The following is a 63083-nucleotide window of genomic DNA, read 5'->3' on the forward strand; positions in this document are numbered from 1 at the left end:
ATGTGAGAGTGGTGAGGGAGATGCTGTCTTAATTTGTAATGTAATCAGTCTCAAAAATAGAAGCACCGATTGGTAAATATTACTAAGCTAACTACTGTTTATGAAAGATGCAAAGATTAATGCATGCACTTTTGGTTTAGATATGTAAATAACATTTTACTGCCTGTGCAGACACACTAGGCCATGAAAATGATTTATAGGAGAGACTACCAAATTATTATCAGTTTGAAGAAAGTGATTTTCACATCATCTATAACAACCTTTTCAAAGATGTAATTATATTTACAATTGGCCTAACCTGTTGAAAGTGTGAGAAACTCATAATCCATAAGTCATTCTGATTTCTGGCAAACGCAATCTTTGTCACTTAGGTCAAACTTTAAAAGAAAAATGAAATCACGTGGTTCACAAGGTCTTCTGAAAAACTTTTATTGAATAGAAAGTTAAGCATAAAGAAGTTCATAACTGCACACAGACTGACAGCATTATAAAGCTTACATAAAAACTGAACAACAAACTATTCAAATACTTTGCTTGAGAAGTCAGTGATAGTGCTAACATTAAGGATATGGGTAGAACAGTTCCTCTTATGTATGCAGAATTGATTGATTGATATTCATTTCAAAAGAGATATTATTGAGTCTAAATGCGCTGCAAGATACAATACAATGTATGTAGAAGTACTATGCTTTTAGATTTTATTTACAGAGACAAAGAGAAGCTCGTCTGTTGCGGCCGCAGCTCAGCTGTCAGTTGCTCTGCTTTCCAGATGAAGCCTGTGCAGCAGACAGAGAAGGAAACAAGTTCAGAGATTTATTATAAAGTAAAACCTGTTTATTACAAATAACAATACAGATACAATACTTCACTTCACTTCACTTCACTTCACTTCACTTCACTTCACTTCACTTCACTTAGTAGTCTGTTTTGTCATGAGCTCTTTTACTGCTTTCCCAATCACAAATTTCATATATAACATATATACATAAGACAAAGTCACAGGTACATGGTTCATGCTGGAGATCATGTTGGACAAACCTGAAGCTTCCACACCAAAACCAAGACGAAGACTCCATACAAGCTGCTCTTGGCGATGAAAACACCGTAGGACAGTTTGGCAGTCTGCGTGATCTTCAGATATTTCTCTGCAGAAAATTGAAACGTTCAAATGAGTGACATGATTCAAAGAGGAAATAACCAGAGACAACTTTGCAGAGACAATCTATGTGTGCAACAAAACATTTGATGGATGCTTATATCTTTATGCACACTACCATGACTGCATCTATATTTTTTTAGCTAGGAATCTACAGGGTTTTAATGTAACAGTGTTGATGCCTTAATCTATGTTCGACCACAAACAGCATATTTACCTCTTGTCATGCCCTCTCCTTGACCTGACAGAAGAATAAAATGGATTAGACAAGTGCAGATAGGTTTAGATTGGTGATTGCATTATTTTCCCATAGCAAAATGATCAAGTTCAAGTCCTTTCTGAGTTTCAGATGGGCATACCTGAATCAGTTAAGAACAAATGAACAGGTGGTTCTAATTTTAATTTGACCTGAAGGAGATCCATCATGGATACAATGCAATAAATATATTTCATATTTCAGTGTGCAGGTTCTACTTTTTAACTCATACCTAATTCAGTGCCATAAACTGAATCAGAGTGGTCGATGGTATCATTCCCATCGAAGAAGCTGACAATGCAGGTGAATTTCATGCCGGGTGTGTGCCACGTTCTGGCCGGGACCCTCAGCCTGCTGGTGATGCTGTACTTTTCCCCGTCCCTCAAGGCAGCGTTGTCGGTGGCCACGCCATCAGTGACATTCTCCGCCTCGATCTTCCACAACACACTCACATGGTCTGGGTAGAAACCAGAGGCCACACACACTAAGGTCCTCTTGTTTTTCTTGCCTGTCTTGTCTTTCTTGTCTTTACAGTCCTTTAACGAAGGTTGAAGGATTTTCACTGTTGGTGGGGTGACATTAATGTTTGGCTCTGCATAGACAAACAACATAAATCATTAAATTATTGTCATTGTCAAAGTCCTGGAGATCTACAGTGGATCAACCTACAATCCTTCATTCTTACAAACATTTAGACTTTTTAATAGCAGAATTTAGACATGAATGAACGCTAGACTTAATGGGGTACAGGATGACAGAGGAAGACCTTTTAACACTAAACATAAATGCCACAAACCACATTATCATTTTACACGTTATCATTTCATTTCTTTAGATCATTTTCAGGTTTCTATGGAGTTTTTGCAGTGATCTTACCAAGAACTGTGAGCCTGGTTCCCTCTCCAAAATAAGCAGGATAAGAGCCGGAGCACACCACATACTCACATGCACAAAACTGACATCATTCTAGCAATGGCCTTACAAGAGCTGAACCAACAATTAATTTATTGTATTACTGAACCATGATCATTTTCTCCACTAACCTGTAAATATACAGTACAATCACAACATCACCTCCTATACTTCCTATCCCTCCTATTCTGCTCTACTATTTGATATCACTGTCATTGACTCATTAACTTTATGTGGATTTTAAAACCGATGCACGGGAGGAAACATTACATTTTCCTATCTGTTTTGGCTGCTTACTTAAGCAATGTTATCAATCATGTATATTTTTAACGACAACTTCTGAATGCCAAATTTCACATCATTATTTGAATGTCTTACCTATAACAGTGAGTCTGGTACCTGGACCAAACGTAGCCTGTTCGCCGAAGCACAGTGGGAAATCATGCTCTACATTTATCTATATTAGAAGGATTTTACATTTTCTCAGCTGCTTTTAACTACAAATTCACAGAACAGCACAAGGTGGCCCCATAAATCAATAAATAAGACATTAAAACTAGTTTTTCTACAGCCATAAATATTGCTCTAAACTAATAACTTTAAAATTATAAATAATTATTATTATCAAATTTCTCAAAACTACATTTTCAGTTCAGACAGACTCACAAGGCCAACATTTATGTGTAAAATGTTCTTTCCTTACCTAACACAGTCAGTTTGGTGCCATTTCCAAAGTAAGCAGGTTCATAGTTGCTCACACTGACACATGGCTACAGAAAAAACTCTTCACCCTTTAAGCCCTGAAGCCTGTAAACTGTCTGACTTTTTTGCTCTACTTTAGAGATTTACTAAGAAACTGGACTTCTGTACACATGCACTGTAGAAGAATACAGAGTTTATACCAAACTATTGTTTCTCCTTACCTAAGACTGTAAGCTTTGTTCCGTTCCCAAAGTAAGCCTCTGACTGGGAACTCACAGTCCTTTACAGAGCTGATAAGAACTTACTATGAGAGCAATAATCTGGGCGTTCAGCCAAATGTCTTATTGCTGGAGAACATAGACAACGCTTGTTATTAGTCTTGTACTGGAACAAACTAACTTCTGACATAACTTCTTTCACAGTTTAAAAACAGTATACTACGTTCACTACTATCAAATAAAATGTCTAAAAGTAGATTCTTAATATTCTCCATTGTCTTCTCTCACCTAAATCAGCTGTGAAACATACTCAGATTGTTTGTTGAAGATTTTCTTACCTAAAACAGTGAGTTTAGTTCCAGCTCCAAAGTAAGCCTCGTTGTATGAACACAGAGTGTTTGGACTGTAACAAAAACTCTTCCTACTGCTTCTCTTACTGAGGCTCCACTTTGAAAAATGTTTCTAACTTTGTCTCACATTGAAGAGTAAACACTCCCAATGTGATCTACTGTAGTTTGCAATGGAGTCAAGTCAACCTGCACTGAAGTTAACCTTTTAAACATCCATATAGAGTATGTTATTATGGCTATTTTAATAAGATATTTTAAGTGTTTTTATTTTCTTTAAGCAGTCAAGAATCATCATTTGAGGCAAAGTGTCAGTCAAGCCTTGAAGCATCTTTACTGTAGTCAATGAGATCATCAATCCTCAAATCTGTGTTTCAAGGCAATGATGAACAATATCTTAATGAACTTTATGTTTGATTTCTCACCTAAGACAGTTAACCTGGTTCCTCCACCGAAGTAAGCCTCATATCCACCGGCACAGTGAACCTGATCAGTGCTCAAATCAGCTCAAGCTGCTGCTTTTACTTTTCTCCTTTATTTTTGATTGATTTTAAATGGCCATTGATCACTTTCTTCTAAACCCCCAAACCAACATCTACTGTACTACAGTCTCTCTGTACAAGTTAGATGCAAGACAAAATAGTTTCCATCAGCAACTGACCTGCTAGGCTCACATGTATTTTACTTCACTTACCAGTGGATTCATGAGAAGAAAATTGAATGTCTTACTTACCAAGAACAGTCAATTTTGTGCCTTGGCCGAAGTAGGCTTCGTATTGACACAGTGCACAAGCTTAACATCAAAAAGCACTGAGCAGAACTACAACTATAAAGATCCAAATAAGTTTCTCACACTCCAATTCAAACACACTGCACTTTGAATAAACAACGCTTTTTACACTGATTATTTCCTCACAAGCCTTTTCTTACCTAAAACAGTCAGTTTTGTTCCATTTCCAAAGTATGCTGGGTAGTTGTTGTCACAGTGCAGAAACACTAAGCATAAATCTCCTCTGTCATTCTCTACTAGAATTATCTTAAAACATTTTGCGTACAAATCTTTCTTTTTATGCCGAGGTTCTACGGCATTGTGGCATTTGCCAAAATTCAATATTGAACTGAAATATTTACCTAAAACCGTCAGCTTGGTTCCATTGCCAAAGTAAGCAGGATCAGTGTTGGTCACAGTGTTCTCAGTTCAACTCAATAGTTCATCTGTTTCATGAACGCAGATTCTTCCCTCATTATCAGCCAAACATTTTCACTATTTCAAGTTTGTTGCAGTAAACTGAAGTTGTGAGAGCTGTGACTTACCCAAAACAGTCAGTTTTGTTCCATTTCCAAAGTATGCTTCACCATTGTCACAGTGCAGAAACACTGAGCATGAATCTCCTCTGTCATTCTCTACCAGAATTGTCTTAGGAAATGTAGCATTTTTTGTGAATCCTACTTTTTATACTGAGGTTCTAAGGCAATGTGGCATTTACCAAAATTAAATATTGAACTGAAATATTTACCTAAAACCGTCAGCTTGGTTCCATTGCCAAAGTAAGCAGGCTGATTGTTGGTCACAGTGTTCTCAGTTCAACTCAATAGTTCATCTTTTTCATGACAACAGATTCTTTCCTCATTGTCAGCAAAACATTTTAACTGTTTCAAGTTTGTTTCAATGAACATAAATTTTGAGAGCTGTGACTTACCCAAAACAGTCAGTTTTGTTCCATTTCCAAAGAAGGCCTGAGTTCCAGAGTCACACTGGCTGCCTCCTCTACCAAAAAGTCACCAAACTTTCCACAATCAGCCTTCAGTAGCATGCTCAGACACAGGCTAATAATCCATAGGACAAAGAAGTTGTAAACATAAAGGATGGGCTTCATCATGTCCAAGCTGTGGGGTTTTTGTCAACATGAGTGAATCAAACATCCAAATGCAGCAGATATGAATTCAGCATTTAAAAAGATTTTATTCCAGCCAAATTTCTCATTAAAGTTGATTTTACACTCCCAGAGTTGTCTGTCGTCCTGCATGGAGTCAGAATATTGATGTTTTCCTCTGCACCAAGTGTCCCAAGCTCCATGCAGCGCTCTACACTATGCATGTGAATGGGAGGAGGTTTTTGTACAGCGGCTCTATAGGATTGTATCACCGTGGCCCCCTGTCCCCACGGTGAAAAAGCATCACACAAAAACATGAATTCTCTCTGGTTCCCTCTTGTTTCCCACCCCCACCCAGCTTCTCCATATCTCAGCCTCCATCTCTCACTATCTGTGTGTGAGCGCAGCTGCACAGGCCGCACTTACTGACGTTTGAATGGGCTCCAACCTGACTGCTGCTATTTCTGTGACAGCTAAGAAAAGAAGCAAGAAGGAGGGAAGGAAAGGGAAACTTTTTGTTTGTGTTTTTTTGTAGCTGCAGAGAGGAAGTGACATCACTGCTGGTCACACCTCTTCATCCCACCCAGTTATCAGTGAACTGCAGATGAGACACAGACACAAACACATACTGAAAGATGTGATTGATTCTGTGTACGACCCTCCAAAATTGATACATTTTTTTCTCATTTGGAGCAACAACAGTCATTCAAAGGTCACTGCATAAAATGTCCCTCTACATGGTAAAAAATTTAATTAAAACTATTCATGTAATAAATTCCACAACATCGCACTATTACATTAACTAGCCATTATGACATCATAAGAGGTGTAGCATATTTTTAACTGGTGATGTAATAACATTGACTAATGATGTGATAACTCACAAAAATAAGAAGAATGGAATAATAATAACAATACTATTATTCCACTTCCAATTTGCTACACCCCTTATGAAGTCATAATGTCAGGTTAATGTAATAATGTGATGTTATTACATTGTCTTGGAATTCTTACATAAACAGATTTTATTACATTTGTGACACATGTAAAGGGGCATTTTATTGAATCTTTGACAAATTATTACATCATCTGTCAGTTATTACATTATCAGTTGCTAAAGGCATTAGGCAGTAATGTCCTTGTACAAAATATCTTCTTCTAACTTCATCACATGTAGGTTGCACCAAACTTTTCTTTAGCAGATTCAACTTTGTTTGTGTTTCTACCACAACCTGCTTATATCTAAACTATGTTTTGTTCTGCTTTATTCTCTGTAGGGAACTATTCCATTAAGTTTCACTATAACAACATATTACTGTCTTTCCTTTGAAGCATCAGACCTTACTTTTGTGAAATTTGATTTATTTCTTTATTTTTTACTAACTGTTTTGACAGTAACACCAATGTCCTTATATTTAAACTGCAACATTTTATGTCCCTTTAATTTGCTGCTTAATGGAACTACTGCATTATGAAGCTTAATTATTTTACTGTGTTTCATTTGAAGCATTAGTTTTATATTCAAATACTAGGCATTGTGATTAGGCATTATGTTGTGTTATGTCACATTTACCCTGCAGAGGTAGGTCGGCAGGTAGAGGTCCACTTTGTTCCTGTACAACTCTATTTATACTTTCATAATGTGACTGCCTCACCACTGACATATTAATCTCACATTCACAAAGCACTCAGGATTATGATTTTTTTTTATGTGTAATCTCACATGTGTCCTGTAGAGGTCAGTGTATGATAATCTCTTAAACTTTTCCTTTTGAAATAAACTTTCATCTGGGCAAACTGCTCACATAATTATGGTATCCAAGCACAAGAAAAGACTAAGAGCAGAGTGACAGAGAGGTGTATACAGGGTGATAATACTGTATGGGACAGACAGTCTTTACCATGTTAGCACCTGTGCACTTATCTAAACTGATCAGCTTTCTGCTGCTGCACAAACATCACTGAATTGACTGAGAAGCAGTTTTTGTTCCTCTGTGAATTAGTGGATGTTCACCATACTCTTTACTGACTTTTGCCCAATTTCTTTGACACTTACAGTGGAATTTCCCCCTACAGCAAAAAGAACAGGGTTTTCATACCAAAGAGTAAACAATAATTTCTGAAGTGATTAAGTCCATCATTCAATATATCCAAAATATAGAGAATCCAGTCTCTAAAAGTGTCATCAGTTTGTCAACAAATAACATAAATTAACTACCTCTATTTTAACACTAGAAAGACCAACAAGGCCAACAAGTCAATTGAAGAGTGTAAATATAACAACATATAACAACATTAGTTTGTACAGAAAGTGGGTCAGGTTAAGGGCATGGAAAGACATTTTGAAAGGTGTGATATTTCATTTCTAAAATTCAACAGCTGTGACTTGACTTTCTAGTGTTAAAATAAAGTTGTTGATGTGAATCATTTTAGAGACACTTTTGGTGGATTGTTGTGCATCCAAACTCTTCAAGAAGTTTGATGTGTGTGTGAACCTTTTTTTCAGAGAATACCAGACTATGTGCCAAAGAACTTATCAGCTGAAGGTAGGAAAATGAAAGAAGGAAAATAGAAGACGAGAACAGAAAGAAAGTAAAATGTCACATTGACATTTTTTGCTGTCATGTCATAGGCTACTCCAGTAAGCAAGCTAGCTAACTAGCAAAGTAGGTTTTGATGTTATTTTGATGCTATTTGTCCTCTTCTGTTTATTACTATTCCTCAGTGCCACCAAGTGGCTGTTTTTCCAAAGAAAATTGCTCATATCAGATCGAACATCACTCATTGTAAGAGTTCATTGCTATTTCTGTGGTCAAGGAACTCAAGTGATGTTTCTGAACATGAACAACTCTCTCCTAGAGTTGAAACCAGAGAGCTAAAAGCAGAGATGGAGGATAGTTCAGATGTTAACCGTTGCCCTGCTTCACCCCTCTTCCCTCCTCCTGTCGTCTTCCTGCTGCTGGTTGGTGTTGTGGTTGTTGTTTAGCTGCTGAGGCGTCTGAGCCATTGTGCTCCAGCAGAGGCACAGTAATACACGGCCGAGTCTCCAGCCTCAACACCGTGTATCTTCAGAGAGGAGTGAAGCACCGCAGGCCGGGACATGGTGTGCTTGGATTTGTTGAAAGGAGCTTCGGTGTTCCACGCATCTTTACCAAGAGAATATGTTACCAGCTGTATTTTCTTATGGCTTCTTTGTCTATACCAATACATGTAGGAATACTGATCATCGTCTTGTTCACACTGCAGAGTTACAGACGCGTCTCCTTCATGGCTGATTACAAATAGAGGCTGGTGAATTTTCACACTGCAGGAGAAATCTGGAAAGTAGAAGACAAAAAGAAAAGTGAGAACTTGACTATAAAGAAATCAAGAAGCAAATCAGTAAAGTAAAAAACAGAGATCTTTCTTTCGACTGAATTTCACGGTTCTTACTGCTGACAAGGAAGAGAAGTGCTACAACTGAGAAGAGCTTCATATTCACAGTGATCATAAAATCTGAAACATCCACAATTTTCCTCCTAACTTTCCTGTCTTCTGTCAGGCTGTCAGCTAGTGGCTGGTATGAGTCTGTAGGCTGCTGCATTCAAAACATGTCAACTTAGATTTGATTCTCCCTTTCATTTCTTTTTCCACCTTTACAAGGGAAGAGTTTTTGTGAACACTCATGCTCTTTTTCAGCTCCGCCCACATTCATATAGTGACACATACTCACAACTGGGAGTTTCCCAGTACAACCACAGTCTTCTACCAGTGGAGCTGGAGGTTAAGTTCTTTGCTCAAAATCATTGGGTTTATGCATTTCATTGGATTATGCCAAGTAGGCTTTTAACTCAAGTGATTTCTGAACTCATGTACTAATACTGGTCTTTTTTAACTGAAGCTGCCAATAGCTGATGATTTGTGCTGATATGAAATATATATGATTTTCTCCAATTTGACAATTAAATGAATAAATAAAATGTGTAAAGAAAAAAAAAATTAATTGGAGGTTTCACAAACTTTTTTTATGTAGCAGTTAAGGACTTATTCTTCCTGCCTGTGTGCCATGTGTGACAGACCGGCCTACACACCTGCTATTTGTATGACTGTCTGGCCTGTGTGCATCATTGTGACTGGCAGCGCAGTAGTAGGTGCCGCTGTCGTTCAGGAGCAGCTTAGAGATTTCCAGGGAGAAGTTGTTGTTCGACGTATCGAGAGACGAGCGGAAACGACCCGCAGGTTCCTCGTACTCTTTTGTGAGGAACTCCAGCGGCGCCCCATAGAGGGTTTGTCGGTACCAGAGCATGGTGTAGCCGGACATGCCGAACCCTGCAGCCATGCTGCACTCCAAGCTCACTGTGACTCCTGGGAGGGACGTTTGGCCTCCAGACTGAAGAACTACTGGGCCAGCAGTGAGACCTGCAGCACATGTAGGAGGAGAACGTTTCATACTGTCCCACTTCTATGTACACAACTGTAAAATCACACAAATAGGTGATGTGTAAATGTGAAAGGAATTTGACCAGTTAAGCATTGGTTAGCTAGTACATCCATCCATGAATGAATGAACGAACCCACCTGAGTGTAAAAGAAATGACAGATATAGGACTGTGACAAGCATGTTAGTGATAAGCCTTCCTCCAGCTGAATGATGCCAAGCCACATATCACTGTATTCAGCACAAAGGAGACATGAGGTCACATGATCCCTGCAGCAGTTGCTGTTATAAGTTGTTGTTGTAAGACTTTCTCTGTTTTCATGCATTGATTATCAGCTGAGACTGTGAGGATCATGACACATCCAAGTCGAACTCCAGATCTTCAGACACAAACACTCATTTCTCCCTCCAAGTATGCAATCAAATGAACAAATAAAAAGTACAAACAAATAGACTTTCATGCAGGTTTTTACAAACATTTTTTTTAAGAATTTGTCTTCATGTATCTGTGGTCAGAGAGGAACCTCCATCATATCGACAGTGGACAACACTGACTGACCGATATATTGATCTAACCCTAATACACAGTTTCCATAAGCTCTTTCATTTTCTATCAAACAACCAAAACCCTGAGCAGCAGCTGTCATCAGTGTTAATGCAGTAGCTGTTATATCAGGTTTTCATTTGTTACAGGAGAAAAAAAACAGATCAGGGTTTTTAGTGAAGCAGTGGTATTAAACCACATCACTGTGTGCTGGCGGCACAGAAATACACAGCCGAGTCTGACAGGTTTGCTCTGCGAATGATCAGCGCTCCTCTCACTGTGTCTTCTCTTGTAATCTCAAATTGTTTTTCAAACTGACCCTCATAGGTGGGGGAGCCACTAGCATATCCAAACCCAATGAGGCTCATAGAGTGACTGCTTTGTTTGTGTTGGTACCAGAGCATTGCTGCAAGGCTGCTGTCATCATGACTGCAGTTAATCTTGAGCTTCACAGTCCCTTCTTTGACAAGCTGGGATGAAGACTGCTGAAAGGAAACATTTTCCACTTTTCCTGTGAAGAAAGTAGATTCAGGTGATGATTGAGATAAAGCGTTTGAATTGAAAACAGTGCAAATTGTCACTAAATCAGCATTAGAATCACTTTCTTCATCAAGTAAATGTGCAGGAATTTGTCTTGGTGAAATTAATGCAACCTTGTTACACAACAGGATTTAATATTCAGAGAAAAATCATGATAAAAGTGAATAAGGTTTACCTGTGAGCAAGAGCAGTAGAATTCCAAGTGTGTGTAAAGCTGGAGGCATCCTGGAAACACTTCACTCAAGTCCTGTTCAGTTTAAAGACAGACAGGAGTTTAATTTGTCACCATATCTCCTTTATAATCACAATGTGTAATGAAATCAGCTTCACAAGCTCAGCATCCACACATCGCTCTACTGCTGACACTCATTAGAAGTCAAATGACAAATGACTAAATCACACCGCCTCTTCCCTTCCTTCTTCCTCTGCCTGCACCTGATCTTGTTCCGTCTTGTTAAGAAAATAATGTTTTTTTCCTTTTTTCTTTTTCCCGACTCTGTGATTTAGTCTGATAAGATGAGTGTATTTTTACATAAAAATATTGCCTAGTGCAGCTTTAACTTCCCCTCCCATTACACTACGCTCTTCCATAGTTATATATCATCACTTGAATTTATACATACTGTATGTATGTAATTTTGCGAACTTGAATATATTTGAATGAATGTAGAGAATTGTTGCATTATGTTTACAGTCACAGTTGCACTGAAGCAGTTATTATGTCTGAGCAATATTTCAAATTGCAATAGTTCAGATTCCACCAGAGTGTCTCTCAGGATCTAGAAGTTGAAAACAACAGAAGAAGAGAACAGGGTTTTTAGTGAGGGAGTGGCATTAAACCACATCACTGTGTACTGGCAGCACAGAAATACACAGCCGAGTCTGATGAGTTCACATTGAGAATGATCAGAGCTCCTCTCAATGTGTCTTCTCTTTTAATCTCAAATCCATCTATGAATTCCTTCTCATAGCTGGGGTCACTACCAATGTAGTTATATCCTATTAAGCTCATCAGCCCGCTCTCTCTTTGCTGGTACCAGAGCATTACATTGAGATTGTTATCATCATGAGTGCATTTAATTTCGACCCTGGCTGTTTCATTGACTATTTTGGGCTGAGACTGCTGAAATGTCACACTGTTGGCTTGATCTGTGGAAAAAGAAAGATTCAAACAGTGGTTGATACATGGAGCAATAACACTCATATAATTACTGTATAACACCCACAACATAATTAAGATATTATATTTGCAGCTAATTTAATTTTAGACTGTAATCTTGAGGAAACATTACATGGAAGCAAGATGAGAAGAAATCCAATCACAGCTGGAAACATCCTCCACGTTTGTACTGCTGCAGGAGAAACAGCTTCCTCCAATGAGAATCTGTGTGAAGAGAGACGCTGCCTCTTTCCTCCTCTGTTTAAAGATGCATATGTGCACAAGTCATTTGTTACAGGAGAAAAAAAACAGATCAGGGTTTTTAGTGAGGGAGTGGCATTAAACCACATCACTGTGTGCTGGCAGCACAGAAATACACAGCCGATTCTGACAGGTTTGCTCTGTGAATGATCAGAGCTCCTCTCACTGTGTCTTCTTGTGTAATCTCAAATCGATCTGTGAACTGCTTCTCATAGTTGGGGTTCCTACTAACACTATATCCTATTAAGCTCATCAGCCCGCTCTCTCTTTGCTGGTACCAGAACATATAAAGAAGGGTACTGTCATCATGGCTGCAGCTGATCTTGACCTCAGTGCTTTCCTCCACTATCTGGGGATGAGTCGGCTGAAACGTGACACTCCTCACCTGACCTGTGGAGAGAGCAGATTTAGATTAAATTGTTGCTGATGCAGAACGGACGGAGGAGACCGTATTTACGTTTTAACATAATGAACAAATGTTTGGAACGGATTTCAAAGTAAATCATGGCGGAATTGGAGATCTTACATGGAAACCAGATCAAGAGAAAACCAAATGCATACATGGATGAAGACATTGTCAAGTACTGCTGTGAGACAGATATAGTGATGTAGTGCTGCTGTGAGAGAATAAGGGAGTGTGTGTGTGTGTGTGGGGGGTGGTGGGGGGTGGGGGGAGGGGTAGATCATCACCACATCCTCTTGATTAAAGCTGTATACCATGTGCTGTGCCTCCACCTATTGGATGAATATAATCTTTGATACACCTGCTGTAGTTTGCATTCTTTATGATATTTAATAGTTCACAATTTCTGCAGAATTATTAACATGATCCGTTTTGTTTTTGCATGTGAAGGAGACTTGAGACTTTCACAACAGATGCTGTTTCCAGACTAAAAAACATAAAGCAACAGAAGTTAAGGAAAGTTAATGAGAACAGCATTTCCAGAAAGTGAAATAAAAATGTCATTTTTGTTTGTTTCCCTTTGATTTCATTCTTGTTTTCCTTTATTTCCTTCCTTTTTTCCTCTCTTCCATTAAGTTCAGCAAAACAACATGTGCAGTATAAGACAAAAATATCACCTTCTCAACAGTGTGGTTGAGTTCATTCCATCATCATTTGATGTGGAAGGCCATGTAGGTCAGGTGTCAGAACAGTAACGACCCCCCCCCCCCCGCTGTAGGATTTTGTCACAGACTTGAACGTTGCCACACTACTGTGTAGACTGGCAGCACACAGATAGACGGCCTCGTCTTTATTCTGAACACTGGCTATTGATAGAGACCAGTGCTTCTTCTCTGATCTCACCGCCTTAAAACCAGATTCAAATTCTGCTTCAAAACTCTCTCTTCCAGCTATAATAGTCACTATTAATTGAGGCCCTTTTCCTTTCAGCTGTCTGTACCAGTACAAATAGTAATAGTCAGTGTTATTCTGGTAGCAGTGCATTTCTGCTGAACCACTGGGCAAACTGGAGATGAAGCTCGGCCACTGAGTGATCAGCACCGACTGACCCACACCTGAAACACAGAAAACACAAGAGCTTTTACCAACATCATAATATACTGTAAAGAAATGTCTTATCACTCTATAAAGTCAAGCCAGGTTTATTTAAAATGCTGCTGACCAAAAGTGCCTTTCAGAGCAACAAAGGACATAAATGTAGATAAAACACTGTGTGTGTGTAATATGATTACAAGTATAGATATTAACTGTACCTGCAGCCCAGAACATAGAGAAAGTGAAGGTGACGAGGCCTGGCATCATTTTGACTTGGGGAAGGGAAAAGGAATTGAATTAAAAATGCAGCGAGTCCTCAGTTGACACAAGTGGGAAAGGAAATGACATCAGAATCTCTGCAGCGACAACAAGACCAAAGAGAATACATGAAGAAGAGAGTCGACTGGCGTTACTAGCATTGGGAGCTTTTGTAGTTCTGTCTGTAGTTTTGATGTTTTGGTCTGATGAATGACTCGCCTGAATATCACCCACAATGAAAAGTAGACCACGATTCAAATGATTCAGTAGAACAGCACATTCCTCCTGCAGTCAGTGTTGAGTCTTATAGGACTGAAACAGAAATACAGCGTCTTGTCCTGTGAGCAACAGCAGAGAGATAATAACTCTGCACAACTTTTTTTGTGAATAGTAAATCCACAAAAAGGCATTGAACACATACGTGTCAAACAGTCCTCTTTTATATTTGTGGAGAGGAAGGAGGAGCTCACAGCTATCCTCCTGTCAGTGTGGCATCACTGCTCTCTGCTGTTCAAAGTTTTGATACAGCTACATATACAGTAGGTTATACTACAGTACTGTACAACACAGCTGAGGGAATGTATATTGGATGATGGAAAGAATGCTGTGGATTATTAGACCTGTCACTAACAACAATAATAATCATCTTAAACCTTTTATTCAACTTCTCCTAAATTTACAAAGTGCTGTAAGACCAAAGAAAACAAACAACCATTCTAACAAACCAGCAGGTATAATAAGGAAAGATACATTTTGTTTCAGGCTTCCATGGTGTCAGTGGTTTGATCCTGCATCACATGACGTCAGCGGTTTGATCCTGCATCACATGAGGTCAGCGGTTTGATCCTGCATCACATGACGTCAGCGGGTTTGATCCTGCATCACATGATGTCGGTGGTTTCATGCTGCTGTGCTGATATCTGCTGGATGGTTATGGAGGTTTTTGTATGAGAGAGCAGCTGTCTTTATTACTGTGCATACTTGCTGCACCAAAATATTCTCCACTGTCTTCAGGATGTCTCAGTTTCAGGAGGTGAAGAAAAGCCTTTTTCTCACCGTCTCCACTCACGTTGAAGTGGCTTTTAAATGGTGACTCAACAGTTGGACTTTTGTAATACATATAAGCAATCAGCTTTAGGGAAGAGTCTCCTGCTGAGCGCTGATACCAGAGAATAGTGTCATAGTTTGTGATGCTATGTGTGAAGGTCAGTTTGACTTCATCATTCAGTTTCCACAGCAGTTCAGGGGGAGTCTGAAGCACTTGTTTCTCTTTACTGAGTGAAACTCCTGCAGAGAAAGAAAGAGTGTACTTTACACTTTCTTTTTTCCAGTGTATTAGTCTGTGTATTAATGTATGGAAAAGTTACCATTGTGTACTTTCAATAAATTACCACACAGGTTATTACACTGGAATAAAGCCATGAGGAAAACGAGATCCAAGGCAGTCCAGAATAGGTTAAATAGCCTTAATTCTATTTGGTTATTCATTATGGACAGTTTTTAACTTTTCATTATGGATAGCCTAATACAATAATTATAGCCATGTCAAATAAAGGTGTTTTAACTTATTTTGTAGAGCCTTGGAACTCTTATCATTAATTCTCTTATTCGTTATTTGATATTATTTTTTCCACAAAGCAATCCAACCCGAAGCTAAGAAGCTTTCCAGGCTCCTATATACTGTAATTAAGCCATTTTAAAAAGTATTTTGATTCCATCACAGTAAGCTGTTCAAGAATCATCTATCAAGGTGGAATTACATAATCCACCCTGCTTTTTTTTCCAGGGTGTAGTCAAGCTAAAAGAAGAAGCGCATTTACTAATGTATGATACCTTTAATCCAGAACAGAGTGATGATGAATATGAAGAGACGAGGAGGGATCATGTTGTCTGTCTGCGCTGCTGAATGTGAAGAACCAGCTGGAGTCTCTGCTGTGCTGTCTGGATCTGAAGGAGGGGAAGGAAGTGATGTAGAGAGATCAGAGCGTGTGTTGACATGGAGAAACTGTCTGTCATTCAGATGGTGGACAACTGTCTGTCTCTCTGCCACTCAGTCTGTCTGCCGGTCTCCCCGTCTTCCTGCCTGTCTTCCTGTCTTTTTCTCTCATCCTCCTCCCACTGGTGCGTTGACTCTAGAAAACAGACTGTTCATGTGGTTTGATCCAGGTGTGCAGGATCAGATTAAGGTTTTTGTAGAGGAACATGAGACTTTTCTATCACTGTGCATATGAAGCTGCACAGAAATACTGGCCGCTGTCTGCAGGACGCCTCAGTTTGAGAATGTGAAGGGAAGCCTCGCTCGCACCGTTTCCACTCACACTGAAGTGACTTTCATATGGCTTTTCAACACTTTGAATTGTAACTCTTGTATATCCGATCAGCTTTAGAGAAGAGTCTCCCTCTGAGCGCTGATACCAGAGAATAGTGTCATAGTTATCGATGCTGTGTTTGCAGGTCAGGTTGACTTCACCATCCAGGTTCCCCAGCAGATCAGCTGGAGTCTGATGAACATCTTTATTTTTGTTGAGTGACACTCCTGTAGAGAGGAGAACAGAGAATAATGACATTCAATTGGACACTAAAACAGAATTATTATTCATTAAATATTTTATATGAAGTCACATTATCAAATCACAAACAGGATTCAAGGTTCAGGTTGAGTAATGAATGACTTTATGTACCTGTGATCCAGAAAAGTGGGATGATAATTATGATGAGTTCTCTGTTCATGTTGAGTTTCATCACTGTTGAGTGTGAAGAATCAAGACAAACTGTTGATGTTGATGCACCTCAGGCAGGAAAAGGAAGTGATGTGGAGTGAAAAGCATCACATGATAAGTTGGCAACAAGTCAAAGTCAAACCCCCAAATGTCTTGTGCTTGGGAGGGAGATAATTTACTCATCAAGCCACACTCATATTAGGGAAGGGAAGAGGTTTTTGTGAAGAGCAGATGGGCGTCTGATATACTGTGCTTCACTTGCAGCACAGAAGTAGGTCGCGGTGTGTTCAGGTGCTTTTAGGTTGATTATAGAAAGAGAGCCATTTTTTGTTCCATCTCCACTCAAATCCCCAGCTAGTTTGAAATGTTTTTTATATGACTCTTCCATATTGTCGTCTTTGAACTCCACATATCCAAACCCAATGAGTTTCAGAGCCTTGTCTCCAGGTAATCGCTGGTACCACAGCATCACTCTATAGTCACTTCTCCCATGGGTGCAGACAAGCTGCACGTTGTCACCAGGGTTTCTGATGAGTGCAGAGGGAGACTGATGGACCTCAAGACTCAGAGAAACACCTAGAAACAGAGGAAAATACAGATTTAACTGCTTCCATGCAGATGAACAAGCAAACAAAGTACAGTAACACCTAAAGTGCACACATACTACACAGCAAGACTTCATGATGCAGAAAACGTCTCTCATTACCTATAAGGTGAAAGAAGAGGAGAAATATAATCATTTTGACTCTCTGTCCGTTAAGATTTAATTCTTCGTTGGATATTAAACAGGATACGACTCGCTTTTTTGCATGATAATGACAATGATGATAACGATGATGATGATGATGATGAGAAGACTAGCTTTGCTGATTGACTGGGCTGAACATGAAAAACTCAACTGATGCTTTAGTTACTCAACAGCCTGGAGTTGAAGGAGGAAGAGGAAGTGATGTAAAAATCATATGACACAAACTGGCTGGGGAAGAAGATATTATTAAATGAAACAGGGATCTGAAATGCAGCTGCCTGGGAGCGGTCTATTCAAGGCTTTATTCAAAACCACAGCTGATAAAGGATGGTGTTTAGTTTTTGTAAAGTTCAGAGGAGATCTGCCTCAACGTGCGTAGCGAGCTGCACAGTAATACACTGCGCTGTGTTCAGCTGCTTTCAGGTCGACTATAAACAGAGAGCCGTTCTTTACACTCTTTGCCCTTTTTCTCCATGGGTGCAGACAAGCTGCACGTTGTCACCAGGCTTTCTGATGAGTGAAGAGGGAGACTGATGGACCTCAAGACCCAGACAAACACCTGGATAGAGAAGGACAGACAGACATTTACTTACATTGTGATGGATGAAAAATGAGGATAAACGCCTACCCACTTTGTACACAGTAAATACATTTTCAATACAACCAAGTCATTACCTGTCAGGCAGCAGAAAAAGAGAAATTGGATCATTTTGACTTCTTCTAGCCTAGTAACAATAAACACTGAGTTAAAACCCTTAATGGGATCTGACATTGGATCAAACTGACTGTCACCAATAGCGATAGGGAATCAACTAGAGCCTCACTGAGCTGCTGAGGTTTGAGGAGGAAGGGGAAGTGAAGAAGAAACACCATTACTGTACATCACCTAGAAATGATGATGGCATCAGATCAAATTGGGACCTCAAGCGCAGCTGCCTGGGAGGAGCCTGTTCAAGATCTGATTCAAAACCACTGTTGATATAGGTTAGTGTAGAGTTTTTGTATAGAGGAGAGGGGATCTGCAGTCATCGTGCATAGCTAGCTGCACAGTAGTACACTGCAGTGTGCTCAGGTGCCTTTAGGTCGACTATAAACAGAGAGCTGGTCTTCGCTGTTTCCCCCCTCAAATCTCCAGTGATATTAAAATTCTCTTCATAAGACTGCTCATGTTCTATGTTGCCATAATTCACATGTCCGATGAGTTTCATAGCTGTCTCTCCAGGTGACTGCTGGTACCATAGCATCACTCTGTAGTCAGTTTTCCCATGAGTGCAGACCAGCTGTACTTTCTCTCCAGTGTTTCTGAGGAGAGCTGAAGGAGTCTGATGGACCTCAAGACCCAGAGAAAACCCTAGAAAGAGAGAAAATGAATGAACTGCATAGAGCAAAGTTTGCAGCATTTATGGTAAGCCAAGTAATTACCGATGAGCCAAGAGAAAAAGAAAAATGTGGACATGTTGACTCCCTTCTGATCTTACACGGAACACTTAGCAGCTGTCATCCCTTGGCTAAAATAACAGTAAACTGTAGACACTTTATCAAAGCCCTCCTCTCAAATCTCCAACAGCTATATCATGATGAAAAGTGCTTCCTCTGTTGACTGGAGAGTATTTGTTGAGCTGTAACTCCACCTACAGGAAACATATGAAAGTAAAGATGTGACCCCACAAAACTATATACTCACCGCAGCACTGTCCTCCAGCTGCAAGTCTTTCACAGTGAGAGCCCCGCTCTCTGAGACAGTTTTGATGGCTGGATATTTGTGCTGAGTGCCCCCCTCATAGACTGACTCCCGAACAACTGCTGTGAAGACGATGAGGCTCATGGCCTCTCCTGGACGCTGCCTGTACCAGTACATCTGTCTGTAACTAACATCTTTCTTGTGGCTGGCTGCAGTTCATCTCTGCAGATTTGGACACAAAACTCCAGCTGATCTCAGGGTGTTGGGTGACGTCCTGGCAGTGACCTGTGGGCAGATAATACAGAACTGAAAAGTTTAATTCCAAAACAGTTCACATCACCTCTGGAAAAACAGTGTTATGGACATCAACATGTAATGTTAATGATCTTTGCAAAAATTTCAAGCAACAGTGTTCAGTTCAGTTAGCCAATATATTCAATAATCTCTACTGATGTTTTTCATGCCAGCAATAATTTTGTCAGGTGTCACATTAAACATTTCCAATGGTGGATATCTGATTTTGGAATGAAACTCGATCTCTTGTATTACAGTTGTCACCAATCTTCTGAAGCAAAAGATACATTTTAAAGTCAAAATTTGAGGCTAAATGTAACTTTCAGAAAACTCATGACATCAACATACATGTAGTCAGGTTAATATATTCCTATAATAAATTACAATAATAAATCCAACACATCCATCCCTTACACTGTAAGTAATTGCACGTTAGTTCATGTACCTTGAAGCCACAGAGATGAGACTGTGAATGTGATAAGAATTTGAGTAATCATAGTGATCCTGTTAAAATGAACTACAGACACACTAAATGTCTGAGGCTGGTGTTTATAATGGGGGGTGGAGGGTTAAGTATTGCATCGCTCCAGAGAAGGAACCTCCCATTATAATCTCTAATCTGAATGAGAGGGAAGGCCAATAATGGTTAGAGTGGGTTGATACAGGTGCAAGGGGCTGTGAACTGTAATACAGAGATGGAAAAATGTGTGATGGGAGGTTTTTGTAGTGAGGAGCAGCGATACGTCACACTGTGGAAACTAGCAGCACAGAAGTAAACTGCACTGCTGTTCAGGCTGAGTTCCTCAATTGTTAAAGTGCTGATTTTGTCTTTATCTGCACTTCCGTCCATCTTGACAGACATTCCAGTCTCAGGATTTCCACTGCCTGCTATCATGTATCCCAGGAATTGTATTTGTCTATTCTTTGATTGCTTGTACCAGTAGATTCGATTGTAGCTCTGAATACTGTGTGAACAGTTGAGTTTGGCTGTTTCTCCTGGCGTGTTGTACATGTCAGCTGGAGTCTGGTAGACTTGGTCACTGAGAGAGGAACCTGTGGAAAAGAACAACAGACAACAACAGGCAATATGCAACCGTCAGACTGTTGGATTATAATCTGTGAACAGATTTGAGAATATGCAAGTAAAATGGCGGCACTGTAGAAGCTTCAGTGTATGCAAATGAAACCTTAAATGTACAGTATTTTTGTAAAAACAAAAATTTGAATAAAATGTCTGAAAAAACCTTTAATGCCATTACCTGAGACCAGAATAGTGTTAAAGGTTATGCTGAGAAATATGATGATCATGTTGTGTTTTCTGAGTGGCTGGTTATATTGCAGAATATCAATCACAGTCTTGTTGTTGTCTCTGTTTTCATCAGTGTGGAAGCAGGTTTACTGATTATACCCACCTCTTCTTCTGAGTAAATCCACCTATCAGCATAATAAACATTAAGTATGTAGGTGGGTGGCGTCATAGTACTTCCTCCTCCCTTAAATATTATAGTTTTCTCAACTGCCACTGTACCACTGGCTCAGTGTAAGGTGTGAGTAAATATATACTGCCACCTGATGAGGGGAAACCAGACAGCAAAGACCTCAGATTAACTTTTAACACACAACCAAAAATCTATTTTTATAAACTTGCAGTTAACTGGTAAGTCGTTACTGTTATGGAAGTTGTGTTAGTTTGTTTGTTGGGAGTCAAATATGGAATCTGAATTTTGCAGAGTCAGCCATAACAAGCTACGGGCCTTAATGGAGAAACTATAGTCTTGCCTTTATTATCACTCAGGTTTGTTATCATGTTTGTTTGTTTTTTCATTGTAACTTGTTACAACTGTTAATGTAATAACTTGCTATTACTATAATAAACCATTAATGTAATACAATCTGTGATTAATAGTGTAATAATATTGTTATTAATATAATAATAAACAATTATTATATTATTAGGTTATTGGGATGACATTTTTGAAATGTAATCCATTGACAATGATCACAAAGATTTATCAGCTTAGCAGGTGGATCTGCTGAGTGCTGACTGAAGGGTTTGGAAGAGTTTTGTTTCTGTCACAGAGAAACCACGTAACTTCAGTTTTAGGTTATTTTTGATTTTTTGAAAGCTGTTAAAAACCCAATGTATGATTTCAAAAACAGAGTTCCCTAACTAAACTGAATTAATTAGACTGGTAGCACTGTAGTTTTTCTTCATTATGTGTATACACATTAATCAGCATATTAGTTGACCAGGACTGATGCATACTTTATAACTATTTCAATATGTTAACACATGGCCATGCTTAATCACTAAGTAAGCATTATTTAAGGAACCATAATGTATAGAGTTTCCAGCGTTCTCTACTTAATTCCTGGAAAGAACAAAACAAAAAAAATGTTTTTTTGGTTTTTGGAGATACTTTGTTTGGAAACAGCAGTTTGAGAGGGTTTTTTCAGGAGTGTTTCGCAGTTGATGAAGAAGATTTCTGCTGCACACGGTTTGTCTAACATTGGATCAACACCGGAAGCACCGCCCACCTGAGGTACTGGCCAGTGCCCCCATCTTATACCCAGACCTTTGTAGCCTCCTACAAAGTATGTTGGATAGCGGGGCGGTACAAGAGAGATTGGGGAGAAAATACAAGATGCAACAGTTGAATTCCAAAACAGTTTACATCACCTCTGGAAAAAAGTGTTATGAACATTAAAATTCATAACCTTTCAATTTAAAAACTACTAATATGTGATACCTTTAATTCAGAACAAAGTGATGATGGATATGAAGAGACGAGGAGGGATCATGTTGTCTGTCTGCGCTGCTGAATGTGAAGAACCAGCTGGAGTCTCTGCTGTGCTGTCTGGATCTGAAGGAGGGGAAGGAAGTGATGTAGAGAGATCAGAGCGTGTGTTGACATGGAGAAACTGTCTGTCATTCAGATGGTGGACAACTGTCTGTCTCTCTGCCACTCAGTCTGTCTGCCTGTCTCCCCGTCTTCCTGCCTGTCTTCCTGTCTTTTTCTCTCATCCTCCTCCCACTGGTGCGTTGACTGTAGAAAACAGACTGTTCATGTGGTTTGATCCAGGTGTGCAGGATCAGATAGAGGTTTTTGTAGAGGAATATGAGACTTTTCTATCACTGTGCATATGAAGCTGCACAGAAATACTGGCCGCTGTCTGCAGGACGCCTCAGTTTGAGAATGTGAAGGGCAGCCTCGCTCTCACCGTTTCCACTCACACTGAAGTGACTTTGATACGGCTCTTCAACAACTTGAGTGCTTCTATATCTTGTATATCCGATCAGCTTTAGAGAAGAGTCTCCCTCTGAGCGCTGATACCAGAGAATAGTGTCGTAGCTACTGATGCTGTGTTTGCAGGTCAGGTTGACTTCACCATCCAGGTTCTCCAGCAGATCAGCTGGAGTCTGATGAACATCTTTATCTTTATTGAGTGACACTCCTGTAGAGAGGAGAACAGAGAATAATGACATTCAATTGAACACTAAAACATAATTATTATTCATTAAAAAGTTAATATGAACCCACATTATCAAATCACATACAGGATTCAAGGTTCAGGTTGAGTAATGAATGACTTTATGTACCTGTGATCCAGAAAAGTGGGATGATAATTATGATGAGTTCTCTGTTCATGTTGAGTTTCATCACTGTTGAGTGTGAAGAATCAAGACAAACTGTTGATGTTGATGCACCTCAGGCAGGAAAGGGAAGTGATGTGGAGCAAAAAGCATCACATGATACGTTGGCAACAAGTCAAACCCCCAAATGTCTTGTGCTTGGGAGGGAGATAATTTACTTGTCTAGACACACAGGTAAGAGGTTTTTGTTAAGAGCAGATGGGATTGATTATAGAAAGAGAGAAATTTTTTGTTCCATCTCCACTCAAATCCCCAGCTAGTTTGAAATGTTTTTTAAATGGCTCTTCCATATTGTCGTCTCTGAACTCCACATATCCAAACCCAATGAGTTTCAGAGCCTTGTCTCCAGGTAATCGCTGGTACCACAGCATCACTCTATAGTCACTTCTCCCATGGGTGCAGACAAGCTGCACGTTGTCACCAGGGTTTCTGATGAGTGCAGAGGGAGACTGATGGACCTCAAGACTCAGAGAAACACCTAGAAACAGAGGAAAATACAGATTTAACTGCTTCCATGCAGATGAACAAGCAAACAAAGTACAGTAACACCTAAAGTGCACACATACTACACAGCAAGACTTCATGATGCAGAAAACGTCTCTCATTACCTATAAGGTGAAAGAAGAGGAGAAATATAATCATTTTGACTCTCTGTCCGTTAAGATTTAACTCTTTGTTGGGATATTAAACAGGATACGACTCGCTCTTTTGCATGATAATGACAATGATGATAATGATGATGATGATGATGATGAGAAGACTAGCTTTGCTGATTGACTGGGCTGAACATGAAAAACTCAACTGATGCTTTAGTTACTCAACAGCCTGGAGTTGAAGGAGGAAGAGGAAGCGATGTAGAAATCATATGACACAAACTGGCCGGGGAAGAAGATACTAAATGACACAGGGATCTGAAATGCAGCTGCCATGGGAGCAGTCTATTCAAGGCTTTATTCAAAACCACAGCTGATAAAGGATGGTGTTTAGTTTTTGTAAAGTTCAGAGGAGATCAATGTGCGTAGCGAGCTGCACAGTAATACACTGCGCTGTGTTCAGGTGCTTTCAGGTCGACTATAAACAGAGAGCCTTTCTTTACACTATTCCCACTCATATCCCCAGTGATATTGAAATGCTCTTCATAAGACTCCTCATGTTCTTTTCTGTCATAATTCACATGTCCAATGAGTTTCATAGCTGTCTCTCCTGGTGACTGTTGGTACCACAGCATCACTCTGTAGTCAGTTTCTCCATGGATGCAGACAAGCTGCACGTCACCAGGCTTTCTGATGAGTGAAGAGGGAGACTGATGGACCTCAAGACCCAGACAAACACCTGCTGTAGACAGAGATGGGAAGAGAGAACATTTACTTCAGATTTGAAAGTAAATACATTCATTCTTTCTGTGCAGCACATCCCTTCTATCACAACAGACTGAGTTGTTACCTGAGGAAACAGAAGAAGAAAAATCTCATCATGATGTAGAGATCCAACACAGAGCAATGAGTTCCTCTAAACTCCTGGGTGAAATATCAGACAGGATATGACAGTGTTTTATCAGTGTGTGTTGATGGGAAATGAGATTGGATCACTGTCACTGGTGCTACTGGTGTTTGACTGGAGCTGCATTAGGTTTTAGGAGGAAGGGGAAGTGATGTAGAAGGGAAGTGTGTCACCCTGTTATTTGTATTTATTGCAGTGACAGTGATGTTGATTAATATCATTATTAATAGTATTATTATCCTAACATTTTTCATTTCTAATTTTTCTCCCTTTTCCCCCATCAAGAGACATTTTGCCTCTTGCCAGGCCGTTATTGTAAATCGGAATTTGCACTAAACTGACTTCCCTGGTAAAGGTGAATGAATGAATGAATAAATAAATACATGAAATAGAAACACTATTGCATTAGCTGATGATGATATGATTGCATCAAAACAAACCAAATTACAACCACAAAAGCAGGTGCTTAGGAGCGGTTTATTCCATGTCTTATTCAAAACCACTGATGATAAAGGATAGAGTAGAGTTTTTGTAAAGAGCAGAGGGGATTTGTGTCAGTGTGCATCACTAGCTGCACAGTAATACACTGCGCTGTACTCAGCTCCTTTCAGTTGGATTAGAAGAGAGCCATTCTTTGCACTATCCCCACCCAAATCTCCAGCGATATTGAAATGCTGTTTATATGGTTCTTCCATTTTGGGATCGCTGAAGTACAAATACCCAAGGAGTTTCATAGCTGTCTCTCCTGGTGACTGCTGGTACCATAGCATCTGTCTGTAGTCAGTTTTTCCATGAGTGCAGACAAGCTGCACGTTGTCACCAGGCTTTCTGATGAGTGAAGAGGGAGACTGATGGACCTCAAGACCCAGACAAACACCTGGATAGAGAGGGACAGACAGACATTTACTTACATTGTGATGGATGAAAAATGAGGATACGCCTACCCACTTTGTACACAGTAAATACATTTTCAACACAACCAAGTCATTACCTGTCAGGCAGCAGAAAAAGAGAAATCGGATCATTTTGACTTCTTCTAGCCTAGTAACACTAAACACTGAGTTAAAACCCTTAGATGAGATGTCAGCTAGATATGACAGTCTTTTATGGAAGTGTGTTGATGGGATCTGACATCGGATCAAACTGACTGTCAGCATTAGCGATGGGGAATCAACTGGAGCTTCACTGAGCTGCCTAAGGTTTGAGGAGGAAAGGGAAGTGAAGAAGAAACACCATTACTGTACATCAGATAGAAATGATGATGGCATCAGATCAAATTGGGACCTCAAGCGCAGCTGCCTGCGAGGAGCCTGTTCAAGATCTTATTCAAAACCACTGTTGATAAAGGTTAGCGTTGAGTTTTTGTATAGAGGAGAGGGGATCTGCAATCATCGTGCATAGCTAGCTGCACAGTAGTACACTGCAGTGTGCTCAGGTGCCTTTAGGTCGACTATAAACAGAGAGCCGTTCTTTGCTGTTTCCCCACTCATATCTCCAGTGATGTTAAAATGCTCTGCATAAGACTGCTCATGTTCTATGTTGCCATAATTCACACGTCCGATGAGTTTCAGAGCGGTGTCTCCAGGGGATTTCTGGTACCATAGCATCAGTGTGTAGTCAGTTTTCCCATGAGTGCAGACCAGCTGTACTTTCTCTCCAGTGTGTCTGAGGAGAGCTGGAGGAGTCTGATGGACCTCAAGACCCAGAGAAAACCCTAGAAAGAGAGAAAATGAATGAACTGCATAGAGCAAAGTTTGCAGCATTTATGGTAAGCCAAGTAATTACCGATGAGCCAGGAGAAAAAGAAAAACGTGGACATGTTGACTCCCTTCTGATCTTACACGCAACACTTAGCAGCTGTAATCCCTTGGCTAAAATAACAGTAAACTGTAGACGCTTTATCAAAGCCCTCCTCTCAAATCTACACCAGCTTTATCATGATGAATCCTCCTCTGTTGAGCTGGAGAGTATTTGTTGAGCTGTAACTCCACCTACAGGAAAGATATCAAAGTAAAGATGTGATTCCACATAACTAATACACTCACCAAATGAATGGCAAGCAGTTTTTCACATAGTTCTTACATCACTGTGTTGGCTGACAGCACAGAAATACACAGCACTGTCCTCCAGCTGCAAGTCTTTCACAGTGAGAGCCCCGCTCTCTGGGACAGTTTTGATGGCTGGATATTTTTGCTGAGTGCCCCCCTCATAGACTGGCTCCCCACCAACTGCTGTGTAGACGATGAGGCTCATGGCCTCTCCTGGACGCTGCCTGTACCAGTACATCTGTGTATAAGTAATATCTTTCTTGTGGCTGCAGTTCATCTCTGCAGATTTGGACACAAAACTCCAGCTGATCTCAGGGTGTTGGGTGACGTCCTGGCAGTGACCTGTGGGCAGAAAATACAGAACTGAAAAGTTGAATTCCAAAACAGTTTACATTACTGATATATTTAAATTCAGTTGTCACCAATCTTCTGAAGCAAAAGATACATTTTAAAGTAAAAATTTGAGGCTAAATGTAACTTTCAGAAAACTCATGTCATCAACATACATGTAGTCAGGTTAATATATTCCTATAATAAATTACAAGAATAAAACCTGCACATCCATCTCTTACACTGTAAGTAATTGCATGTTAGGTCTTGTACCTTGAAGCCACAGAGATGAGACTGTGAATGTGATGAGAATTTGAGTAATCATAGTGATCCTGTTAAAATGAGCTGCTGCCACAACAGACACACTAAATGTCTGAGGCTGGTGTTTATAATGGGGGGTGGAGGGTAAAGTATTGCATTGCTCCAGAGAAGGAACCTCCCATTATAATCTCTAATCTGAATGAGAGGGAAGGCCAATAGTGGTTAGTGGGTTGATACAGGTGCAAGGGGCTGTGAACTATTTATTTTTTAAACAAAAATTTGATTTGAGATAAATGCCTCAAAATACGTTTAATGCCATTACCTGAGACCAGAATAGTGTTAAAGGTTATGCTGAGGAATATGATGATCATGTTGTATTTTCTGAATGGCTGGTTATATTGCAGAATATCAATCACAGTCTTGTTGTTGCTATGAATCTCCATGTTTTCATCAGTGTAGAAGCAGGTTTACTGATTATATATATATATTTACAGCAACTAGTGATGTAATAAATTCCGATTAGTGTAATAAATCATCAATGTAATAAAAATCTGTGATTAATCATCTAATAATCTTTTTTCTTGTCAATGTAACAGTTGTTACATTATTGGGTTTTATTGGGTTGAAATCTTTGAGAGAGAGTTTTGCTTCTGTCACAAGAATTATTTTTGATCTTTTCAAAGCTGTAAAAAACCCACTGCATAATTTCCAAATGAATTGGTGTTAAAGTTCACTAATGAATTCTTAATTAGCTAGTGATTACGTATTAACTAACTAAACTGAATTCATTAAACTGGTAGTTGGTCCTGTAGTTTTACTTCATTATGTGCTTACACATTAACCGGCATATTAGTTAACCATAACTGATGCATACTTTATAAATATTCACACGTGGTTAGTTAATGCTTAATCACTAGTTACTTGAGCATTATTTAAGAAACCATAATATAAAGCATTTCCAGCATTCTCTTCTTAATTTCTGAAGAAAAACAAAAAGAGGTGGTGGTTGCTTTTTGAGATACTTGGTACAGCAGATGAGAGGGTTTTTGTCAAGCAGTGTGGTTTGGTTGTGTGGCTGTGCTGCATGGCGGCACAGAAATACACTGCAGTGTCTTCTGATGTCAGATTATAAATGGTGACTGATGCTTTCTCATTTGCAGTTGCTTTCCCATCTATTTTGAGTTTCTGTGTGAATCCTGGCTCAAGATTCTCTGAGTTTACAATAAGTTGTCCCAACAGCACAAGACTTCTGTTGTTTTGGGACTGCTTGTACAAGAGGATGGTGGTTAATTGTGGGTCGTGATGACTGCACTGGAAATTCACAGATTCTCCAAGATGCTTCATCTCAACAGCTGGACTCTGGAATACATCAGCACCCAGACAGAGATCTTTAGGAGGAGAGAAGAAAAACACATGAGGGTCAAGCTTTTAAGGAAAACATTCACAGATTGACATTTGATTGAAGTTTAATTGCACTTACCTATGGAAACAACCAGAGTGAAAAAGCAGAGGACACAAACATAGGCCATGTTGCTCCACAAAGACTTTAACTGAGGAAGCACAAAATTTGACACTCTCAAGTATTTGTAAAAAAGTAAACGTGCCTGCAGTATATGATTCCTGTTGGAGAATGGCCTATAGTCGTATTTGTCTGGAGGTCAGAGGAAAATTCATCCAAGTCCCTCCCCTCAACAAAGAACTGAGCAGCGTATCACAGAGGCCACAACAGTCTGTTACACAAGCTGCTTGATATAAAAGCCACACTGCAGAACATTTATAGAGGTTGAGTCCTGTATAACATGCATGGCTGTTGACGGGAGAGTATCTGTTGAGCTGTTACTCCACCTACAGGAAACATATGAAAGTAAAGATGTGATTCCACATAACTAATATACACACCAAATGAATGGCAAGCAGTTTTTGTTCAGCTGCACATAGTTCTTACATCACTGGGTTTGCTGACGGCACAGAAATACACAGCACTGTCCTCCAGCTGCAAGTCTTTCACAGTGAGAGCCCCGCTCTCTGAGACAGTTTTGATGGCTGGATATTTGGGCTGAGTGTCCCCCTCATAGTCTAGCTTCCCACCAACTGCTGTGTAGACGATGAGGCTCATGGCCTCTCCTGGACGCTGCCTGTACCAGTACATCTGTCTATAACTAACATCTTTCTTGTGGCTGCAGTTCATCTCTGCAGATTTGGACACGAAACTCCAGCTGATCTCAGGGTGTTGGGTGACGTCCTGGCAGTGACCTGTGGGCAGAAAATACAGAACTGAAAAGTTGAATTCCAAAACAGTTTACATCCCCTCTGGAAAAACAGTGTTATGAACATCAACATGTAATGTTAATGATCTTGCAAAAATTTCAAGCAACTAGTGTTCAGTTCAGTTAGCCAATATATTCAATAATCTATACTGATGTTTTTCATGCCAGCAATAATTTTGTCAGGTGTCACATTAAACATTTCCAATGGTGGATATCTGATTTTGGAATGAAACTCAGTCTCTTGTATTACAGTTGTCACCAATCTTCTGAAGCAAAAGATACATTTTAAAGTCAAAATTTGAGGCTAAATGTAACTTTCAGAAAACTCATGACATCAACGTACATGTAGTCAGGTTAATACATTCCTATAATAAATTACAAGAATAAAACCTGCACATTCATCTCTTACACTGTAAGTATTTGCATGTTAGTTCTTGTACCTTGAAGCCACAGAGATGAGACTGTGAATGTGATGAGAATTTGAGTAATCATAGTGATCCTGTTAAAATGAGCTGCAGCCACAACAGACACACTAAATGTCTGAGGCTGGTGTTTATAATGGGGGGTGAAGGGTTAAGTATTGCATTGCTCCAGAGAAGGAACCTCCCATTATAATTTCTAATCTGAAAGAGAGGGAAGTCCAATAGTGGTTAGTGGGTTGATACAGGTGCAAGGGGCTGTGAACTGTAATACAGAGATGGAAAAATGTGTGATGGGAGGTTTTTGTAGTGAGGAGCAGCGATACGTCGCACTGTGGAATCTAGCAGCACAGAAGTAAACTGCACTGCTGTTCAGGCCGAGTTCCTCAATTGTTAAAGTGCTGATTTTGTCTTTATCTGCACTGCCGTCCATCTTGACAGACATTCCAGTCTCAGGATATTTGCTGCCTGCTATCATGTATCCCAGGAGTTGCATTTGTCTATTCTTTGATTGCTTGTACCAGAGGATTTGATTGTAGCTCTGAATACTGTGTGAACAGTTGAGTTTGGCTGTTTCTCCTGGATTGTGGTATATGTCAGCTGGAGTCTGGTAGACTTGGTCACTGAGAGAGGAACCTGTGGAAAAGAACAACAGACAACAACAGACAATATGCAACAGTCAGAGTGTTACGGATTAAAATCTGTGAACAGATTTGAGAATATGCAACTAAAATGGCGGCACTGTAGAAGCTTCAATGTGTATGCAAATAAAACCTTAAATGTACAGTATTTTTGTAAAAACAAAAATTAGAATAAAATGTCTCAAAATATTTTTAATGCCATTACCTGAGACTAGAATAGTGTTAAAGGTTATGCTGAGAAATATGATGATCATGTTGTGTTTTCTGAATGGCTGGTTATATTGCAGAATATAAGATCACAGTCTTGTTGTTGTCTCTGTTTTGATCAGTGCAGAAGCAGGTTTACTGATTATACCCACCTCTTCTTCTGAGTAAATCCACCTATCAGCATAATAAACATTAAGTATGTAGGTGGTAGCATCATAGTACTTCCTCCTCCCTTAAACATTATAGTTTTCTCAACTACCACTGTACCACTGGCTCAGTATAAGGTGTGAGTAAAGATATACTGCCACCTGATGAGGGGAAACCAGACAGCAAAGACCTCAGATGAACTTTTAACACACAACCAAAAATCTGTTTTTATAAACTGTCATTTGGTAAGTTGTTACTGTTGTCATTATGCTATAGAAGTTGTGTTAGTTTGTTTGTTTGGAGTCAAATATGGAATCTGAATTTTGCGGAGTCAGCCATAACGAGCTATGGGTCTTAATGCATAAAGCAGTGGAGGTCTTGCCATTATTATAACTAATGTTTGTTATCATGTTTGTTTGTTGTTTCATTTCATTTTACAGCAACTAGTGATGTAATAAATTCCCATTTGTGTAATAAATCATCAATGTAATAACAATCTGTGATTAATAGTGAAATAATCTTGTTATTAATGTAATAATCTTTTTTCTTGTCAATGTAACAATTGTTACATTATTGGGTTTTATTGGGTTGAAATCTTTGAGAGAGAGTTTTGCTTAAGTCACAAGAATTATTTTTGATCTTTTCAAAGCTGTAAAAACCCACTGCATAATTTCAAAATGAATTGGTGTTAAAGTTCACTAATGAATTCTTAATTAGCTAGTGATTACATATTAACTAACTAATGAATTCATTAAACTGGTAGTTGGTCCTGTAGTTTTACTTCATTATGTGCTTACACATTAACCGGCATATTAGTTAACCATAACTGATGCATACTTTATAAATAATCACATGTGGTTAGTTAATGCTTAATCACTAGTTATTTAAGCATTATTTAAGAAACCATAATATAAAGCGTTTCCAGCATTCTCTTCTTAATTTCTGAGGAAAAACAAAAAGAGGTGGTGGTTGCTTTTTGAGATACTTGGTACAGCAGGTTGAGAGGGTTTTTGTCAAGCAGTGTGGTTTGGTTGTGTGGCTGTGCTGCATGGCGGCACAGAAATACACTGCAGTGTCTTCTGATGTCAGATTATAAATGGTGACTGATGCTTTCTCATTTGCAGTTGCTTTCCCATCTATTTTGAGTTTCTGTGTGAATCCTGGCTCAAGATTCTCTGAGTTTACTGTAAGTCGTCCCAACAGCACAAGACTTCTGTTGTTTTGGGACTGCTTGTACAAGAGGATGGTGTTCCAGTTTGTGTCATGATGACTGCACTGGAAATTCACAGATTCTCCAAGATGCTTCATCTCAACAGCTGGACTCTGGAATACATCAGCACCCAGACAGAGATCTTTAGGAGGAGAGAAGAAAAACACATGAGGGTCAAGCTTTTAAGGAAAACATTCACAGATTGACATTTGGTTGAAGTTTAATTGCACTTACCTATGGAAACAACCAGAGTGAAAAAGCAGAGGACACAAACATAGGCCATGTTGCCTCCACAAAGACTTTAACTGAGGAAGCACAACATTTGACACTCTCAAGTATTTGTAAAAAAGTAAATGTGCCTGCAGTATATGATTCCTGTTGGAGAATGGCTTATAGTCATATTTGTCTGGAGGTCAGAGGAAAATTCATCCAAGTCCCTCCCCTCAGCAAAGAACTGAGCTGCGTATCACAGAGGCCACAACAGTCTGTTACACAAGCTGCTTGATATAAAAGCCTCACTAGAGAACATTTATAGAGGTGGAGTCCTATATAACATGAATAGCTGTTAACTCATAGATTTTGTATACCAAATAAGACAAGTTCATTTGATAATACTGCACAACATTTACCCTAAAAAGTGAACAGAGACTGATGGAAAGTTAATTTTCTGTAAGACTGAAGTAGTCTTTATGTTACTTATTATGGGATTGTAATATTACTGGAGTGATTTAACCATATAAATGGAAAGGAATTAAATGCATCCCATCCAATTCAATTATAATTTGACTTTGAATCAAAAGAATATCATATACTACTATGAAGACAAAGATGAGACAAAGATTTCATTTGGTAACCATACTGATCTTAATGGGGAAATTATTATTATTAGTAGCAGAAATATTGGCAATAGTATTAGTATTATTAGTATTAATTATTTATTATATTAATTAATATATTAATTACATTTTTTTTTTCCATTAATTTGCTTTTTATGTGTGGTGATGTTCACACTGACTTTGAACTTTGACCCTGCCTGGTAGTTTTGAGTCTTTGCTCAATAAAAATAGTCTATAGTAAAGTATGCTATATAGCATTTATCATATAGGTATTGATAGTTTCATTCAAGACTGATTGAGACATACAGTACATTGCTATGCATGGCAGTACTATGGATTCGATAACATCATTTCATGTTTCAGTGCTTTGGACAGGGGATCAAGACATTTTTGCTTAATTTATGTACTGAATGCCCAGATACAGTTTGGCAAAAATAACAATCATACAGCATCTGAAAAGTTGTGTGGAGAAACACTACACCCCAATGGATGATAGAAGTGTTGCATCAAAAGCAGTTATCATGTCACTGTGAGCCAGCCGTGTGATATCAGACGTTCACAGTGTTTCTCTGCTCTTCATGTGGTTGTCAGCAGGTGAATGATTGTGATTTAGTTCCTGGTGGATCACAGAGGGTTTTTGTTGAAGACAGAGGCTTTGTGCAGCACTGTGCTTCACTGGCAGCACAGAAATACACCACACTGTCCTTGGCTCCGCTCAGCTTTGGAATATGAAGAGATGACTGACTTCTCCCATCCCCGCTCACATTATAAATCTCTTTGAATGGATCTTCAATGCTGCGAGCATCGTATCGTATCCTATGTCACTGCTCCCCATAGACTGTTTGTACCATTGGATCATTTGAAAATTAGTGTTAGAGTGGCTGCAGTTAATCAGGAGTTTGTCTCCAGGATCTTTTATCATGGCAGTGGGAGTCTGATGAACACTGTTTGTTGATGAATCTGCAGAAACACATTTGAAACATACAGCTTTAGTGAAGAGAAAAAACGACCGGATACTGTAGGTTACTGAAGATATTTAGAATTTATTATAGAATGTCTCATTAATTAATGTAATATTACCTGTCAGACAGAGGGGCAGAGCTGCTAAATGTAGGAGAAGTCTGATCATGATCCTTGTAGAGATGAAAACAAAAGTATAATGAAGACTGCAGACTGAGTAGAGCTGGCTGGATGGAGAAGAGGAGGGGCGGACAATGTGGACGTCACAACTTTGACTAGTGGATATATACAGTATCCTGCTGTGTTGGTTAAAACAGGAAGAGACAGGTTTCAATACTGATACTGGTTATGGTTAGATGCAGGTGTGCTCTTCTTCAGTGAAAATGTATGTGGTTGATTATCAGCAAAGGGTTTTTGTAGGGGAAAGAAGGTAATTGAGTCACTGTGCCTACTAGCTGCACAGTAATACATGCCGCTGTCTTCTGGCTGTCTTAGTTTTAGAATATGAAGGTACGCTTTCTTTGAGCCATCTCCAGTCACATTGAAATTATTTTTAAATTGATCCTCAATGGTTGGGTTCTGATTATAAGTATAGCCAATGACTTTAAGGTTAGAGTCATCCATCAGCCGCTGGTACCACAATATCACATAGTATGAACTGATTGAGTGGCTGCAGTTGATTGTTGCTGAATCTTGTGGATTTCCCAAGATTGAGGAAGGAACCTGAAGGACTTCTTTGCTCAGTGAATGACCTGCGTTTAAAAAGAGAAAAAACATTAAGAAAACAGAATCGGTTGTGAAAAATGAAACTTTTAGCAAAGGTTTGTTATTTGCATTCAAACCCACAGGTGAGCCAGAGAATTAGCAGAGTGATGCAGTTGAGTTTTCTGATCATGATGACTTTATCTTTCTCTCTGTCTCTGTCTCTGCTTTGACAGACAGACTGAACAGACGTTGTGGGATGAACTGAGAGGGGAGGAGACAGAAACTGTGACGTTTGCAAACAGACTTCTGGCGGGTCCTGTGCTCTGTCCTCTCTGGTGCAATGTGTGCATGGAAGTGAATATGCAAAGAAACATCTTCTCTATTAAAATATATCTAATATGGGAACTGAAGAGCTAAAAAAAAACACTCACCTAGATACAGGGTTATGTATAAAAAACATAGGGGTGAGTGAAGTACATAGGTGGTTCATTATATTCCCATAAGAAATACTCAAATGGAATATATTGTCTAATTTTTGTTGCTGTCAAATGCTTTGAAATGTACTGTTGAAGAAACTAAGGCTAGCCAAATCAGTATCGTCTTATAAATCACTCCTCAAAACTTCTATGAACAGGCTTTTGCATAATTTCCTGTATTTGTTACTCTGGTTAAATGTTTTATTTGTTATTTTAAAAGCTTCTCTTTTATTCTTTATCATAGACTGTCCTTGCGTGTTAACATACATGTAGCGTTGGTTTGCGTCCCCACCTTACATGTGGCAGTGAGACGGGCCATGTCTGGCTGACTGGTTTCACAGTATTTACAGTCAATTCAGGCTAATGGCACGGCATGTTGTCATGTGTTGGTGTCATGGCAGGGGGTGAAGTCATCGGGCGTCGCCCCCTAAGCCAATAGAACCCGTTAGAGTGTCAAGTCTGTGTGAAATAGAATAATAGTTACACCTTGTAACTCTAGTTCTATGATTGCAGGCGGAGCCCTCTAACGAGTCACTCTAGTGCTCCACGAATCGCTGAAGACTTAATGGATGCTGAGCAACGGGCCACTCAACTTATGTAGGGCAAGGCCTCATAGAGTTGAATAGGCTCATCCTGATTGTCTGAGCACGTGCATTCAATTTTCAGTGCACTGAGGCGACTAGATGAGTGGTTAAGCCAACAGAGCCCCGTTAGAGGACTCTACCTGTGATCATAGAACTAGAGTTACAATGCGTAACTAGCGATCCGCAATTAACATAAATACAATAAGTTAAGCATCATGATCCAGTAAGATCTACATTCCTGCATGTTAGTATGATTAAACCAGGTATGCTAGTCTGAGTCTTGGGCTTGTGGTTTTTGTGCAGCTGTACAAGTATCTGTATCACTGTGCCTTTGCTCGCAACACAGAAATACACTCCGTTGTCGCCTGGTTCCACGTTTTTCACTGTGAAAGATCCACCTTCAGCTTCAGTCTTGCTGGCTGAGTATTTGTCTTTGCTAAAATCTCCAAAGTCAGGCGGGCTGTAAGGCACCGTGAAGACGATCAGTTTCATACTCTCCCCTGGCAACTGTTGATACCAGTGCATGTAAAAGAATTGGCCACCGTGGTCGTGACTGCAGTCCATCTGAGCAGACTGACCCCTCTCTAACAGTAACCATGGGGACTGGTGGACTCCTTGACTCCTAGCAATACCTGTAACCAAGCGATAAACCGTTAGGATTAGGCAAAGTAAACAGCAAATAATAATAATAATAATAATAATAATAATAATAATAATAATAATAATATTAATAATAATGATGATAATAATAATAATAATAAAATGGTTGAGCCTCTTATATCTATTATAGAGTCTTCAACGAATTCTACAACTACTACTAATAATATTATTTTTTTTCCAACTTTATTTGCAGAGCATGTTACTGATAATAAAACAATAACTAAAAGCTGTTAGTAAAAATGTCAGCAGTATAATACCTGCAGTACAGAGCAGAGAAACAGTGCAGATGATGAGAGGTGAGACCATTTTGAGCTACTGAATAAACAGATCAGTGTCATAGTGAGACATTCAACACAGCAGCTGATGGGAGCATCACATCATCCATCCTGTCACGTGCCGGTACTCTCTTTAGAAAGGTATGCCATTAGTTTGGGACCGCACAAGTGTGTGTTGTTACTTGCCAGTTAACAGAAATCCTGTCAGTATTTCAGGTTATTAACAGATGATTATACCCACCTCTTTTTCTGAGTAAACAGACCTATCAGCATAATAAACATTAAGTATGTTGGTGGGTAGCATCATAGTACTTCCTCCTCCCTTAGACATTATAGTTTTCTCAACTACCACTGCACCACTGGCTCAGTATAAGGTGTGAGTAAAGATATACTGCCACCTGATGAGGGGAAACCAGACAGCAAAGACCTCAGATGAACTTTTAACACACACCCAAAAATCTATTTTTATAAACTTGCATTTAACCTGTACATTATGCTGTGGAAGTTGTGTTAGTTTGTTTGTTGGGAGTCCAATATGGAATCTGAAATTTGCAGAGTCAGCATTAACGAGATATGGGCGTTAATGGAGACACTATAGTCTTGCCTTTATTATCACTAAGATTTGTGTTCATGTTTGTTTTATTCATTTCACTTCATAGCACATTGTAACTTTTGTTACAACTGTTAATGTAATAACTTCCCATTTGTGTAACAAATCATTAATGTAATAACAATCTGTGATTAATAGTGTAAACATCTTGTTATTAATGTAATGTCATTTTTCTTGTCAATGTAACAATTATTACATTTTTGGGCTTCATTGGGTTGAAATATTTGAACATTAATCCAATGACAATGATCCCAAAGACTTAGCAGCTTAGCAGGTGGATCTGCTGAGTGCTGACTGAAACTAATACAGGAGGTTTTGGGAGAGTTTTGCTTCTGTCACAGAGAAACCACGTAACTGCAGTTTTGGGTTATTTTTGATTTTTTGAAAGCTGTTAAAAACCCATTGTATGATTTCAAAAACAAAGTTGACTAATGGATGCTTAATTAAGTAATGATTATTAACTAACTTATTAACTAACTAAACTGACTTAAACTGGTAGCACTGTAGTTTTCTTTATCATGTTCATAAACATTAATCAGCACTTGACCAGAAGTGTCACATACTTTTTAACTATTCAATATGTTAACACATGGTCAGTTAATGCTTATCACAAGTTAAGTAAGCATTATTTAAGGGACCATAATGTAAAGTGTTTCCAGCATTCTCTTCTTAATTCCTGAACAAAAACAAAACACATTTTTTTTTTGCTTTTTGGACATACTTGGTTTTTGTCTGGCATCAGTTTGAGAGATTTTTTTGTCAAGCAGTGTGGTGCACGGCACAGAAATACGCTGCAGTGTCTTCTGATGTCATATTATAAATGGTGACTGATGCTTTCTCATTTGCAGTTACTTCTAGTTTTTGTTTCTGCGAGAATCCTGGCTCAAGATTCTCTGAGTTTACAATACGTCATCCCAACAGCATTTTTGGAACTGCTTGTACAAGAGGATGGCGGTGAATTGTGATACACCATGCCTGCATTGGAAATGCAGCTGGACTCGAATACATCAGCACTCAGACAGAGATCTTTAGGAGGAGAGAAGAAAAACACATGAGGGTCAAGCTTCCACAGAAAACATTCACAAATTTAAATTTGGTTGAAATGTAATTGCACTTACCTGTGGAAACAACCAGAGTGAAGAAGCAGAGGACGCAAACGTAGGACATGTTGCCTCCACAAAGACTTTAACTGGGGAAACAAAAGTTGATGCTCTCAAGTATTTGTAAAAAAGCAAATGTGCGTGCAGTATATGATTCCTGTTGGAGAATGGCTATTTGTCTGGAGGTCAGAGGAAAATTCATCCAAGTCCGTCCCTTCAGCAAAGAACTGAGCTACGTATCACAGAGGCCACAACAGTCTGTTACTCAAACTGCTTGATATAAAAGCCTCACTACAGAACATTGGTAATAGTATTAGTATTATTAGAATTATGTATTTATTATAATGATTAATATCATATTTTTTATGATTATGTATTTGCTTTTTATGTATGATAATTGTTTACATTGACTTTGAACTTTGACCCTGCCTGGTAGTTTTGAGTCTTTGCTCAATAAAAATCTTATGTAACATTTATAAAATAGGTATATTCATACTTTCATATGACTGACTGAGACATACATTGTTTATGCATAACTGTACTATGGATTTGATAACATCATTTCATGTTCATATTCTTCTCAGTGCTTAGGATAGAGGATCTAGACAATTTACTATTAATGTATGTGCAGCTTTGTATGTGAAGTTTTTGCATCAAAAGCAATAATGTCACTCTGAGCCAGCTGTGTGATATCAGACGTTCACAGTGTTTCTCTGCTCTTCATGTGGTTGTCAGCAGGTGAATGATTGTGATTTAGTTCCTGGTGGATCACAGAGGGTTTTTGTTGAAGACAGAGGCTTTGTGCAGCACTGTGCTTCACTGGCAGCACAGAAATACACCACACTGTCCTTGGCTCCGCTCAGGTTTGGAATATGAAGAGATGACTGACTTCTCCCATCCCCGCTAACATTATAAATCTCTTTGAATGGATCTTCAATGCTGCGAGCATCGTATTGTACATACCCAATGAGGGTCATATCATTGCTCCCCATAGACTGTTTGTACCATTGGATCATATAAAAATTAGTGTTAGAGTGGCTGCAGTTAATCAGGAGTTTGTCTCCAGGATCTTTTATCATGGCAGTGGGAGTCTGATGAACGCTGTTTGTTGATGAATCTGCAGAAACACATTTGAAACATATAGCTTTAGTCAAGACAAAAAATGAGCGGATACTGTAGGTTACTGAAGATATTTAGGATTTATTACAGCATTTCTCATTAATTAATGTAATATTACCTGTCAGACAGAGGGGCAGAGCTGCTAATTGTAGGAGAAGTCTGATCATGATCGTTGTAGAGATGAAAACAAAAGTATAATGAAGACTGCAGACTGAGTAGAGCTGGCTGGATGGAGAAGAGGAGGGGCGGACAATGTGGACGTCACAACTTTGATTAGTGGATATATACAGTATCCTGCTGTGTTGGTTAAAACAGGAAGAGACAGGTTTCAATACTGATACTGGCTATGGTTAGATGCAGGTGTGCTCTTCTTCAGTGAAAATGTATGTGGTTGATTATCAGCAAAGGGTTTTTGTAGAGGAAAGAAGGTAATTGAGTCACTGTGCCTACTAGCTGCACAGTAATACATGCTGCTGTCTTCTGGCTGTCTTAGTTTTAGAATATGAAGGTACGCTTCCTTTGAGCCATCTCCACTCACAGTGAAATTATTTTGGAATTGATCCACAATGGTTGGGTTATTATACTGAGTATATCCAATGAGTTCAAGGTTAGAGTCATTCATCAGCTGCCGGTACCACAATATCACCTCGTATGAACTGATAGAATGGCTGCAGTTGATTTTTGCTGAATCTTGTGGATTTCCCATGATTGAGGAAGGAACCTGAAGGACTTTGTTGCTCAGTGAATGACCTGCGTTTAAAAAGAGAAGAAACATTAAGATGTATTGCCAAGAAGCATTGTTACAACAGAGAAATAATCTACCAAACACAAATTTCCGAACTTTTTGTTCGATGTTTAGTTACAAGTGCTTTATGGGCAAACAAACAATAACTTAAAGCCGTTGAGATAAACAGTAAAAATGTCAGCAGTATAATACCTGCAGCACAGAGCAGAGAAACAGTGCAGATGATGAGAGGTGAGACCATTTTGAGCCACTGAATAAACAGATCAGTGTCATAGTGAGACATTCAACACAGCAGCTGATGGGAGCATCACATCATCCATCCTGTCACGTGCCGGTACTCTCTTTGAAAAGGTGTGTCATTAGTTTGGGGCAACACACACTTGTGTTACTTGTCACTTAACAGATACCCTGTGAGAATTTGCAGTTATTAACAGATGGCAGTTACAGTTGGGTCATGGCATACAGTATTGTCTTTTGTAAATTTCAGCTAATTGTAACCATCAAACAGGGTTTCTACACAGTTCTGGAAAGTCTGACATAGTAGGGAAAGTGAATTTGACAAAATTTCAGGTTTACAAAAGAAATTAATTTGGAATTGTACATAAATTAAAAAGCAACATAATTAGAATTTTACATTAATTAAAAGGGACTAGGTTTGGAATTTGATATAAAAAAGAATCAAGTTTTTACACAGTTTTTACACAAATTAAAAAGGAATGGAATTTTTAAAAATTCCAATTCCATTCCATTCCACTGAAAATGTCAGGAGACATATAGAAACATGTTCAGTGAGAATAAGTGCATATGGCTTCACATTTGATGCTGTGAAGAATATTCCTCAGCCTTGGAATAGTCATATTGTCCAGCCACTATCAGTACACATAATACTGAAGTCTGGAAGAAATAAGGAACTTATTTATGTAGTGAACTTTATCATACATCAACCCTGTTATGTGATTGACAGTCTCCAGATGAGTATAACAGTTGGTCTAGAGTTCCCCCTACAGTGCATTAAAGAGACTGCTCTCTTTAATTCACTGTGATACCAACAGTGAGGTATTTGTACAGCTATCTAAGTCTCCTGTATCACTGTGTTGACTCACAGCACAAAAATACACTCCGCTGTCCTCAAGCAGCAGCTTCTTCACTGTCAAAGATCCAGTCTGAGCGTTGGGCTTCTGGACTGGAAATTTGTCCTCACTGAAGGCATTTTCATATTGAGGTTGGGAGTCTGGAGTCCTGAACACTATTGGCTTCATTCCCTCCCCTGGCAGCTGTCTGTACCAGTACATCTGGAAATAAGAACTGTCCTTAGTGTGATTGCAGTCCATAGTGGCAGATTCACCCTTCTCCCTCCACAGCAGGGGGATCTGGGTGACATCACTCCCATCAATCAGACCTGTGTGGATAAATTGAACAAATGTTACAGTACCACCAGTGTGTGTGTGTATACAGAATGAAAAAAATCAATTCATTTTAATGCTTTCCAAGCTGTCCAGAAACATTGCCAATTTTGTTCAAAATGTACAGTACCTATAATACAGAGTAGAGATGCAAAGAGCTTGATCAGATCAGGTTTGATCATGATTGCGTTCTCAGGAAAATGGATTGAGAGACCAGAGTCACATAAATGGCTGTCAGTCTGTATAATGGGAGGTGTTACAATGGCAGCTGGTATTTTAAATTCAGTACAGCAGTTTGTGGGAGTGTCACATGATTCAGTAACCTGGTGTCATCTTGGGTTAGACTGATGTATCAGTTTCAAAAACCCATTATCAGTTGAATCCTCTGTGCAGTTATACACACATCAATGTTGAGTGAGTTTGTGTGCGCAATACTCTCAATACCAGCTCATTTCACTGTTAGCATCTCATTTAAATGCGACTTTATACTTGATTCTCAAATATCCATATGAACATGATTAAACAGTAAATGGAACATGGTGCACACTTGCTTCTGTATCATGAATAATATTGGTCGATCCTGTATATCTTGTGTGACAACTTTTTGAATATTAACACTTTATTGGTGTTCATGTTAACACACTTGTGATGCAGGTTGACTAATAACTGCAGCTGTCAGTATTAACAGGAAAGGAAGTGACAGAACCTCATATTCCTCTGCAGTATGGAGGTTTTTGTGCAGCTTTGTAAGTTAACTGTGGCACTGTGGGACTGACTGACAGCACAGAAATACAAGCCTTTATCTTCTGGTGCCAAATTCTTCACTGTGAAAGTCCCACTGGCAGCATCAGGCTTGGTGGTTGAGAATTTCTCTCTGCTGAAATTTCCAAAGTCATGGCCTGTGCCAGCGGGTGTTGTGTACACTATTTGTTTCATTCCTTCTCCTGGAAATTGTCTGAACCAGTACATCTGGGGGTAGCTAATGCCCTTAGTGTGGCTGCAGTCTATAGTCGCATTGTCACCCTTGTTTTTCCACACTATGGGGGTCTGGGTGACATCACTCCCATCAATAAGACCTGTGTGCATAACAATAAAGGTTACGAATAGTGAACATTTGAACTTTTCAAATTTTAACTTTAATAGACCATTGTTTAAAACCACTGTCAACTTCTGCTGTTTTTCCTTCCATCAATAAGGTTGATAATGTAACCAAAGGTGAAAAAATCTGTGTACAGTGTGTATACTTTTGTTTCAAAAACACTTTTCTCCCCTTGGTTGCAGACTGTGATCCAGTGTGTTGATCTTATTGTAATTTACCTGTAATCCAGAGCAGTAATACTGACAAGATGAGGTTGCCATGTTTGATGATGATAATGTCCATGTTCTGGAAGTCAGAGACAGCCAGTGTTATAGATGACTGTCAGTATAGCTACAGAGACATGAAGAATTGTCACCTTTTAGCTCTATTTGATATGACAACTGGTGGGAGTGTCACTGCATTTTGTGATGTGGTGTGATCCTGAATCTAACTGTAGATAGGCGTATTAGTGGAACTCGAGGTCCCCCTACAGTATGTGAGATAATACACACATACAGTTGTCAGTTCATTGGGGTTTTTGTTCAGCTATCCAGTAAGTCTGTATCACTGTGTTCACTCACAGCACAGAAATACAAGCCTTTATCTTCTGGTGCCAAATTCTTCACTGTGAAAGTCCCACTGGCAGCGTCAGGCTTGGTGGCTGAGAATTTCTCTCTGCTGAAATTTCCAAAGTCATGGCCTGTGCCAGCGGATGTTGTGTACACTATTTGTTTCATTCCTTCTCCTGGAAGTTGTCTGTACCAGTACATCTGGAAAAAGAGAGCGCCCTTAGTGTGGCTGCAGTTTATTGTCGCATTGTCACCCTTGTTTTTCCACACTATGGGGTTCTGGGTGACATCACTCCCATCAATAAGACCTGTGTGCATAACAATAAAGGTTATGAATAGTGAACATTTGAACTTTTCAAATTTTAACTTTAATAGACCATTGTTTAAAACCACTGTCCACTTCTGCTGTTTTTCATGGATATCACTTCCATCAATAAGGTTGATAATGTAACCAAAGGTGAAAAAATCTGTGTACAGTATGTATACTTTTGTTTCAAAAACACTTTTCTCCCTTTGGTTGCAGACTGTGATGCAATGTGTTGATCTTATTGTAATTTACCTGTAATCCAGAGCAGTAATACTGACAAGATGAGGTTGCCATGTTTGATGATGATAATGTCCATGTTCTGGAAGTCAGAGACAGCCAGTGTCATAGATGACTGTCAGTATAGCTACAGAGACATGAAGAATTGTCACCTTTTAGCTCTATTTGATATGACAACTGGTGGGAGTGTCACTGCATTTTGTGATGTGGTGTGATCCTGAATCTAACTATAGATGGAAGTATTAGTGGAACTCGAGGTCCCCCTACAGTACATGAGATAATACACACATACAGTTGGCAACAGTTGTTCCTTCAGTGCATTGAGGTTTTTGTTCAGCTATCCAGTAAGTCTGTATCACTGTGTTCACTCACAGCACAGAAATACAAGCCTTTATCTTTATCTTCTGGTGCCAAATTCTTCACTGTGAAAGTCCCACTGGCAGCGTCAGGCTTGGTGGCTGAGAATTTCTCTCTGCTGAAATTTCCAAAGTCTGTGCCAGCGGATGTTGTGTACACTATTTGTTTCATTCCTTCTCCTGGAAGTTGTCTGTACCAGTACATATGGATATAGAGATCACCCTTGGTTTGATTGCAGTCTATAGTCGCATCATCACCCTTGTTTTTCCACACTATGGAGGTCTGGGTGACATCATTCCCATCAATAAGACCTGTGTGCATAACAATAAAAATTACCAGTAGTGAATATTTGAACTCACTTAGAGCTTGTTTAAAACCACTGACCGTTTCTATTTTTATTCTTTGACATCACTCTCGTCAGTTATACGTCTGTTGACAACGTTACAAAAAGGTGAAAACCTTCATTGTAAACAAATTTTTGTTTAAAACCAGGGTCAACATACACATTTTCCTTCCTGATTTCAGTCAGTGATACATTAAGATAATTATACTGTAATAGAGCTTGTTTAAAACCACTGTCGACTTCTGTATTGACAGTGACATCAATCACTCCCATCAGTTACATCCCTGTTGATAACATTACCAGAGGTGAAACAAATTGTTATAAGCACATTGTTTTTTTTGTTTGTTTTTTTCAAAACAGTGGTCAACTTCAACTTTTCCCCGCTTGGTTTCAGTAATATAGTGAGTTGATCTTATTGTACTTAACCTGTAATCCAGAGCAATAATATTGACAAGCTGAGGTTGCCATGTTTGATGATGATAATGTCCATGTTCTGGAAATCAGAAACTGCCGGTCTCATATATGACTGTCAGTATAGTTAGTTAATTAGATAGTAGAGATATAAAGAGCTGTCATAGTGTTCTTCTATTTGATGTTGCAACTGGTGGGAGTGTCACTGCATTTTGTGATGTGGTGTGATCCTGAATCTAACTGTAGATGGGAGTATTAGTGGAACTCGAGGTCCCCCTACTGTACATCACCCCCATGTACATTACATGTAATCCAGATCAGTAACACTGACTGGCTGAAGAGGTTTGCATGTTTGATGATGATGATGTTCATGTGCTGGAGGACAGAAGAAACCAGAGCCTCATATTTAACTGTCAGTATAGTTAGAGATATAAATTGTTGTGACAGTGTAGTGCTTTGTCTGGAATAATGTCAACAATGTCAGAAAGAGTGAACTGCTCATCCAAGGATTAGACCTGAAACTGTTTGCACTTTGAACCTAAAACATGTCCTCAGCAGAGGTCAAAACTGTGTAAAAAACATAAAACCAAAGTCTTGGTTTAGCAGTTGTTGCCTGATAGAGTTTGGCTGCAGGTGTTCAGCAGCCTGTATCGGCTGTCAGTTAACGTGAGATTAGAAATGGTGAGGTTTGAATATTTACGGCCATCTCCTTCAAAGCTGATTTTTCCTTTCACGTCTTCCTCTGGGTTTAAATAGTTGAAATTGAGAAATCCCAGGAACTTTAGAGTTCTGCTTCCATCTTGTTTGTACCAGAAAATACGATCATAACTTGGTATGCTGTGTGAGCAATGGATCTCACTGTCAACAGATTCACCAGCACTCTTAATGATAAAAGAGGGTCTATGGGAGTGTAACTTGCCATTCTTTCATTTGTTAAAGTTTGTGTCCCCCTGCTGGTGAAATTGAGGTACCTGCAGTATATAAATGCTTTTTGGTGTTATACTCTTAAAATAGCTGTTTTCCATTCTATGAAAATTTACAATGAAAGATTGATTAGCAGATCTGAGCTACCTGAGCTGCACAGAGCTTATATATATATAAGTTGTTCCTAAACTAAGGAATATTGTTTTAACTGATTATTCTAAAAACTGTAGATCAGTTTTTACAGTACATGGAAGTATATGACCAAATAGTTGCTGTTGGGTGAAAACCTTGTATGCCCAAAATGTTTGAGAAAAACAACCAATTTGAATTGTGGTGTATCTCTATGAATAAATCATAAAAATGATGTATTCTAAGTCATGTGTTCATGAAATGAAAAAGCCTTTTCCCATTTATTCCCATGCACTGTCATCATACAAGGTATTTCAAATGGTTTGTTTCTGGGTCATGAAACCAGACGACACATTCACAATATATAGAAGAATTAATGGTTTTAAATTCTATATATTCATCCAATTTTGAATTCCTAGATTTCTCTGTAAAAATACAGAAATATTATCTTCTAACTTTAAAACATCACAGATACAATTTTGTACAGTAGATGGCACTGTTTTCATGCTTTTGCAGCTGTGTGCATGCATTTGTGTGTGTGTGTGTGTGTGTGTGTGCCAAATATAATGATTGCATGAATATACTGTAATATGCACTTAGGCGATGGGAATGTTGTTTATGCATCATAGGATTGAAACACAACACTTTATTAAAAACAGATATTTTATTATTGCACCTGTTCATCCCTACCCATTTAAGGTACAGCAGCACATCAGCTTCCGTTGTTTGAGCACAAACCTTTTGCTTCATGGTTATTCCTCTGCGTCAGTCATGAGAACATCCTCATCTTTGACAGATTGAACAGTTCTGCAAGGAAACCACCAGCTGACAGCCTCATGTTTGCTTTGCTGATCCTCTCTCTGTTCCATTGGGGTAAATCTAACATATGATGACATCTTCACTGTATAAAACATGTTCATTAATCCACCTGCGTTAAGTTATTTGAGTGAAAGTTAGAAGTAAATTTTGATGATTTATTCACCATTTAACAACATTTTTAAGTCACTCCAGCTTTAGCACACCTGTCACTCTTGCATGATTCTGCATTTTATTTATTCCATGCATTGCACCCTTGGCAGGACTGGCGCTGCGGCAGCCTGCTGAAGTGATGGTGGATCCGGGCCGACCGGTGAATCTCCTCTGTGACCATGCGGGCGTCGCCAAGTCTGTGATGTTCTGGTATCAGCAGAACGGAAGGTATTAAAAATAAGCATCAAAGAAAACAGAAAGCATTCCAACTAGCCATGTCCAACTTGTCATATTGATTGTAATGTAACTTTTCAGCTTGATCTTACTGTCCATAGTTTGGCCCTTTGTATGAGGCTCCTGTTGTCTTTGTATTATCTGTCATAACTTATCATGAAACTCTAAAAGTCAATACATCTATGCACCAATGCCACCGAGACAAATCTCTGTTTATTTATCATACTTGCCAGTTAAATGGCCTCTGATCCTGCTTTGATCCTTCTTGGTTTGAATGCATGTCCCATAGTTCCTTTCAGATGTTGCTGTTTTCCTATGGGAAAAGTCCCAGGCTTCGAGGGAAAAAGGAAAGACAACTCTCTGTCTCTGATCATCAACAAGCCCCAGCTCTCCCACAGCACTGTTTACTATTGTGCCGTAAAGTCACACACAGTGAACGCTGCACAGCTGGAGCCCCGACTAAAACCTCCTGTGGGCAGATACAGCGCTCAGGAGGAGGAGACCGCCTCATTCAGACAGGAAAACTGCTGAAGGGATCCACTGAGGACTGCTGCTGCTTCAAATTCATATTGATACGGTCTATTAAAACATGGCTGCAGTGTGTCTTCTACTCCTGCTTCTACCACTAGGTACAAATGGGCTGTGATTGTAAGATACAGATTACATTTAAAGACTTACCACTCTCTCCATAGGTCTTGTTATGTTTACATTTGAAGTGTCATAGCCTACCGTCATTCTGGCATCTGTTTTAATATATTCTCTCTCTTAGGTCGTGCAGTGAAGCAGTCTCCTGGGCTGATCGTAGCCGAGGGGCTTAATGTGACACTGAGCTGTTCTCAGATCAGCACCAACTTTAACGGTATGGCCTGGTACATCCAGAAGCCCGGGCGATCTGTGGAGCTTGTAGTGAACGGATATGTACAAAGAATAACCATGGAGGACAGCTTCAAGCTCCGACACTCAGCGAAACGTTCAGGAGTCTCCCTGTTGCCGTCTGTGAGCGCTGTGAAGAGCTCCGACAGCGGAGTCTACTTCTGTTCCAAACAAGAGGCACAGTGGCACAGAGCAGTGTGTAACCTCAGCAAAAACTACCACCAGGCCTCAGCTGTGTAGAGTCAGCAGCACACTTTGACTGTGTGCCTCCTCCATGCAAGTAAAGATAAGCCACACTAGAAGAGCAAAGATTTGGGAGAGCTACGTGGTAACACAAGCTCTTTGAAATGTGTATTACAAGAATGTATTAAGAAACAAAAATCTGAGGCACTTTGTGATGAGCAAAACTTAAAAGCCTTCCCACTGAGCAAAAGACGTGATTTCAACGTCGCGTCTATGCTTTAGCTCTCATATAGCCCAGGATCATTACGGCTATGTATAGACCTATTTTAGACCAAGCAGTAAATACATTATTACTATGAATAACCATCTGTAAATACCAAAAATATGCACCAGAGAAGTCCTGTAGACTAGCCTACAAGATAATTATCTGAGCACAAGAAGTAATTTTAACATTGCGTCTATGCGTAGCTCTCATATAGTCCAGGATAATATTGTCTATGTATAGACATCTAATAAACTTTCACTTTTCAACCCCATTTAAACTTAATTTAGCCTAGACGGCTATGGCCATTTAGACGTGTTTTAAACGTCTAATCAACGTAAAATTGCTCAGTGGGTTTATTTTACATTGGCAATCTGCAAAGTTAAAACTGATCAATATGTTTCTGCTTAAATAAACCTTCATCAGGGAAACTTTCATTATCACAACAGAGTGCCTCAGACCCTCTTTAGTTTTTAATAAGCCACACGTCTAATGGAACTATTCAATACTTCATGCTGTGCATTTGGTGATTTTCATGTTTTCACTTCAATTGAAGGATCCATTTTGGGTTGAGAAAATTCTCTGACCTCTTGGGCTTTTGAAACCCTTTCAAAAGCCATTGGATCATATCAAAAATGCATTGTCATCAAGCTGAAACAAGGCTTTTTTTCTTATTTTGGACATACAAGGTTTTCACCCAACAGCGACAGTTGGGTCATACACTTCCATGTACTGTAGATCAGTTTTTCAACAATATTCCTCAGTTTAGGATAGTTTAGTTTAATTACTGACAATCTTTGGCCCCCAAACTATGGAGTAAGTTTTTCTAACAGAGTACATTGATTTGATTATTGTTATATCTATAAGCTCTGTTCAGCTGCAGGTAGTAAGTCAGCTGGTCAGAATTTCATTGTAAATTTTCATAGAATGGAAAAAGATTATTTTGTATGACACAAAAAAACATTTACATATTGCAGATACCTCAATTTCACCAGCAGGGGGACACAAACTTTAACAAATGAAAGAATGACAGGTTACACTCCCATAGATTACAATATCAACACAGTGTGATCACTGCTGATAAAGTTAGAGCTGTGATCTCGATCCCTGACTCCTCCTCTGTTCATTACAGTAGTGGTGTGCTCTGGTCCACAGGTGCAGCAGTGACAGGATCTGAAAGGAAAGCTGATGGTAGAGTCGCATCTCAAGATCTTTAACATGATCTTCATGGTCTTCATAATTTGCCTCCTGCATCTGCCATGGATAAAGAGTGAGAAAAACAAGAGTATTCCAAACAGATGAGGAAACTGAACAGCTGATGATTCCACTATTTCAAATCTCCTCTTTTTCTTCTTTCCACAGGTTCTTCTCACAGCTCTAAAGTTGTCCAAATACCCTCCTTTATCATTAAGAGCGCTGGTGAATCTGTTGACAGTGAGATCCATTGCTCACACAGCATACCAAGTTATGATCGTATTCTCTGGTACAAACAAGATGGAAGCAGAACTCTAAAGTTCCTGGGATTTCTCAATCTCGACTATTTAAACCCAGAGGAAGACGTGAAAGGAAAAGTCAGCTTTAAAGGAGATGGCCGTAAATATTCAAACCTCACCATTTCTAATCTCACGTTAACTGACAGTGCTGTGTATTTCTGTGCTGCAAGTCAGCACAGTGCTGCAGACTCCCCTCTCCTCCCTACAAAAACCCTCCTTTGTCTATCTGTCCGCCTATACAGGCTGCTGAACACCTGCAGCCAAACTCTATTAGGCAACAACTGCTAAACCAAGACTTTGAAGATCTTATCATCTGGTTTTATGGTTTTTACACAGTTTTGACCTCTGCTGAGGACACGTAGGTTCACAGTGCAAACAGGTTCAGGTCTAATCCTTGGATGAGCAGTTCACTCTTTCTGACATTGTTGACATTGTTCCAGACAAAGCACAACACTGTCACAATTTATACAGTTTATAATTTATATCTCTAACTACACTGACAGTTAAATATGAGGCTTTGGTTTCCTCTGTCCTCCAGCACATGAACATTATCATCATCAAACATGCAAACCCCCTCAGCCAGTCAGTGTTACTGATCTGGATTGTATGTAATGTACATGGGGGTGATGTACAGTAGGGGGACCTGGAGTTCCACTAATACTCCCATCTACAGTTAGATTCAGGATCACACCACATCACAAAATACTGTGACACTCCCACCAGTTGTCAAATCAAATAGAAGAACACTATGACAGTTCTTTATATCTCTGTAACTATACTGACAGTCATATATGAGACTGGCGGTCTCTGACTTCCAGAACATGGACATTATCATCATCAAACATGGCCTTCTCTGCTTGTCAGTGTTTTTGCTCTGCAATACAGGTAAAGTATTAATATTGTAATGATATAATATAATATAATATAATGTAATGTAATGTAATGTAATGTAATGTAATGTAATGTAATGTAATATAATATAATATAATATAATCAACTCACTGTATCACAGTCTACAACCAAGAGTTGACCCTGGTTTTGAAACAAAAATGTACAGGCTGATTATTTTCACCTTTGGTAACGTAATCAGTCCCCATCTTATTGATGGGATTTATGTCCAGGGATGACAACAGAAGCTGTCAATTTTTTAAACAAAGGTCTATGAAAGTTGAAATGTTCACTATTGGTAACCTTTACTGTTATGCACACAGGTCTTATTGATGGGAGTGATGTCACCCAGAACTCCATACTGTGGAAAAACAAGGGTGACAATGCGACAATCAACTGCAGCCACACTAAAGGCGCTGGCTACCCCCAGATGTACTGGTACAGACAACTTCCAGGAAAAGGAATGAAACAAATAGTTTTCACCACTGCAAACTCCAAACCTGACTATGAGCCCGACTTCAGAGATGAGAAATTCTCAGCCACCAAGCCTGACGCTGCCAGTGGGACTTTCACAGTGAAGAATTTGGTACCAGAAGATAAAGGCTTGTATTTCTGTGCTGTGAGTGAACACAGTGATACAGACTTACTGGATAGCTGAACAAAAACCTCAATGCACTGAAGGCACAACAGTTGCCATCTGTATGTGTGTATTATCTCATGTACTGTAGGGGGACCTCGAGTTCCACTAATACTCCCATCTACAGTTAGATTCAGGATCACACCACATCACAAAATACTGTGACACTCCCACCAGTTGTCAAATCAAATAGAAGAACACTATGACAGCTCTTTATATCTCTGTAACTATACTGACAGTCATATATGAGACTGGCGGTCTCTGACTTCCAGAACATGGATATTATCATCATCAAACATGGCTTTCTCTGCCTGTCAGTGTTTTTGCTCTGCAACACAGGTAAAGTATTAATATTCTAACATTATAATATAATATAATATAATATAATATAATATAATATAATATAATATAATATAATATAATATAATCAACTCACTGTATCACAGTCTGCAACCAAGAGGGACAAATTGGAAGTTGACCCTGGTTTTGAAACAAAAATGTACATGCTGATTATTTTCACCTTTGGTAACGTAATCAGTCCTCATGTTATTGACGGAATTTATGTCCAGGGATGACAACAGAAGCTGTCAATTTTTTAAACAAAGGTTTATGAAATTTGAAATGTTCACTGTTGGTAACCTTTACTGTTATGCACACAGGTCTTATTGATGGGAGTGATGTCACCCAGAACTCCATACTGTGGAAAAACAAGGGTGACAATGCGACAATCAACTGCAGCCACACTAAGGGTGGTAGCTACAACCAGATGTACTGGTACAGACAACTTCCAGGAGAAGGAATGAAACAAATAGTTTTCACCACTGTGTCTGGTAGCACAGACCATGACTTTGGAAATTTCAGCAGAGAGAAATTCTCAGCCACCAAGCCTGACGCTGCCAGTGGGACTTTCACAGTGAAGAATTTGGCACCAGAAGATAAAGGCTTGTATTACTGTGCTGTGAGTGAACACAGTGATACAGACTTACTGGATAGCTGAACAAAAACCTCAACTCACTGAAGGCACTACAGTTGCCATCTGTATGTGTGTATTATCTCACGTACTGTAGGGGGACCTCGAGTTCCACTAATACTCCCATCGACAGTTAGATTCAGGATCACACCACATCACAAAATACTGTGACACTCCCACCAGTTGTCATATCAAATAGATCAACACTGTTGAAACTCTTCGTGTCTCTGTAACTATATTTACTCTCATACACTCATTTGTGAAACTGGCAGTCTCTGACTGGCTTGTATTTCTGTGCTGTCAGTCAGTCCCACAGTGGCACAGCTAACCTGCAAAGCTGCACATAAACCTCTGTACTGGAGAGCAATATGTGGTTCTTTCCTGTTAATACTGACATCTGCAGTTATTAGTCAACCTGCAACACAACTGTGCTAACATGAACACCAATAAATTGTTCATATTTAAAGTTAAGTATTCCATCACTGAGATCTTTCCTGTAAGAATCACAGTTTCCATTTAGCTCTTGTGCCAAACAAGATATATGTGATAGATCAATATTATCCATGATACAGAAGCAGGTGTGCACCATGTTCCATCTACTGTTCAGTTCAGTTTTCATAGTAATATTTAAAATATTCAGTTTAATCATGTTAATATAATGAACCACTCCATTTTTTTTGTACATAACACTGTATCTAGTTGAGGGTTTTTTAAAGGTCTTCATTTCCCATAATAGATATATTTTAATAAGGAAGATATTATTTACAAAATTCACTTCCATGTCCACATTACACCAGAGGGGACAGAGCACAGGAGCAGCCAGAAGTCTGTTTGCAAACGTCACAGTTTCTGTCTCCTCCCCTCTCAGTTCATCCCACAACGTCTGTTCAGTCTGTCTGTCAAAGCAGAGACAGAGACAGAGAGAAAGATAAAGTCATCATGATCAGAAAACTCAACTGCATCACTCTGCTAATTCTCTGGCTCACCTGTGGGTTTGAATGCAAATAACAAACCTTTGCTAAAAGTTTCATTTTTCACAACCGTTTCTGTTTTCTTAATGTTTTTCTCTTTTTAAACGCAGGTCATTCACTGAGCAACAAAGTCCTTCAGGTTCCTTCCTCAATCTTGGGAAATCCTCAAGATTCAGCAACAATCAACTGCAGCCATTCAATCAGTTCATACTATGTGATACTGTGGTACCAGCAGAAGATGGATGACTCTAACCTTAAACTCATTGGCTATACTTCAAATGATAACCCAACAATTGAAGATCCATTTAAAAATAATTTCACTGTGAGTGGAGATGGCTCAAAGGAAGCGTACCTTCATATTCTAAAACTAAGACAGCCAGAAGACAGCGGCATGTATTACTGTGCAGCTAGTAGGCACAGTGACTCAATTACCTTCTTTCCTCTACAAAAACCCTTTGCTGATAATCAACCACATACATTTTCACTGAAGAAGAGCACACCTGCATCTAACCATAGCCAGTATCAGTATTGAAACCTGTCTCTTCCTGTTTTAACCAACACAGCAGGATACTGTATATATCCACTAATCAAAGTTGTGACGTCCACATTGTCCGCCCCTCCTCTTCTCCATCCAGCCAGCTCTACTGAGTCTGCAGTCTTCATTATACTTTTGTTTTCATCTCAACAAGGATCATGATCAGACTTCTCCTACATTTAGCAGCTCTGCCCCTCTGTCTGACAGGTAATATTACATTAATTAATGAGAAATGCTGTAATAAATCCTAAATATCTTCAGTAACCTACAGTATCCGGTCATTTTTTGTCTTGACTAAAGCTGTATGTTTCAAATGTGTTTCTACAGATTCATCAACAAACAGCGTTCATCAGACTCCCACTGCCATGATAAAAGATCCTGGAGACAAAGTCTTGATTAACTGCAGCCACTCTAACACTAATTTTGAAATGATCCAATGGTACAAACAGTCTATGGGGAGCAGTGATATGACCCTCATTGGGTATGTACGATACGATGCTCGCAGCATTGAAGATCCATTCAAAGAGATTTATAATGTTAGCGGGGATGGGAGAAGTCAGTCATCTCTTCATATTCCAAAGCTGAGCGGAGCCAAGGACAGTGTGGTGTATTTCTGTGCTGCCAGTGAAGCACAGTGCTGCACAAAGCCTCTGTCTTCAACAAAAACCCTCTGTGATCCACCAGGAACTAAATCACAATCATTCACCTGCTGACAACCACATGAAGAGCAGAGAAACACTGTGAACGTCTGATATCACACAGCTGGCTCACAGTGACATGATAACTGCTTTTGATGCAACACTTCTATCATCCATTGGGGTGTAGTGTTTCTCCATACAACTTCTCTGATGCTGTATGATTGTTATTTTTGCCAAACTGTATCTGGGCATTCAGTACATGAATTAAGGATAAAATGTTTGGATCCCCTGTCCTAAGCACTGAGGAGAATATGAACATGAAATGATGTTATCAACTCCATAGTACTGCTATTGAATAATGTATGTCTCAAATAATTGGTCACACGAAAGTATGAATACCTATTTCACAAATGTTATATCAGAGTTTTTCATTGTTTTTATTGTAGTAGGGGAAAGAGTCAAACATACAATAGTTCAGTTCAGTCCTGGTCAACTAATATGTTGATAAAGGTGTATGCACATAATGAAGTAAAACTACAGTGCTACAGTACCAGTTTAATTAAATCAGTTTAGTTAATTGATATGTAATCACTAGCTAATTAAGCATTCATTAGTGAACAGTCATTTATTTTGGAAATCATACACTGGCTTTTTAACTGCTTTAAAGAAATTGAAAAACACCCAAAATTGCAGTTACGTGGTTTCTCTGTGACAGAAGCAAAACTCTCCCAAACCCTCCTGTATTAGTTTCAGTCAGCACTCAGCAGATACACCTGCTAAGCTGTTAAGTCTTTGGTGATCATTGTCAATGGATTACTTTTCAAAAATTTCAACCCAATAAAACCCAATAATGTAACAATTGTTATGTTGAAAAGAAAAAGGACATTACATTAATAACAAGAGTGTTACACGATTAACTGCAGATTGTTCTTACATTAATGATTTATTACATTAATGGGAGGCTATTACATTAACAGTTGTAACAAAAGTACAAAGTGCTGTAAAATGAATAAACATGTTAATAATTATTAGTTATATTAAAGGCAAGAATTGTTTTCAACTCCATTACAGCCCATAGCTTCTTGAGGCTGACAAATTTCAGATAATTGGACTCCCAACAAACAAACTAAAAAATATCTATACCATAATGAGAACACTAACAACTTACCAAATGAGAGTTTATAAAAATATATTTTTGGTTGTATGTTAAAAGTTCATCTGAGGTCTTTGCTGTCTGGTTTCCCCTCATCAGGTGGCAGTATATCTTTACTCACACCTTACACTGAGCCAGTGGTACAGAGGTAGTTGAGAAAACTATGTTTAAGGGAGGAGGAAGTACTATGACGCCACCCACCTACATACTTAATGTTTATTATGCTGATAGGTGGGTTTACTCAGAAGAAGAGGTAGGTATAATCAGTAAACCTGCTTCTACACTGATGAAAACAGAGACAACAACAAGACTGTGATCTTATATTCTGCAATATAACCAGCCATTCAGAAAACACAACATGATCATCATATTCCTCAGCATAACCTTTAACACTATTCTGGTCTCAGGTAATGGCATTAAAGGTTTTTTCACACATTTTATTCTAATTTTTGTTTTTACAAAAATACTGTACGTTTAAGGTTTTATTTGCATACACTGAAGCTTCTACAGTGCCGCCATTTTAGTTGCATATTCTCAAATCTGTTCACAGATTATAATCCATAACACTCTGACTGTTGCATATTGTCTGTTGTTGTCTGTTGTTCTTTTCCACAGGTTCCTCTCTCAGTGACCAAGTCTACCAGACTCCAGCTGCCATGTACAACATGCCAGGAGAAACAGCCACACTCAACTGTTCACACAGTATTCAGGACTACAATCGAATCCTCTGGTACAAGCAATCAAAGAATAGACACATACAACTCCTGGGATACATGATAGCAGGCAGCAAATATCCTGAGACTGGAATGTCTGTCAAGATGGACGGCAGTGCAGATAAAGACAAAATCAGCACTTTAACAATTGAGGAACTCAGCCTGAACAGCAGTGCAGTTTACTTCTGTGCTGCTAGATTCCACAGTGCGACGTATCGCTGCTCCTCACTACAAAAACCTCCCATCACACATTTTTCTTTTTCATCTCTGTATTACAGTTCACAGCCCCTTGCACCTGTATCAACCCACTCTAACCAACATTGTCCTTCCCTCTCACTGAGATTAGAGATTATAATGGGAGGTTCCTTCTCTGGAGCGATGCAATACTTAACCCTCCACCCCCCATTATAAACACCAGCCTCAGACATTTAGTGTGTCTGTTGTGGCTGTAGCCCATTTTAACAGGATCACTATGATTACTCAAATTCTCATCACAGTCACAGTCTCATCTCTGTGGCTTCAAGGTACAAGATTTTTTATAATTTATTAACATGACTACATGTACGTTGATGACATTTAAATTTTCTGAAAATTACATTAGCCTCAAATTTTGACTTTAAAACATATCTTTTGCTTCAGAATTTCAATATATCAGTAATACAAGAGTTTGAGTTTCATTCCAAAATCAGATATCCACCATTGGAAATGTTTAAATGTGACACCAGACAAAATTATTGCTGGCATGCGCAACATCAGTATAGATTATTGAATATATTGGCTAACTGAACTGAACCCTGTTGCTTGAAATTGTTTTGCAAAGATCATTTCATTAACATTAAATTTTGATGTTCATAACACCGTTTTTTCCAGAGGTGATGTAAACTGTTTTGTAATGAAACTTTTCAGTTCTGTATTTTCTGCCCACAGGTCACTGCCAGGACGTCACCCAACACCCTGAGATCAGCTGGAGTTTCGTGTCCAAATCTGCAGAGATGAACTGCAGCCACAAGAAAGATATTACTTATACACAGATGTACTGGTACAGGCAGCATCCAGAAGAGGCCATGAGCCTCATCATCTACACAGCAGTTGATCAGGAGTCAGTCTATGAGGGGGGCACTCAGCACAAATATCCAGCCATCAAAACTGTCCCAGAGAGCAGGGCTCTCACTGTGAAAGACTTGCAGCTGGAGGACAGTGCTGTGTATTTCTGTGCCGTCAGCAAACACAGTGATGCAAGAACTATGTGCAGCTGAACAAAAACTGATTGCCATTCATTTGGTGAGTGTATTAGTTATGTGGAAGCACATCTTTACTTTCATATGTTTCCTGTAGGTGGAGATACAGCTCAACAGATACTCTCCAGCTCAACAGAGGAAGCACAATTCATCATGATATAGCTGGTGTAAATTTGAGAGGAGGGCTTTGATAAAGTGTCAACAGTTTACTGTTATTTTAGCCAAGGGATGACAGCTGCTAAGTGTTGCATGTAAGATCAGAAGAGAGTCAACATGTCCACATTTTTCTTTTTCTCTTGGCTCATCGGTAATTACTTAGCTTACTATAAATGTTATGTAGAGACTTTCCTCGATGCAGTTCATTAATTTCCTCTCTTTCTAGGGTTTTCTCTGGGTCTTGAGGTCCATCAGACTCCTTCAGCTCTCCTCAGACACACTGGAGAGAAAGTACAGCTGGTCTGCACTCATGAGAAAACTGACTACAATGTGATGCTATGGTACCAGCAGTCACCTGGAGAGACAGCTATGGAACTCATTGGACATGTGTACGTCAAAAATCCCAAAATGGAAGAGCTGTACAAACAGCATTTTAACATCACTGGAGATTTGAGTGGGGAAACAGCAAAGAACGGCTCTCTGTTTATAGTCGACCTAAAGGCACCTGAGCACACTGCAGTGTACTACTGTGCAGCTAGCTATGCACGTTGATTTCAGATCCCCTCTCCTCTATACAAAAACTCTATAACCTTTATCAACAATGGTTTTGAATAAGATCTTGAACAGGCTCCTCCCAGGCAGCTGCGCTTGAGGTCCCAATTTGATCTGATCCCATCATCATTTCCAGCTGATGTACAGTAATGGTGTTTCTTCCTCACTTCCCTTTCCTCCTCAAACCTTCCCTAATATGAGTGTGGTTTGACGATTAAATTATCTCCCTCCCAAGAACAAGACATTTGGGGGTTTGACTTTGACTTGTTGCCAACTTATCATGTGATGCTTTTCACTCCACATCACTTCCCTTTCTTGCCTGAGGTGCATCAACATCAACAGTTTGTCTCTAACTGATTCTTCACACTCAACAGTGATGAAACTCAACATGAACAGAGAACTCATCATAATTACCATCCCACTTTTCTGGATCAAAGGTACATAAAGTCATTTATTTTTGCTCAGTCTGAACCTTGAATCCTGTTTGTGATTTGATAATGTGGCTGTGAAATGTTTAATGAATAATAATTTTGTTTTAGTCTCCAATTGTACTAAATGTCATCATTCTCTGTTCTCCTCTCTACAGCAGTGTCACTCAACAAAAATAAAGATGTTCATCAGACTCCAGCTGATCTGCTGGGGAAACTGAATGGTGAAGTCAACCTGACCTGCAAACACAGCATCAGTAGCTATGACACTATTCTATGGTATCAGCGCTCAGAGGGAGACTCTTCTCTAAAGCTGATCGGATATACATATTATACAAACACTCAATGTGTTGAAGAGCCGTATCAAAGTCACTTCAATGTGAGTGGAAACGGTGAGAGCGAGGCTTCCCTTCACATTCTCAAACTGAGGCGTCCTGCAGACAGCGGCCAGTATTTCTGTGCAGCTTCATATGCACAGTGATAGAAAAGTCTCATATTCCTCTACAAAAACCTTTATCTGATCCTGCACACCTGGATCAAACCACATGAACAGTCTGTTTTCTAGAGTCAACGCACCAGTGGGAGGAGGATGAGAGAAAAAGACAGGAAGACAGGCAGGAAGACGGGGAGACAGGCAGACAGACTGAGTGGCAGAGAGACAGACAGTTGTCCACCATCTGAATGACAGACAGTTTCTCCATGTCAACACACACTCTGATCTCTCTACATCACTTCCTTCCCCTCCTTCAGATCCAGACAGCACAGCAGAGACTCCAGCTGGTTCTTCACATTCAGCAGCGCAGACAGACAACATGATCCCTCCTCGTCTCTTCATATCCATCATCACTCTGTTCTGAATTAAAGGTATCACACATTTGTAGTTTTTAAATTCAAAGGCTATGAATTTTAATGTTCATAACACTTTTTTCCAGAGGTGATGTAAACTGTTTGGGAATTAAACTGTTGCATCTTGTATTTTCTCCCCAAACTCTCTTCTACCGCCCCGCTATCCAACATACTTTGTAGGAGGCTACAAAGGTCTGGGTATAAGATGGGGGCACCGGCCAGTACCTCAGGTGGGCGGTGCTTCCGGTGTTGATCCGATGTTAGACAAACCCTGTGCAGCAGAAATCTTCTTCATCAACTGTGAAACACCCCTGAAAAAACCCTCTCAAACTGCTTTTCCAAACAACAAAGTATCTCTAAAAATCAAAAAAACAAAATGTGTTTTGTTCTTTCCAGGAATTAAGAAGAGAACACTGGAAACACTTTATATTATGGTTCCTTAAATACTGCTTACTTAGTGATTAAGAATTAACTGACCACGTGTTAACATATTGAAATAGATGTAAAGTATGCATCAGTCCTGGTCAACTAATATGCTGATTAATGTGTATACACATAATGAAGAGGTTAGGGAACTTTGTTTTTGAAATCATACAATGGGTTTTTAACAGCTTTCAAAAATAACCTAAAACTGCAGTTACGTGGTTTCTCTGTGACAGAAGCAAAACTCTCCCAAACCCTTTAGTCAGGACTCAGCAGATCCACCTGCTAAGCTGCTAAGTCTTTGTGATCATTGTCAATGGATTACCAGACTCCAGCTGGCATGTACAACAAGCCAGGAGAAACAGCCAAACTCAACTGTTCACACAGTATTCAGAACTACAATCGAATCCTCTGGTACAAGCAATCAAAGAACAAACAAATGCAACTCCTGGGATACATGTTAGCAGGCAGTGGAAATCCTGAGACTGGAATGTCTGTCAAGATGGACGGCAGTGCAAATAAAGATGAAACCAGCACTTTAACAATTGAGGAACTCAGCCTGAACAGCAGTGCAGTTTACTTCTGTGCTGCTAGTTTCCACAGTGTGACGTATCGCTGCTCCTCACTACAAAAACCTCCCATCACACATGAATCCATCTCTGTATTACAGTTCACAGCCCCTTGCACCTGTATCAACCCACTCTAACCACTATTGGCCTTCCCTCTCATTCAGATTAGAGATTATAATGGGAGTTTCCTTCTCTGGAGTGATGTAATACTTAACCCTCCACCCACCATTATAAACACCAGCCTCAGACATTTAGTGTGTCTGTTGTGGCTGCAGCTCATTTTAACAGGATCACTATGATTACTCAAATTCTCATCACATTCACAGTCTCATCTCTGTGTCTTCAAGGTACAAGAACTAACATGCAAATACTTACAGTGTAAGAGATGGATGTGTTGGTTTTATTCTTGTCATTTATTATAGGAATACATTAATATGACTACATGTAGGTTGATGACATACGTTTTCTGAAAGTTACATTTAGCCTCAAATTTTGACTTCAAACGTATCTTTTGCTTAAGAAGATTGGTGAGAACTGAATTTCAATATATCAGTAATACAAGAGACTGAGTTTCATTCCAAAATCATATCCACCATTTGAAATGTTTAATGTGACACCAGACAAAATTATTGCTGGCATGAAAAACATCAGTATAGATTATTGAATATATTGGATAACTGAACTGAACACTAGTTGCTTGAAATTTTTGCAAAGATCATTAACATTACATGTTGATGTTCATAACACTGTTTTTCAAGAGGGGATGTAAATTGTTTTGGAATTAAACTTTTCAGTTCTGTATTTTCTGCCCACAGGTCACTGCCAGGACGTCACCCAACACCCTGAGATCAGCTGGAGTTTTCTGTCCAAATCTGCAGAGATTAACTGCAGCCACAAGAAAGATATTACTTATACACAGATGTACTGGTACAGGCAGCGTCCAGGAGAGGCCATGAGCCTCATCGTCTACACAGCAGTTGATCAGGAGCCAGTCTATGAGGGGGGCACTCAGCACAAATATTCAGCCATCAAAACTGTCTCAGAAAGTGGGGCTCTCACTGTGAAAGACTTGCAGCTGGAGGACAGTGCTGTGTATTTCTGTGCCATCAGCAAACACAGTGATGTAAGAACTATATGCAGCTGAACAAAAACTGCTTGCCATTCATTTGGTGAGTGTATTAGTTATGTGGAATCACATCTTTACTTTCATGTCTTTCCTGTAGGTGGAGTAACAGCTTAACAGATACTCTCCAGCTCAACAGAGGAAGCACTATTCATCATGATAAAGCTGGTGTAGATTTGAGAGGAGGGCTTTGATAAAGTGTCTACAGTTTACTGTTATTTTAGCCAAGGGATGACAGCTGCTAAGTGTTGTGTGTAAGATCAGAAAGGAGTCCACGTTTTTCTTTTTCTCTTGGCTCATCGGTAATTACTTGGCTTACCATAAATGCTGCATACTTTGCTGTATGCAGTTAATTCATTTTCTCTCTTTCTATGGTTTTCTCTGAGTCTTGAGGTCCATCAGACTCCTTCAGCTCTCCTCAGAAACCCTGGAGAGAAAGTGCAGCTGGTCTGCACTCATGGGAAAACTGACTACAGAGTGATGCTATGGTACCAGCAGTCACCAGGAGAGACAGCTATGAAACTCATTGGACATGTGTACGTCCCAAAATGGAAGAGCTGTACAAACAGCAGTTTAATATCACTGGAGATTTGAGTGGGGAAAAAGCAAAGAATAGCTCTCTGTTTATAGTCGACCTAAAGGCACGTGAGCACACTGCAGTGTACTACTGTGCAGCTAGCTATGAATCAGAATCAGATGTTGAACAGGCTCCTCCCAGGCAGCTGCACTTGAGGTCCCAGTTTGATCTGATGCCATCATCATTTCTAGCTGGTGTTTATTCTTCACTTCCCTTTCCTCCTCAAATTATCTCCCTCCCAAGAACAAGACATTTGGGGGTTTGACTTTGACTTGTTGCCAACTTATCATGTGATGCTTTTCACTCCACATCACTTCCCTTTCCTGCCTGAGGTGCATCAACATCAACAGTTTGTCTCTAACTGATTCTTCACACTCAACAGTGATTAAACTCAACATGAAAAGAGAACTCATCATAATTATCATCCCACTTTTCTGGATCACAGGTACATAAAGTCATTCATTACTTAACCTAAACCTTGAATCCTGTATGTGATTTGATAATGTGGCTTCATATAAAATATTTAATGAAAATTAATTATGTTTTAGTGTCCA

At 39.3% G+C, this 63083-nt stretch overlaps 1 protein-coding gene and 3 gene segments (V, D, J or C); 1 reads left to right on the forward strand and 3 right to left on the reverse strand.

The window, feature by feature from the left end:
* Positions 1–422: 422 nt before the first annotated feature.
* Positions 423–14166, reverse strand: LOC139652123 (M1-specific T cell receptor beta chain). The gene is made up of 7 exons (XM_071529085.1): positions 14103–14166; positions 13622–13904; positions 3028–3083; positions 1645–2004; positions 1374–1397; positions 1039–1145; positions 423–776 (listed from the first exon to the last, which is right to left on the reverse strand). The coding sequence occupies exons 1-7, from the start codon at positions 14149–14151 to the stop codon at positions 750–752; spliced, it is 906 nt and encodes a 301-aa protein (XP_071385186.1). The 5' UTR covers positions 14152–14166; the 3' UTR covers positions 423–749.
* Positions 14167–29215: 15049 nt separating this feature from the next.
* LOC139652142 (T cell receptor beta variable 29-1-like) lies at positions 29216–30543 on the reverse strand. The segment is given in 3 exon segments: positions 29216–29224; positions 29325–29632; positions 30399–30543. Coding segments are annotated over 3 exon segments (462 nt in total).
* Positions 30544–41374: 10831 nt separating this feature from the next.
* Positions 41375–41925, reverse strand: LOC139652143 (T cell receptor beta variable 29-1-like). The segment is given in 2 exon segments: positions 41375–41739; positions 41874–41925. Coding segments are annotated over 2 exon segments (417 nt in total).
* An 18117-nt stretch (positions 41926–60042) lies between these two features.
* Positions 60043–61952, forward strand: LOC139652144 (T cell receptor beta variable 7-2-like; the record flags this gene model as incomplete). The annotated part of the segment is given in 2 exon segments: positions 60043–60067; positions 61645–61952. Coding segments are annotated over 2 exon segments (333 nt in total), but the record flags the coding sequence as incomplete, so codon positions are not given.
* Between the last annotated feature and the right edge of the window lie 1131 nt (positions 61953–63083).

The sequence above is a fragment of the Centroberyx affinis genome, unplaced genomic scaffold (genome assembly GCF_046629955.1).
Source record: "Centroberyx affinis isolate AG114_WGS23_722 - 3 ecotype Tasmania unplaced genomic scaffold, CSIRO-AGI_Caff_v1 ptg001765l_1, whole genome shotgun sequence".
NCBI classification, from domain to species: domain Eukaryota; kingdom Metazoa; phylum Chordata; class Actinopteri; order Beryciformes; family Berycidae; genus Centroberyx; species Centroberyx affinis.

Excerpts from the sequence above, each read along its gene's own strand:
- LOC139652123 (XM_071529085.1), bottom strand. The coding sequence starts at position 14,151 with ATGATGCCAGGCCTCGTCACCTTCACTTTCTCTATGTTCTGGGCTGCA. Across the intron at positions 13,905-14,102 it reads CTCTATGTTCTGGGCTGCAG|GTGTGGGTCAGTCGGTGCTG; the intron begins GTACAGTTAATA and ends TCTGTGTTTCAG. Across the intron at positions 1,398-1,644 it reads AGTTTATGGCACTGAATTAG|GTCAAGGAGAGGGCATGACA; the intron begins GTATGAGTTAAA and ends TTCTTCTGTCAG.